The following is a 72,089-nucleotide window of genomic DNA, read 5'->3' as shown; positions in this document are numbered from 1 at the left end:
AAATACCCAGAGGAGAAGTTTGATATCAATTCTATGACTTACAAACATTCATTAACTAACATCTTTATACACAAAATATCCTTCATAATCATGAAAAAAACTAATAATTCAATTAATTGGCACAAAATTGTTAAATATTTAAATACATTTATGGTATCAGAATCCTCCTCTTTCAAAAGACGAAGCCAAGGAGAGTAAACGAGGGATTCATGAGTAAATATATTTGATAATTAATATATCTAATAAATATATTTCAATCATGTTTCTATTTTTAATATTTTTTTGTTTAATTATAAAAAAATACAAATTATTTATCATTTGATGGGACTAATTCAAATTTCTTGAAATGTAATGCAATGGAAAATACATGATAAGAATAATTAAATTCAGTTAATAAAAAAAAATAAAAAATTAATTAATTAATTAATTAAAAAATTAGAGAAATTGTTCTAATCACAACATTACCAAAATTAATTATCAAAAATATGATTAAGTAATGTGATCTAGTTGTGTGGATGGCACACCCAATATTTATTGATTGATTGAGCTGTAAGAATCAGTAAAGCATACCCATTAAAAATTGCAAAATAGGAAAATCCATATTCATATATAAGTTTATGCTGCAGATGTGTAAATATATCAATATTTTTTCAACTATAATATATTAGTAAATATATTTACCTAAGGTCACATGCCTCGTAATCTTGAAAACAAGAACAATAAGTTCAATTGCTTTCTTTATTTAAGATAGCACTTAATAATCCTTGCTCTTAGAGATGGTTTTCCATTTCTTCTATAAAACTTATGATGTGAATTCCTCACTTCTTTAATGTTTCAGATCTTTTAATCTAAGCCTAAACCTCCAGGCTCTAAGATAATCAATTCCAAAAACCCCGTAGCTAAAGTAGTATTGTTTTGTGAGTACTTACTTAGTTCTAATTTCTACCTACTATGAGATATTTGAGAAAATATAAGCAAAGGATACCTTGGCATTTTGATTCTCATGTCTCTATTTATGCACAGAGAACCAAAAATGATAGTTGATGATTGAAGGTTGAAGGTGTTGAGCCCTGAAACTACATCTCTCCTACACATTTTCCTAGACTTTTTACCCTCACCAATACCTCATAAGCTATCAAAGATCATTGCATATTGATTCTAAAAGAGCATTTAAGTGGTTTTCTAACTATGTTTTTGTGTTTGCTATTTGAATTAGATTTTGCTCATGTTCGTTGCAGAATACAGCCACTTTCCGTAGCTGATTCGACTTTCCGCAGCTGCTTTTGTTGATCTCTATATTACAAGAGTCATCAAGCAAAACGAGGCATGTGGGAAGTTCAGGAATGATCTGGACATGGATCAGGTCCTATTGGTTCAGCCAAATTCGCAAAGGAAGCCCTTGGTCAAACGGTGGTCAAACGAAGGAGTTCTATGGCAAGCAGGTCTCTGTTTTTCAACATGTGAAGGATCTGAGACCATTCCTAGATCCGTGGGTTCATTTTGACAGTTGTAGACTACCTCCACGATGCAAATCCAACAACCATCTTTTGATAGATTGAATGATCTTGGCAACCATCATGCTAAACTCACGGATGCTGTCTTTTTACGTGTCCTCTGTTGAAGGTGTTTCATAAGAAAACAGTTATGTAATTTCCCTTATAAATAACGCATTTGCAAACGCATGTAGAGTTAGTTTTTGATGTCATTTTGCTGTTAGTCATTGTACTGTGCCGTGAACTGGTCCTACTGTTGTAACGAGAGGAGTCTCCCTCTGTTTTGCAATATAATAAAACTCTATTTTATATGATTGTGTGAGCATAATTCCAGACTGATAGCGTGTTGACCAAGGTCATGCAGAGGGCCCTTGCTGGTCGAGGTTTTGTTTTCCTTTCTGTAAATTTTTTATGTGTTGTTTCCTTATTTCCATTGCACATATTTCATAATTTGTTCACCTGTGTATATTTCATAAGTTAGTTCTAATGTTAACGTTACATTCCTGTACATGATTTTTCAAGCATTGTATATTGTTGCTAACACTGATTAGTGTGTGTTTCATGTTAGGATAGGCTTGGGCATTTTCATACAATTTTTACAATAACTAGTGACATGAGATTAGCCTCTCTGTTGACTTTGCTTTTCTTAGCTTTTCAATTTCAGTTATGCTTTGATTTCAATTTTATTCATTTGCTTTGTTAGTTAGTTTAGATATCAAATTACTCATATCACTGACGTTATCTCTAGAGCCATAGCTTAACCACGAAAAGACTACTTGGCGAGCTATCAGACTATGAATGATGTGATTTGATTTTAGGTTTATTCTTCTGCAATTAGATATCAAATTCCTCATATCATTGACGTTATCTCCAGAGCCATAACTTAACCCCGAAAAGACTACTTGGAGAGCTATCAGACTATGAATGATGTGATTTGATTTTAGCTTTATTTTTCTGCAATTAGATATCAAATTCCTCATATCATTGACGTTATCTCCAGAGCCATAGCTTAACCCCGAAAAGACTACTTGGCGAGCTATCAGACTATGAATGATGTGATTTGATTTTAGTTTTATTTTTTTGCAATTAGATATCAATTCTTCATATTATTGACGTTATCTCTAGAGCCATAGCTTAGCCCCAAAAAGGCTACTAGGTGAGCTATCGGACTATAAATGAAGTGAATTGATTTTACTTTTATTAGTTTGCAATTTTTGATTTGTTTGAGTGCAATAGCTTAACTTTTATTTCTGTGTTTAGATGAGCAGCAGAGATAGAGATTTCATGATCAATAGTTCATCATTTGTTTGATTCAAGTAGCTGCACATTTACATTCTTGTTCAAGTATTAATTCCATCACTAAACTGTTTTGAGATCCTCTGAAGTGTTAAGTTCTGGAAGTCATCATAAAGGACATAATTGCCTTAAAATCTATACCCAAACTTGCCTTCTAAAGTATTCTTAAAACTTAGAAATAGGATCTCCACTTGCATTAGGAGACAAACCAAGATAAACCCCCCAAAAACAAGATAAAACTGAAAACAATAAAAACTAAGAAAGAGGTTGCCTTGCACATATAGTGTGCCACACTTCATCAGTTTACTACTCCTGGATTGATAATTAATGTAGCAATTTAGGACATACTAAATTGACTAAACATTTTGACACCGTTGCTAGGTAGCTGATCTCTTAAAAAAAAATGGGGGGGGGGGGAATTGATAACTTCTTGAAGTATGATCTCCTCTTGCACCTAGTGTGATCTGGAGGATCAAAAAAGAGAGTTATTAGTTTAATAATTTCTTGATTATGCTCTCTTCTTGCACCTAGTGTGATCTGGAAGATTAGAAAGAGAATTATTAGCCCAACATAAAAATAATAATAATAAATGACATGCATAGAGCAAGAGATTCTAGGGGAAGGTTTATAGCTAGGGCCAAAAGTTCAATTTTCACAACTCCAGCTACTTCAAGGCATAGACAAGATACACCTCCATCATCTCCGACTCATACTCCCAGCCTTAGGATTCCTGGAATACAAGGGGCAACAACCGAATTAGGAGACTCTCCCACACTATCTATTGAATATGATCTAGGAGAAGAACCTTTCTTCACTTCTACAGGGGAACATATTGTAATCAAAGAAGTAGAATCACCTGAAGAAGAGGAGGGAGAAAGTCTTCCTCGTTCACCATTAATAGAATAACCAGAGGACTCTGAGGACTCTGAGGACTCTGAGGAAACTATCATGACAGAGGAAGTAGTAAATGGATTTGGAGGAGGGGGTTGAGGTAGAGGAAGAGGAATTTATGCAGGAGGTAGAGGTAACAATGGGGGAAATAGGGATGGAGATAACTCATTTGGATTCCTTATAGCCGATGAGGAAACTCATACAACAATGAAAAACATTTCACCATCTGTCCTCCCAAACTTTTATGGGTTGCGAAGTGAGGATCCTGAAACATTTCTATTTGAGTTTGAAGTCTTGTGCTGAACCTATGACTATATGGAAGACTCTCAAAAACTCAAACTGTTTCCTTCAACATTGAAAGGAGCTGCTTTGAAATGGTTCATGGGATTAGTCACTCAATCTATTAGGACTTGGAATGATATGAAATAAACATTTTTGGATAGTGTTGAGGCCCCGAAAATCGGGTCGACAACAAGGGGGATACCCACCCGGTCCGGACCTTGGTTGGCACCTCCTTATCCGTTTGGTATAGCGGGTTCGACTGGGGATAATGGGACCATTTTCCCAATCTATGAGTGTGTGTGTGTAGAATTGGATGTTGTTGATCTAACAGTTCCTATCTAAGCTATTCTAATTCAAACTCTAATCTAATTCTATGCTATCAACACATCTAAATCTATGCTAACCCGGGATGTAATTCTTCTATTATGCGATCTAAAGAGATTTCAAATAACAACTGGTAATAAAGATCATTCAGCAATTATAAGAAAGGAAATCAATTAAGATGAACCACTTCGCATAAAAAGTTAGACGAAACAGTTGTGAACAGCATATCGCATAATGAGCTATTCATACATTAAACATAAATAAATATCTATCACCGTACAAAAGTGCCCAATGATAACTCAAGAATTCATGCAATAATACATAAACAACTAAAACTGTATATCACTTTAACATATAAGCAGAGATGGTCAAGAGATAAAAGTACCATTTATGACTGGTCCTACTCATAAGCTTCAAGCAACAATGGTTTATCTCTCCTTGCTCTAACATCTACTAAGAGTACAGAAGTGCAACATCAGTAGCAGATATCAAATGCAAACATCAACAAATATTGATCCATTCATTCACCAAAACCTCGTCTGAGGGTGCAAAAGTGCATGTTTTGAGGACAAGTTTTTGATAAATTTCTGGACCCTTCTCTAAATGCATGAGAAGGGTTTAAATACTACTAACTAAATAACTTAATTACACAGATTCAGGATACGGTTTAAATGACCGCCCTTTTTCTAAGCAAAACTATTTCTAAAAATTAAATCTAATATCTAACTATTTCTGCATTTGCTCCTTAATGTTGCAAGCATTCAATATTTTCCTGGGTAGAGTCGGCTGACTGTCTTCTGCTTTTGGTTGAGCTAAGCAAACAGAAATGGTAAGAGCTGGCACCATCTTTTCAGCAAAATAGATGATATACTCAAGAGTCATCCTCTGGCTATGTGGATTTACTGTGTATGCCCAGTAATAATCCAAGTTCCACTTGGTTAATCCTCGAATTGCTTCTGCCTTTGCTTTCTTGCGTTTTCCGGGCTTACGAGTGACTGAGCAGTTAGAGACTTTGCTTTTTGAGCAATTTTCTCAGCGATGCGCGATTAGCGCTAGGCGCTAATCGCGCATCGGAAACTGCCTCCGTTCTTTGATCCGGGCCTTTCTGATGCATTTTTCGCCTTTAGCGCCTTTTCCTTCACCGGGTATAAGCTTCAAAATTTTGTAAACATACTGCTTTCGTGAGCTTCTGACCTTGAGTGTTAAATCGCCTGTTGATATCAGCATTGTTCAACTACTCATTCAACCATAGCTGCGACTGAAAGATCTATAATGGATAGCTCAGCAGCGTTCTGCGAATCTGTGGCTCTGTTACATGCGATATCCGCTTATGAGGGCATCTTTTCTCTGTCTATGAGCATTGGAGCTTTACCCTTTTCCTTTATTGCTTCCTGCACATTGCTTCATGTTGTTTCTGTTTTTCATTCTTATAGTTCACACATGAGGAGAGAGTAATGATAATAAAAATCGACAAGAAAGCTTTACACTCTACGGATGTACAAAAACATGCCACCTGACGTGAACTGACTCTTCGAAAAACACAAAATCGTCTTTCATTAACACTGGCGTATCATTGATTAATTATCATTAAAGCGCCTATTCAATTTTTGGTTTATGGACAACTTTTCTTGAATGTTGAGCCGGGGAAAATCTTCGATGGAAAGTTTCTTCGATTCGCATCGCAGCATCGCAATGTCACATTATCGCATTTTTCATTAAGATGTGTTATTGCAGGGTCGCTCGATCGCGCTTATCGCAGAATCGTAGATCGCAGTATCGCGTGATCGCACTGTCGCGCTATTGCAAAATCGCAGATCGCTACAATCGTTAAATGGTTATGTGTTTTTCATGCGACTTTGCGATATGCGATATCGCATATCGGCTATCGGCGATTTTTTAAGGTTTTCCAATATGAGCGTTTCTTAATGCATGCGATGCGATGGAATTTGCGTCGCACTTTTGTAGTTTATCTTTTTTACTCATAAGGAAATGCCCTATCATTCTTCGCGTGATGCGATGTTTTCTTAAGGAGTAAAATATATGAGCCTTAATTGAATTTTTTGAATTTTTACTAAGGGTCCCCACTTACCTAGTGTTATTGCTAATACTAAATAAGGAGGGGGGTTGTTGGTGGCCACAACAATTGGCGATTCACTTGGAAGAACCAGTTATCTCTGTTTTGCTATTTAATTTTTCAAACTTCCAAAACAAAAAAAATTTCAGAAAATTAAACTTTGTTATGGAAAGATAGATTACATTATGCTCTAAACTGTCAATGATATTTTGTTTCAACCTCTTTCTACTCTAATTATTTGCTTCCTTAGGCTAGTCCTTGTATTTACATCAGCCATTACTTGGTCTTGTAAAGATAAAACAAAGTCTCCTCTGTAAACCAGTTTTAAATATGCTCATTTGTCGTAGGTAGAGCCTCTGCTGCCAGCAGGCGTTTATAGCCTCGACAGGGTTACCTGTTACCCAGCAATGATCCTGTATCCTACTTAAGGTGACCTACAACTTTCAAAGAAAAAATCCATATCCACACTTATTGCTTTGATTTTCTTTTTATTCTTAAAGAAAAATGTCTTGGTTTGGTAGCCAAATTATGACACAGTCATTCACTTGATTTATAACTTTGCTGAACAAGTTGGCTCGTGATGAGACCCCTTGTCTTTTGATTGCAACAATCTTGAGTCATTTCCCTGTTGTGGTGTACAGTATTGGCAAAGTCAGCAAGTTATAATATCTGTGATAATGATAAGCTGGCTCGTGATGAGACCTCTCATTCTTCAAGATAAAGTGTATCCTTGGATTATTCCTCTGAAAGTTGTGATTCCCTTAGCAGGGAGGAAGTCATTGTTTCCTTAAGATAGCTCTGGACGACAATAATAGAGTTTTTGGAAACAGTTGTTCTATAAAGAATCTTTATTTTGTTATTGATACCTTTCATTGTACTGCGATAAAACAATTTCTTCACTAAAGGTTGCTTTCATCAAATTCTTTGAAGTTGAAACCAGTATCATATCTAGGCTAAAGTTTTTAAACTGTATCTGTCAATAATAAAGATCAGTTTTCCAAAAGATTTGCTATTTATACAAGTGAAAAGTTCAAAATCTGAAAGAGAATTGGTGTCCTTTTCGTAAATGCCTAATGTAACCATTCACAACGGGTTTTATTATGAAAAAGAAAAACTATTCTACAAAAATAGAAGAATAATCTTCTATGGAAAATATTTCTTGAGAATTTGTCCATTAACAGGCAAAGGATCCCTCTTACCTGCTAAATTCTGTAACACAAACGTTGATGGACCTATGACTTCAACAATCTGAAAAGGACCAAGCCACATCCTTTGAAATTTTGTATGTTTTCCCTTTTCTTCATGAGCCTTGTCCCACTTTAAAACTAAATCTCCCATCTGAAAATCTTTTCTGGTCATTATGTTTGAATCAAAAGAGGATTTTTCTAGTGCTTGATGATGAGCATGCGTTTTCTTAGCTTGTTCTTGTTGTTCTTCTAATTTAATTATTTCCATTTGTCTTAGCTATAAGGAGGAAGCGGGTACTTCATCAATGTATTGTACTAAAGACGAAGAAGGAATGGCTAAGTGAGTCGGAAGAACCACTTCTTTCCCATAAACTAAATTAAAGGGAGAAGTGCTGATAGAAGCTTTTTGCGTTATCCTATCTGCCCATAAAGCATATATCAAAGCCTTGTGCCAATTCTTTTGATTTTGGTCAACTGTTCTTTTAATAATCCTGATTAGGTTTTTATTTGTTGACTCAGCGAACCCATTACCTTGTGGGTAGTAATTGGCCGAATATTTAAGTTTGAATCCTCTTTTAAGTGCAAATTCAGTCATTGCATTTCCAGAAAAGTATGATGCATTATCAAACATTAAATCGGATGGCAATCCAAACCTGGTGATTATAAATTGATCTATGAACTCAATGACATTTTCAGAATTAGCCGTCTTGAGCGGAATTGCTTCTATCCATTTAGTAAAATAATCTGTTGTTGTGAGGATGTATCTATGCTACTTAGAAGAGTGAGGAACGATCTCACTTATTATGTCCAAGCCCCACTGACTGAAAGGTTGCTCGATGTTTACCAGCTGTAGTGGCAGGGACGACTTCTTTTGTCTTCCAGCAGTAGTTTGGCAGACTTGACATCTTCTCACGTAACTGTGCGAGTCTTTGAACAGCGTGGGCCAGTAATATCCTGCGCGTAAGATTTTATGTGCAGTAGCATCTCTAGCGTAGTGTCCGCCTGCTGGCCCATCGTGGAGTTCCTGTAAAACTTTTTCAGCTTCAGCTTTCTCAAGACACCTAAGAAGAACATAATCATATTTTTTTCTAAAAAGAATATCATTTATGAGCTGATATTGTTTGGCTTTCAACCTTAGAGCTCTTTTCTTAATATGGTCAAGGTGTGAAGGAGCATACCCATTCTTAAGATAATAAATGATATCAGCATATAATGATTCTGCATCGTTTAGGCTTACCTCACACATTCGTACCTCTTCAGATGGAATTTCAAAAATTTTCGATGCTCCGGCCAGCATTTTGCAGAAGCCTTGACCTCTTACAATGTTTGCTGGTTTGATCTCAATGTCATATTCCTGTAAGGCAGTAACCCAATTGGCCCTTTTCTCACCCACATCTTTCTGTACTAGAAGATTCCTTACCGCTGGAAACGGTACTATGATCTTAGTATGGGTTTTAAGTAAGAAGGGTCTGGAGTATTTGACCGCTTTGAAAACAACATAAGCCTATTTCTCCACGTCTGAATAATTTAGTTCAGCACCCTATAAATTTGAGCTAAAAAACGCAATTGGAGCTTCCGCTTTTTCTTGATTTTCTTGAGTTAGAATCGCAGCATATGACTTATCTGAGGCAAATGTGTATAAAATAAAAGGCTCTGAAAAATTCGGAGTCGCTAAAGATGGAGCATTAATAATAGCTTGCTTGATCAGGTTGAATGATTCATGTTCATCTTGACCCCATCTAAAATTTGAATTCTTTTTAATCATGGTTTGCAAAGGAGACACGATTCGTGAAAAATCTGGAATGAATCTCTTTACAAAATTGATTTGACCAAGGAAAGATTGCATGGCTTTTTTGTTATGAGGTAGGGATATTTCAGAAATTTCTTTGATTCTGTCGGGATCAATGTGAATACCGGATTTTGACACTATGAATCCTAGAAGTTTCCCTTCACTTAGCGTGAAAAAAGATTTCTTTGGGTTAAGTGAAATTCCATACCTTAAACACCATTGAAAGATTTGTTTCAGGTCTTTGAGATGGTTGTTTCGCTTCTTCGAGTACACTGTTATATCATCCAAATAAATTACTACAGATTTATTGACTAAACCTTTGAATGTGATGTCCATGGCTCTCTGAAATGTGGCACCAGCATTAATCAAACCAAATGGCATCTTCCGATATGCGTATGTGCCCCATTTAGTTCTGAATGTGGTTTTCAATTGATCATCAGGATGTACCAACACTTGATTGTATCCTGAAAATCCATCCAAGAAAGACATTAATTCTGAGCCCGCCACTGCCTGCAGTATCTGTTCCATAGGAGGTAGAGGAAAATTGTCTTTTTGACAGGCTTTGTTGAGGTTCCGAAAGTCAATGCAAATCCTAATATCTCTGTTTTTCTTTCTAACAGGTACCATATTGGAGACCCATTTGGAATGTCTGACGGGAAATATTATCCTGGCCGTCAATAACTTATTGAGCTCAGTTTTTATCTGATTTTATAAATTGGGGTGGATCTTTCTCAGCTTTTGTTGGATAGGTTTTTCATTATCGATCATGGGAATAGTATGCTGGATGATGGAAGTGTCGTATGTTTTCAGCTCATCATAATTCTAGGCAAAAACATTTTTATATTGTCTCAAAAGACGGATATACGCTAGTTTCTCTTCAGGGGCTAGGCCGAGGCCTAGATTAATGTTTTGTGGTTTAACATCGGTCCCTAGGTTTACTAATTCATAGTTCAAGGTTGAACTTTGGAGTTTTGAATTGGTAGACCTCTTAAACCGATCTTTCAAATCGTACAAGTCTTCTAACTTGACCACCGACTTAGGTATAGCATTATTAGTGCTATTTTGTTTCAATTGTTGATCGTGCTGGTCTTCGTCAATTATTTGATTGGAGTAGGATCCTTCAGACTTGAGGAAGTTTACGATATCAGGATCATCATTGAATACTCTCCAATTTGTGATGTTGTCAGGAATGGACGGTCTAAAGATTAATTCTATTGAGAATCTATCTGCACTAAAATCTTTGGAGGGAATAAGCTTAGAAGCTACGTTAGCCAAAAGGTCTGCACTTGCATTTTGGAGCCTGGGGATTGAAGAAATATTAAACGCTATGAAATGATCAGCCAGATCTTGTACTAAGGATTGATAGTGTTTTAAATGACCTGATAAGCAATGTATAGTGTTACGTACCTGTTTAACCACAATCTCAGAGTCTCCAAAAACTTGAAGATACTTGACATCTAACCCGATTGCTTTGTACAGGCCTTGAACCAAAGCCTCGTATTCTGCTGTATTTTTTGTGCAATCGAATTCGAGTCTACATGTGAGCATGATCTTATCTCCTTCTGGACTAATCAGAACGCATCCTGCTCCTGCTCCTTCGTTAGATCTAGAACCATCAAAAAATAATTTCCAAAACAAAGATTTATTTACAGGTTTATCTAAAAAATTGATACATTTCGAACTATCAGTTCGAGAAAAAATTTCGACTTGGGACAAAACAGAGTGTTCTAAATAGGGTGACGCATGAGCATTGAAATTGCCGAGGAAAGAATCTACCGAGTAATTGCCAATAATGCTGTTGTTATACGCTACTGGTTCATTTTCTCCCTCTAACTCCGTTACTATGTACTTCTGGTGTAGCTCTCGTTCAACTTTTATTTGATTCGGTTTACCGTTGTAGGGCAGCCACATGTGCGACTAGTCGGTTGTGAAGTATCCATGGAGTTTTTCTGACCAATCCCTGCTAAGAATTAAGCCATAGAATTCTGGGATATCGGCAACTAGAATGTCAATAACCTGACATACCTTCAGGTTGGATGACAATCTTATGGTTACTTGATTTAGTTCGCCAATCACTTCGACTTGAGATTGATCTAGCTAAACTATGCGCATTGCGGATTTCTGTGGTTGAACATTTAACTTGGCACATATAGATTTGGGTAAAATATTCGATGAAGCACCGGAATCTACCAAACAATTGTGCACATTTTTATTGAAGATTTCGTAAGTAAGGAGATACAGGGGAGTGTGAGATCTTGACCTTCCTCCAATTAGGGCGATGTCATTTGGATCAATCTTATTGATCACGTTAGTTGGAGGTCTTCCCATGTTATGGGGAGCTTGAGAAATTACAGCGACAGGCAAAGGTGCAACTGGCACGGCATGTAATTCTTTCATCATTATCTTCTGTTGATGTTTCAACTTGCTCAGTTCGTAAAGGGTGATATTAGCCCTAGTCTTCTTCATGTCATCAATAATATTGTACTCCATTTCATCCGACAATATCAGTGTTTTAGATGGAGTTGTTTCATCTACTTGGACTGGGCTAGTTTGAGTCGCTTTAGATGTCGTTTTCCTTGTTGCGACTTTATTCTTTGTTGCAGAGCTTGCGCTCTTCGGTTTAGGGGTAGTTTGGGGAGGATCAAGCTAATTTTTGCTTCGTGTGCTAACTGGAAATACTTCTTGATCTTCTTCTTGTGGGAGGATAAAATCCCACATTCCTTGTAATTCCACAACTTCTTCGTCATCAGTCTGCCCTTCAGTGGCAATTTCCTCTTCCTCTTCCTCGGATTCAGCATTTGAAATGGCGTTGGGTGGCTTTGCGTCCGTTGAAGGACCTCTTTTAAAAGCTTTGTAGGGCTTTTTCGAAGAAGTTTCTGCTACTTGCTTTTTTATGTCGACCATCTCATTGGACATGGTCTTTAGAACTTTCTGCAATCCTTCCAAATCAAAAGGATCTTTTGCTTGTTTCTTCTTGGAGTCTTCCTTGAAGGGGACTTTTTTGGATTTACGTTCCTCTATCGCGAATCTCTTTTCCAGGGATATTATTCGTTTCTCTACTGCTATCGCCTCTTTCATATTATCAGCTAAGGTTATTTTATTTTCCCTGTCCACGAAGATTGCTATGTTTGATGGTAGAGCGTTGATATACCATTCACATCGTACTTCTTCACTGGGCTTGGAAGCAGTAGGAATTTTGTTGAAAATTTTGTTGAACCGTAAATTGAAATCCTTGATAGGCTCTCTAGCTTCAGCTTTAAGATTAGATAGGTCATTGATTAATGTTGCTGTCGACCTATCATCACCAAACTTGGTTAGGAATTGGTCCTCGAAGATGTCCCAACTTGTGATGGATCCGGAGGGTAATGAAAAGTACCATGACCCGGTTGTTCCTTGCAGTGCATGGGGAAAAAGCCGAACAACAGCATCTTCATTAGTAACTCCATTGAGATTAATGGAAAGCATGAAGTTGTTTATGTGCTCTTCTGCTAGCATGCCTGCCTCGGGATTGAATTTAGGCAGCCATTTCTAAGGATCGGCCGATCTTTGACTCAAGGGTGCAGGCATTAAGATTGCCCCAGGGTTATTCCATGGAGACTGGGCCATTGTTGAACTGCTAACAAAGGAAAGTGCAGAAGATGATCCCTGCGGCTGGGAGGATGAGGATACTATGATTGTAGATGATTGAAGAGGGGTTGTGGGGGTTCCAGTGGACGGATGGACGATGATCTGGAGTGGAGGTGTGGATGGTTGACTTCACGGTGAAGTAGTTGAGATGGACGATGCTGACGAAAGAGTCTGACTGTCAGACTCTTGCGGTGATTTCCTCGCTTTTTTCCTGGTGGGAAGAGGTAATTCGGTTGGCTGGACGCCAAACTTTTCACTCTTTAGCCTGGTCAGGAGATGAGCAGGGTTGTACTGCGAAGTCACGTTGCCTTGAGATTTATCAGACTTCTGAGGAGAAATGGAAAATTGCTGAAGTTTGTGAATCATGGATTCGACTTCAGGAAGTTCAACGATAGATTGTTCTGAAATATCAGGGTGTGTAGCAGTGGTTGATACTCGAGCGACTTTTGACTCTGGATTTAAATGTAATGGGGAAGTCGGGGGAGATGATGAGGGCGATTTTCTCTCAGAATGGTATTCAGATTTGGATTTACTTGCCATTCATAGTTCAGGCCCTCCTTCTAGCGCCAAATATGTTGAGGCCCCGAAAATCGGGTCGACAACAAGGGGGATACCTGCCCGGTCTGGACCTTGGTTGGCAGCTCCTTATCCGTTTGGTATAGCGGGTCTGACTGGGGATAATGGGACCAGTTTCCCAATCTATGAGTGTGTGTGTGTAGAATTGGATGTTTCTGATCTAACAGTTCCTATCTAAGCTATTCTAATTCAAACTCTAATCTAATTCTATGCTATTGTAACCTAATAAACAACACATCTAAATCTATGCTAACCCGGGATGTAATTCTTCTATTATGTGATCTAAAGAGATTTCAAATAACAACTGGTAATAAAGATCATTCAACGATTATAAGAAAGGAAATCAATTAAGATGAACCACTTCGCATAAAAAGTTAGACGAAACTGTTGTGAACAACATATCGCATAATGAGCTATTCATACATTAAACATAAATAAATAGTTATCACCGTACAAAAGTGCCAAATGATAACTCAAGCATTCATGCAATAATACATAAACAACTAAAACTGTATATCACTTTAACATATAAGCAGAGATGGTCAAGAGATAAAAGTACCATTTATGACTGGTCCTACTCATAAGCTTCAAGCAACAATGATTTATCTCTCCTTGCTCTAACATCTACTAAGAGTACAGAAGTGCAACATCAGTAGCAGATATCAAATGCAAACATCAACAAATATTGATCCATTCATTCACCAAAACCTCCTCTGAGGGTGCAAAAGTGCATGTTTTGAGGACAAGTTTTTGATAAATTTCTGGACCCTTCTCTAAATGCATGAGAAGGGTTTAAATACTACTAACTAAATAACTTAATTACACAGATTCAGGATACAGTTTAAATGACCGCCCTTTTTCTAAGCAAAACTATTTCTAAAAATTAAATCTAATATCTAACTATTTCTGCATTTGCTCCTTAATGTTGCGAGCATTCAATATTTGCCTGGGTAGAGTGGGCTGACTGTCTTTCGCTTTTGGTTGAGTTAAGCAAACAGAAATGGTAAGAGTTGGCACCATCTTTTCAGCAAAATAGATGATATACTCGAGAGTCATCCTCTGGCTATGTGGATTTACTGTGTATGCCCAGTAATAATCGAAGTTCCCGTTCTTTGATCCGGGCCTTTCTGATGTGTTTTTCACCTTTAGCGCCTTTTCCTTCCCTGGGTATAAGCTTCAAAATTTTGTAAACATACTGCTTTCGTGAGCTTCTGACCTTGAGTGGTAAACCGCCTGTTGATATCAGCATTGTTCAACTACTCATTCAACCATAGCTGTGACTGAAAGATCTGTAATGGATAGCTCAGCAGCGTTCTGTGAATCTGTGGCTCTGTTACATGTGGTATCCACTTTTGAGGGCATCGTTTCTCTGTCTCTGAGCATTGGAGCTTTACCCTTTTCCTTTATTGCTTCCTGCACATTGCTTCATGTTGTTTCTGTTTTTCGTTCCTGCAGTTCACACATGAGGAGAGAGTAATGATAATAAAAATCGACAAGAAAGCTTTACACTCTACCGATGTACAAAAACATGCCACCTGATGTGAACTGACTCTTCGAAAAACACAAAACCGTCTTTCATTAACACTGGCGTATCATTCATTAATTATCATTAAGCCACCTATTCAATTTTTGGTTTATGGATAGCTTTTCTTGAATGTTGAGCCGGGGAAAATCTGCGATGGAAAGTTTCTGCGATTCGCATCGCAGCATCGCAATGTCGCGTTATCGCATTTTTCATTAAGATGTGTTATCGTAGGGTCGCTCGATCACACTTATCGCAGAATCGCAGATCGCAGTATCGCGCGATCGCAAGATCACAGATCGCACTGTCGCGCTATCGCAAAATCGCAGATCGCTACAATCGTTAAATGGTTATGTGTTTTTCATGTGACATTGCGATATGCGATATCGCATATCGGCTATCGGTGATTTTTTAAGGTTTTCCAATATGAGCATTTCTTAATGCATGCAATGCGATGGAATTCGCGTCGCACTTTCGCAGTTTATCTTTTTTACTCATAAGGAAATTCCCTATCATTCTTCGTGCGATGCGATGTTTTCTTAAGGAGTAAAATACATGAGCCTTAATTGAATTTTTTTAATTTTTACTAAGGGTCCCCACTTACCTAGTGTTATTGCTAATACTAAATAAGGAGGGGGGTTGTTGGTGGCCACAACAGATAGATACCTAGATTATTGTATGCCCACCAATCATAAGGATGAGGTATTCAAGATGATGCAAAGAGAAGATGAAAACTTGGAGGATTTACTTGAAAGATTTCAATACAACTTAAAGAGAGCAAAAATGAGTAATTTAGATGAGGAAACCTTGAAGGCCCTTCTATTGAAAGCCATTAGAGATGAATGAATAGATATTTTAAACATGATGGGGAAGGGAGATATTTCTCAACTTCCACTTCATGACATAGCAGAATTATGTGTCCATCTCTCAAGAGGAAAATCTAAAATTGGAAAAGGGCTGAGAGATCCTTCTCTTATTAGAGCAAACAAATCTGCAACTGGATTAGTAAGTAGGGCAGAGATTGGAAATATGCTTGATGAGTTCAAAAATGATATTCTAGGGAGCCTTAGTGAACAACCAGACACCCTTAAAATACAAAACAAGCAGAAAGGAGAAGTTGATGCCTTGGCCATCTTTTGTCCAAAATGTAGGAAGAAACATGCTCTAAGGAAATGTTCCTTGGATGCAAAAGTTGTAGAAACATGTATGATTTGCTCAGAAAACCATGAGACCAAGGATTGTCCTTCAATTCCTGGGCTCAAAGATGTCTTTCAGGAAGATCCAAATTCAGTAGAGTCCCTTTGTTTTGTTTCAAGAAGACCATGGCAGGGGCAACAAAATCAGGGATTTAACAATCCTATGAACTTTCAGCTCCCGCCAAATTGGAATTCTTGGCAACAATCTTGGCCCCAATCTCAAAATCCATACCAATCATGGGCACAAGGGATGCAAAATCCTTATGGGAGATTTACTCAATTTTATCAATATCCTCTATCTTTTCCAAATCAACAAAATCCACCAACTCCAAATCAAAACCCACAACTTTCATTACCATTCCCACAACAACAACCTTCTCAACAAAGTCCAAATTCTCAACTCTTGCTTCCATTTCAACAAAAGACAAATCAACTACCAGCCTAGCCATTGCCAAATCCCAACAACAAAAATCCTCAGAATGCTTACATGGTAGAAGGACAACAATTTCCTACCTATGTGATTGTTCCTCTTAATGATGTCCAACTCAGATCTGGTAGAGTTCTAGAAAAACCTTTTATAGATGTTCAAGAGCAAGGTGCCTCTAAGGAGGATTCTCTTAAAGTCAATAAAGGTTCTAAGGAAGCATCTCTTCAAAACCCAATCATTCAAAAAGAAAAAGAAAAAGAGTCAACCCCCACAACTCCTATAGTTGAGCAACCTACATTTTGGTCCACGCCTCCTTTCCCTGAAAGATTACAAATTAACAAAGGGGTGGAAAAACAAATCTTGTTGATTGACTATGATTTTCTAGATGAATTGAAGAATGTATGTATCAAGATTCCCTTGATACAAGCCATTCGAGAGATTCCTATTCTAGCAAAAACAATAAAGGAGTTGAGTCTTAAAAGACTAGAAAGGAAACCAAGGGACACAAGAAGAATCCACCTGGTAGGAAAAATTGCAGATATCATGATGTGAAAAATTACCATGCAGAAGTATGTAGATCCAGGTAGTCCAATTGTCAAGACACATATAAATGGGATAGAAATTCCAAACACTGTGATTGACCTAGGAGCTGCTATCAACATTATGAGTAGACAGACTATGGAGCAGCTTAAACTTCCTAATCTTCTTTTTACACCCACCTTACTGCAACTTGCAGATAGATCAATAATCAAACCAGATGGTGTACTAGAAGACATTTCAGTCTCCTTAGATTCTTAGGAATATCCAGTAGATTTCATGATTTTGACTCCTTAGAGTAATTTAGGAGGACATCCACTCATATTAGGAAGACCTTGGCTAGCCACAACGAATGCTTTCATTAGTTGTAGATCTGGAGATATGTAAATTTCTGATGGTAGTTCAACAAAGAAATTCAATTTGTATCCTCCCGCAAAGGAAATTACAGAAGTAGGAGACAATGAATGGGTCGACAATGAAGATATTATACAACATGTCTTTACTGTCTCTGAAATTAGTGAAGATAGTCAAATTCTGAACACACTAGAAAACTTTGAAACATCTTCAGAATATGACCACACACAATTTCAGTTAGATTTTGATATTGAATATCTATCATCAAGACAAATGTCTCTTTACTCTATGGAAGAGTTTGGTAGCTCTACCATTGAGATTTTTCCAGGAAAAACACTAAATATCAACAAAAATTTAGAAAAGTCACAACAGGAAGAGCTAACCAAAATCTTTCAAAAACATTCTACTGAATTTGCATGGGAGTATACTGATATGAAAGGTATTGACCCTAAGACTTGCATCCATCATATCTATATCGAGGAAAACAATAGACCAATCAGAAAACCTCAGAGAAGGATGAATCCAAATCTTAGGGAGATAGTGAAAGAAGAGCTCCAAAAACTACTCAATGTAAAATTCATTTACCCAATTTCAGATAGTCGATGGGTTTCTCCTTTGGTTATAGTACCCAAAAAGAATGGTAAATGGAGGGTATGCATTGATTACAGGGAATTGAATAAAGTAACTTTGAAGGATCACTTTCCCTTTCCCTCTATCGATCCAGTATTAGATACATTAGCAGGCAAAAAGTATTTTTCATTTTTGGATGGTTTTAGTGGTTATAATCAAATTTAGGTAGCACCTGAAGATCAGGATAAGACCACCTGTCCATGGGGAACTTTTGCTTATTGAGTGCTTCCTTTTGGATTATGTAATGCACCCACAACATTCCAAAGAGAAGTACTAGGAATTTTTTCTAATCTAATCCATGATTGTGTAGAGGTTTATATGGATTATTTTACAGTTTATGGTGATTTGTTTGAAGAAGCATTAGAAAATTTGGAAAAAGTCCTTATAAGATGTAAAGAAACAAACCTTTCACTAAGCCATGAAAAATGCTTTATGATGTTTACTGAAGGTATTGTTTTAGGACATCATATTTTAGGGGATGGGATTAAAGTTGATAGATCAAAAGTTGAAGTCATCTCCAAGTTACCTATTCCAAATTGTCAAAATGATGTTAGAAGTTTTCTGGGATTTACTGGATATTATAAAAGATTTATAGAAAAATTCACCAAAATAGCATCTCCACTCTTCAAACTGTTTACAAAAGATTGTGAATTCAAATGGGGTCCTGATTACCAATCAGCATTTGAAACTTTGAAAACAAGAATATCTTAAGCGCCTATCTTTAGAGGACCAAATTGGAAACTTCCTTTCCATATTTCTACAGATGCTTCAGATACATATCTAGGGGCTGTATTGGGACAAAAATATTTAGTTCCTTATGCCATTTCCTATACCAGTAAAAATTTAACTGCTACTAAGTTGAACTATACTGTGACTGAAAAAGAGTTCTTAGCTGTTGTTCATGCAATCAATAAGTTTAGATATTATATAATAGGCTATGAAACTTTTATTCATACTGATCATTCTGCAATTAGATATCTAATGAACAAACCTATTACTAATGGCAGAGTTACAAGGTGGCTCTTACTTTTATAGGAATTCAATATTACTGTGTTAGATAGACCAGGGAAACAAAACACAGTAGCTGATTTCTTGTCCAGGATTCAGAATACTAAAGAAGATTCTCCTGTATAGGACAAGTTTCCTGATGAATATTTATTTGCAGTAACTACTAAGACTCCTTGGTATGCAGATATAGCTAACTATTTGGTTACAAGGAAACTACCTCCACATTTATTTCCTGGTGAAAGAAGAAAGATTATTCAGGAGAGTTCAAAATATTCATGGATTTTTAACGAATTATTTAAAGCAAGGCCAGGCTTTGTGATCAGAAGATGTGTTAGGGAAGATGAAATGCCTGATATTCTCAAAGAATGCCATGATGAACCATGTGGCAGACACTTTGCTGACAATAGGACAGTCTATAAAATCCTCTCTTTAGGATATTATTGGCCATCCCTCTTCAAAAATGCAAAACAATATGTCAAAAGATGTGACAGCTGCCAAAGAGTAGGGAAACCTACCTTTTCAAATGAAATTCCATTGCAGCCACAGGTACTCATCGAACCCTTTGAAAAATGGGTTTTAGATTTCATTGAACCTATTAACCCACCATCTAAACAAAAAAAGTATATATTGGTATGTACTGATTATGTTACTAAATGGGTAGAAGCCAAAGCATTATTTTCTGTTATTGAGCATTCAGTTGTTAGTTTTCTTTATGAGGATATTTTTACTCGCTTTGGTGTTCCAAGAGAAATTGTGACAGATCAGGGAGGTCAATTCACATCCAAACTGGTGGAGAAGCTGATGGAAGAGTACAAGGTCAAGCACAGAAAATATACTCCTTACCATCCGCAAGAAAATGGTCAAGTGGAGTCTACAAACAAAGTTCTTGAAGGCATCATTACCAAGACTGTTCATCTACACATAAGAGATTGGGCAGAAAGGCTTCCTGAAGCCTTATGGGCCTATAGAACTACATGGAGGAATACAACAGGACATTCTCCCCATGAACTTGTTTATGGGAAAGAAGTTCTGCTCCCCATTGAGTTCCAAGTTAGAACCTTCAAGATGGCAGTTCAATTGGGAATGGATCTATCAGAATCCCAAAAGCATAGAATGGAGCAGTTGAATGAGCTAGATGAGATCAGACAAGAAGCAATCCTAAGAACTGATCTAGTTCAATATCAAAGAACTAAGTGGCATGACAAATACGTCAAGGAGAAAAAGTTTCAAGAAGGAGATTGGGCATTGCTATTTGATTCCAAGTTTAAAGATTTCAAAGGAAAAGTTTAGACTCATTGGCTTGGGCCATATGAGATTGACAAAATCTTTAGCAATGGAGTGGTAAGAATCAAAACCATTGATGAACATCAAACTCCTCTTATTGTGAATGGCCACAGATTAAAGATCTATCATAAGCCACTCCCAAAGGAGGAATTTGTCAAAATCTTTCAAGATAATTCTGCAATAAGGCTGGTGAAGAAGAATCATTCTTCTCCACTAGCCTAGTCTTTGTTATTTTATGTTTAAAATAAATAAATAAATTGTATAAGCTTGAAAACCAATCACTGATTGGCAGTCTTATACAGAAAATACAGGGCTAAAATCAGAAACTTTTGACACCCTATATTTTCCAAAAAAATCTTTCCTCATTTTATTCATAGTTTTACTTCATTTCACTTCACTCCATTTCATTTCATTTCATCATCTCATTTTGCCAATAAAATTCCTTTCATGACCAGTTTTCATATATCATTCACTCAGTCATCATTCATTTCCATCCATCTCCATTCAGTCATAAGTTCACTGTGTCAGTTTCTGCAACTAGAAACTGATTCCACAGCCAGTTGATTGATTCCACAGCTAACACTCTGTTATTCAGCACTGGCAGTCAGATGTTAGCCAAATAATGATGAGAACCAAGTGCAGGTATGACAAAGGAAAATATTTTGAAGTTATAAAGCACCAACAGGAAGCAGCTAATCAAAGGTTAATGGACGAAAGTGGCAAAAATTCCAAGGTATGAGCAAGATTTATTTCAAATAGCATTTAAAAAAAAATCACATTCTATATAGTTATGAAACCATGGCTCCATTATATGTAATGATTAGCATTGATAGCTTCCATAACTACTCCATGACCTTTACATAATTTATCCATGAACCTTGCATTAATTTTTAACGGCCTCATGATCCACCTCCGAATTTAACTCGTGTTTATTTGTACGTTGGCATTCCACCTGTTGAACTAGGTAATTATGAGGACGTAATCTATTTGATCACAGCTCTGTCCCGCTGCACATTCCGTAGCCATTTTGAGAACGTGCTCATGCCTATTCCGCAGCCGTCTATCTCAAAATCTAAGCTCACTCTATTCCCATACTATCTCGTTTGTTATTTCCGGCCTGTTTACACTCCCATGAACTCATTCTCATTACTTGTTCTCTGCTCTTTCGTTTACGATTACTGGTTTTTCTCCACAAACCTTTGCCATTCCTTGCTAACACAACTGTTTCACCTCCGTCAATCCATTATTCAGGTATTTTAAGGTAGGAGGTAGGAATGGGTCTTTTGCTAAGAGCAGAACCGGAAGGGCCCAAATTCATGGAGGGGTATCCCCAATTGAAAAACATACTAAGGAAGGCACGGTGGCTACAGTTCATCCAGAAATTCAGAGGCTACAACAAAGAAGTTACAAAGACATTTGCGAGGTATTTTAATGGCGTGGAAGTTGAGGTTGGAGACCTTAAATTTTCAGTTACAAAGGCATCTATCGCTGCAGCAACGGAACTCCCACAGGAGGGGGAACGGTGGTTAAAAAACAAAAGCTTTGATGAGATGGCCTGGAGGGTTATCCTATGCAATCCATGTATGGATATAGCCATTTTCAAACATGGAATCCCTGTCTCTGCTTTAGAATAAAAGTGGGAACAATGTAAACTTTGAAACGGGAACTATAAACTCAAAACGGAAACTCTGGCCAAAAAACCCCAAAAAAACATCAAAAACAGTGCTAAAAACGAAAAGTGTGTATACTGGAACAATGTTTTTATTTTTTAGGCGTTAATTTTGAACATGTTTTAAAAATGTCAGTGACTACGAAATTTACTATGAAATTTTCGTGCAAAATATAGCTTCAAAATGAAAGTGATGATACTGGAATAATGATTTTTTTTTTAGGGTCAATTTTCAAAATTTTTAAAAAATGCTAATAAAACCAAATTTTTATGTGTCAAACAAAGTTGTTTATGAGGAAAAAAACGCATTAATGTTTTTGGTAGAATATCATTTTTCTTTCCTAAGTATAAATTTAACATGTTTTCAACCATAACATGCTAGATACAAAAGAAACTGAAATTTTTTCAACTATAAAATTAAAAAACCATGACATTATGAACAAATGGCATCACTAAATGAATTCAAAAGTCATTATTTGTATATTGAATAAAACATACATTATATCTCTAATTTAATATTGCATTGTAGATATTTTAAAAAATAAAATTTATCATAATTAAGACATATAATCCAACAACATAAAAATGCCTCAAAACTTCTCATTTAACACCATATGGAAAAATATGCGATGCATACATCAGTGATATAAACTGTCTTAAACAATTATTCAAAATCACTCATATTTTCTCTCACACCATCAGAGTTCACATCTTCAGATGACTGACTGGATGTTGACGAAGATGTTCCATATTCTTCTCTTTCATCAACTAGTGCCCCATCTGAGTCCACATGCATGCCCAACATTTCAGGTTTCAAAATTCTTCTAGATCTACGACTGGTTTCAACAGACTCCCATGTCAACACTGTTCCTTCTGGTAACAACCTTTTTAGAATCTCTATCATCTTGAAGCGAAGAGTTCCTCTCTTTGTTAAATTGAAGTCATAAACAAGTATGTCAACATCCTCCAATTTTAATATGTCTGTGCGGCGGTGATTTACATTTGTACCCTTTCCTTTTCTTTTTCTGCCATTTTTTTTGTCAACTACCATATTTGGCTTATACACACCATTGAATGGGTGTGTATTTGTGGCATACCAATGTACTTCAACACTTGTAACATCCTCATTTTCTATAAAGACTTTTATAACATTAGCAACCCAAAATGGATAGCCATTGGGATCTCCATCTGCTAGCACTGCAATCATGCAACCCTCCTTAATTTCCTGTACTGAACCCCTATAAAGGTCTTCCATGGCTTCATGTTGTGCACGAGATCTTCTAGAACCAATATACATCTCTCTTTCTGCTGCCTGTGAAGAATTAATAATACCTTGAGATTGTTGTTGTTCAACAATGTTTACTTCCTCATGTTCATTCGACACATTTTGTGGCCAAATAAATGGATTTTTCAAAGGTATGTCTTCATTTGTTGTTATTGAAATGAGATCACTTTGATTATTGAAAAATGACTCCCACCAAACTGAATCAGCAATGTCAAAGTACTCATATGTATATCTAATACATTTTTTAATTTCTTCCAGGCAATCAGAATAATTTATATCTCTGTTCTGTCTGTGTGCATTCTAAACTTCACCAACTGATTGTAATAACAATATTTTTGATGCAAATATTGGATGATCTGGAATGAACTTCAAAAATTGCAAACCTGATGACGGTGCCCATTCTGCAATAGTTAAATACTTCTTGCCCCATATTAGTGTTTTCCCATCAATTTTTTGATACGAAATTGATGTTGGAAGCTAATGTCATTAAGTTGTTCAATGCATTTCCCCTCACCATATGATCCCAGAATAAACCTTTGCATGTCAACAGTTTCTTCCAACACATCAAAAGTAGGCTCTGGCATGTATGATTTCTTAATACATTCAATTAGTGATGACAAGCTCCCAACTTCCTTCCTCCTCAATGTGACTGAAAAAGGACTGAACATCTGATCAATATGGTCATGAGTGTGCCCAACAAGAATGAAACCAACCTTTACCTTTTGAAAAAATCTCAATTCAACAAGCATGTTTAGATATCCAAAAACAACCTGATTTTTGTTTTCACGGCAAGTGTTGTCCAATTGTAGATACAAAACTTCAGGAAGATTACCAGACCAATGAGAAATCACATCATGAATTATGGTTATGGTCAGATTTGCATCATTATGAATATTTGGAGCTGTGAAGTACACCCTTGGCAACATTTTCCCATTGAAGACCATATAAACAACCAAGTGAAACTGAATAAAATTTTCCTCCTGTAAATTTTTGGGTGTGCGAACAAAATGTGGTAAAAGTGTTTTCTTCTGGTCCATACCATCAATTATCAAACCCATATATTTATTCGGATTATCATAACACTTCTTTCGGTGCTTGTACAACTTCTTCCTTTCGTTTGTTTGTTGTTCGTGATGCTCCTGAAGTTCTTTGACAATTAAATCTACACAACATAAAAGAAATTCATTAAGAAATACGTTTTCATAGTTGATGACTATACAATTTTAAAAGTTAAAGTTATCAACGCTTACCTCTTTTTGAGCCTTCACATTTGTCCCTTTTTTATTTAAGAGAAGCACATGTACTACAAATCCCCATCCTTGTCTTCTTAGGAATACAGACATTGTTGAATTCTTTCTTCCATACCTTCACAAAATATTGATATGTAATAAACTGGCCATGTCCCTTGGCACCTTCTGCATATTCTTTGTATAAGTTGTAGATTTCTCGTCTTGAAAAATTATCTGGCCAGTTCATTGTCTCTCTTTTTGGCATACACTCTCCATGCTTTGAAAAGAAATCTTTCATCCATGACATTGCAATATTTGATAATGGCCCAAACTGTCTTTTATGACATACTTCTGAATAAAATGTGGTATCCTTTTCCAAATTTTCTTGAATTCTCGAGAGACGAAAATTCCCAATGGAATGAAACATTTTGAAACCTTTTCTACGGATAAATAAAGTCCCAATATGATAATCATACCCTGACAATGTAGATTGCATGCACCCAACTAAATATGAATTTTACATGCTTTTATTCATTAACAAATATCTCTTCCTTCCTTCTAATGCAAATTTGAAATCCATATGTTTCAAGCAATCTTTTTGGCAACATTCACTTGAAATGAGAGCACTGATAGAACTTCTTCTCGTCAGATATTCTGCTCTATCCCTTGTATAACTAGAACAACTTGCATTGATACGAAAAGGTCTGCTCCTACTCCTCGATACAATATTTCTTGGCAACATCTCCATCATTGTATCATCATTTGTATAAGGCTTTTCATCATCATTAAGAGGAATGTTATCCACACTATGATCAGGTCTGATTTTCAAATATTGACTTGGAGGATATTCTTCATCTTCTGCTTCTTCAGTGCTACTGTCGTAGTCCTTAGAATTCGGACTGAATGGAAAATCTGACTCGATGTTTAATGGATATTCTTCCTCATGTGCATTGTCAGTGCTACTCTCACAGTCCATAGAATTAGGACTACGTCGAAAATGTAACTGTTTACTTATTGAAGATGCTACATCCTGTCCTTTGTCACTGCTATGTTTATACTCATTACAATTAGGACTAAGTGCATCATCCTGTCCTTCATCACTGCTACTCTCATAGTCCTTAGAATTTGGACTAAGAGGACACAGTGACACTCCATTCTTTTGAAGTTCATCATCACGCTCTTCATAACTATTGCTCTCATAGTCCAGAGAATTAGGACTAAGTGGACACTATGACACTCCAATCTTTTGAAATTCATCATCCGACTCTTCATCATTGCTGCTCTCATAGTCCTTAGAATTAGGACTAACTGGACACTGTGACACTCCATACTTTTGAAATTCAACATCATGCTTTTCATCACTACTACTCTCATAGTCCTTAGAATTAGGACTAAGTGGACACTTTGACACTCCATTCTTTTGAAAATCGTTATCACGCTCTTCATCACTACTGCTCTCATAGTCCTTAGAATTAGGACTAAGTGGACACTGTGACACTCCATTCTTTTGAAATTTGCCATCATGCTCTTCAAAACTGCTGCTCTCATAGTCCTCAGAATTAGGACTAAGTAGACACCATGACACTGCGTTCTTTTGAACTTCACCATCATGCTCTTCAAAACTGCTGCTCTCATAGTCCTCAGAATTAAGACTAAGTGGACACCGTGACACTCCGTTCTTTTGAACTTCACCATCATGCTCTTTAAAACTACTGCTCTCATAATCCTCAGAATTAGGACTAAGTGGACACTATGACACTCCGTTCTTTTGAACTTCACCATCATGCTCTTCAAAACTGCTACTCTCATAGTCCTCAGAATTAGGACTAAGTGGACATCGTGACACTCCGTTCTTTTGAACTTCACCATCATGCTCTTCAAAACTGCTGCTCTCATAGTCCTCAGAATTAGGACTAAGTGGACATCGTGACACTCCGTTCTTTTGAACTTCACCATCATGCTCTTCATCACTGCGGCTTTCATAGTCCTCAGAATTAGGACTAAGTGGAATCTGTGACTCTTTATTTATTTGAAATTCTTCATCCCCTCTTTCATCAGTGTTGCTCTCATAGTCCTTAGAATCAGGACTAAGTGGAAGAATTGACTTTCTATTCATAGTGGAAGAATTCCCGCTATATTCATCGATATGAATAGAGTTGTTACGCGATGAAGATGTTGATGGTGTATAAATCGAAACTTCACTATCAGAACAATCCATCCCTTTCAAATAGAAGATGTTGAATGATACAAATGGAGAGTCCCCTAAAGATATTATATAGCTTAAAGAATGAAATTTTCCCTCCAAAAAGTTTCGCGAAAATATTTCCCTCCAAAAATTTTCACGAAAATATTTCCCTCCAAAAAGTTTGTTAGATTTATTTACCTTCATTATTTTGTTCTACAATTTATTGAAAAATGTAAACTAAATTTTTTTATGAAATAAATCATTAAAATTAAAATTGTATACTACAACTTCTACATTAATTATTTTAATAGTTAAAGTATATAATATTTACCAAACAATTGAATTTTTATCTTTTAGATTTTTATAATATATTCTAAAACAAATTATCCCACATTCAACCCGTTGTAAAACAATTTTACAATATTCGCTTTATAATATGTTAAAACACTTATATATTAAAATTTCATTATCACTATTACTCACATCACATCCAAGCTTTCTGAAAAACATTGAAAGACTCGTGAATTTGTGGAGCGGATACATCGCTATCAACAACATATTCAACGAAGAATTATCGCAATTTAAAGGTAAGTTAAATTTTTTTCCTCAAAGATTTTTTTTTAAAATTAATAATTTTTCTGAGCCAAAATAACAATTACATCTGTCGTAAGCATGGTGCGCCCGATCAAACTTAATCGCCAAATACTCGTGGGTGGACCGTCATGGTGTCACGGGGTGGCCCCGCAGCTCGCACGCCTGTCGTGGGGTTGGGCGATTCTCAGAATCGCCCAATCTCCGCAGCATGCGGGTGAGCTGCTAGGGTGGGCACCACAACCCGACTCGTCCCCTACCTCCAACCCCCTTCCCGACACCCTCACTACCTTCACCCACACCCCGCGCCCCTGCCCCCTTAATCCCTACCAACCCAACCCAATGTCCACCCGAGCGCCCTCACCCTTCCCCTTGCACGGTCTGGGCCCCCTCACAACCCCCCGCGCCTCAACCCTCCCTACCTGCCCTGTTGGCCCGAGCGCCCTGCTAACCCCCCCCGCCCAGGCGCCCACACAACCCCCCGCACCCCAACCCTCTCAACCACCCCACCCCCCGGCCCGGGTACGCTCACCCGCCCCCCAGCATGGGCGCCCTGATCCATCCTTACCCGCGACCCCACCCAGCCCGGGCGCCCTCACCTGCGCCCCCGCCCGGGCACCCTCACCCACCGTCAACCGCGCCCCCACCCGGCCCGGGCGCCCTCACCCACAACGCCCCCCCAACGCCCTCCCCAACCCACCCAATCCTCCCCCCAACCCTCGGCCCGGGTGCTCTCACCAGCCTGCCCACCCGGCGCCTTCACCCGCCTCACCCGCCCACCTACCCTCACCCGCCCCCCCGCCCGGCGCCCTCACCCCCCTCACCCGCCCACCTGCCCTCACCCGCCCCCCCGCCCGGCGCCCTCACCCCCCTCACCCGCCTGGCGACCTGACCCGCCTGCCCCCTCACCCGGGCACCCTCACCCGCCCGCCCTCACCCACCCTCCCTTGCCCTCACCCTCGCCCGGCACGCGGTAGGGCGATTCCTCGGTCGCGCGACCCAGGCGGCGCTCGCCCCCCCCCGGCAGGGGGCCCTCGGCCCGGGCTGGGGCGAGGACCGCCTGGGTTGCGCGGCCGAGGAATCGCCCTGCCGCCTGCCGGGCGGGGGCGAGGGCGAGGGAGGGTGGGTGAGGGCGGGCGGGTGAGGGCGCTGGGCGGGGGGGGCGGGTGAGGGCACCCGGGCGGTGAGGGCACCGGGCGGGCGGGCGGGTGAGGCGGGTGAGCGGGCGAGGGCACTGGGCGGGGAGGAGGGTGAGGGCACCCGGGCAGGCGAGGGCGTCGGGCAGGCGGGCGGGCGAGGGGTCGTGGGCACCTGGGCGGGGGGTCGTGGGCACCTGGGCGGGCGAGGGCGCTGGACGGGCGGGCAAGGGTGCAGGGCGGGTTTGACCAACTCCTGGTGAAAATCCTCTGTAACCGGTGAAATTCAAAGTTTGACCAACTACTGGTGAAAATCCTCCGTAACCGGTGAAGTTACCCCCTAACGAAGTATTGAAAGGAGCTGATAGCCCCTGATAAGGGTTCCAAGCATTAGCAAAGGGTGAAAAACTTTGAAATGAATTAATCAAGGAATACGACACATTCCCTTGTTGGCCAAAAAATTGATTCCCAGCTCCTATCCCACTAACCGCAAGGTTTGTCCAACTCTGAAAGGGGTTACTACCTTGACTTGTAAAAGGAAAAGGCATTGACCCTACTGTTGGATTGGAATGTGGTATATGACCACTTCCAAATGGGAAACCTTGAAAATAATTTGATCCACTCATCATGGATGTGGAGGCAGTTGATGGTATATTCAAAGGAACTAAAGGAATACCTTGAGAGGGCATTCCAAAAGGGAAAAATCCAAAACTAGATGCATTAGCTTGAGAACTTCCACTCGTCAACGGAATGGAAGTAGACCCAAATAAGGATGTGTTGGGAGTGTTAGAAGGGATGGAAATATTTCTTCCCCCTTGCATAGATATGGGAGTCTACATGCTCACAACACTCGTCGTGGATGCCATGCCTCCAGCAGTGGTCATCGAAGGGATAGATGTATGTGGACCTAGGCTCGAAGGCCTGTGAGTCGGAGTTCCAACGTATAACAAAATATCTGGATGATCAATAGGGAGAGGAGAATTCGGAACCACAACTAACTCTGAAAGCTCTTCTACTTCAATACTATCTTTCGACTAGAAGGGTACTCGAGAAAGAATTGGTGTTCCTCTCTAACTTTGTAGTAGTACCAGGTCTATCTTGTGAACTAATGCCCCCAAGCGGAGGATTAATCTCCGATGCACCTGCTGCCATTGGTTGGAAACCATTAGCAAAATCGCTCCTACGCCTTCTAGGAGAAGGCTTTGGACTCGTAGGTGAAAGCCCACGAAGTCTCCGAGACCGTCGAGATGGTCGGTCAGCCACTTTGAATTATTTTTATAAAATCTACTTAAAGACTCAAGAAAATTAAAAGCTAGGCCAACTAGGAGCACAAAACACTCACTAAAATGTCCCTAAAGATATCAGCAATCAAACAACTTCCAAGTATTTCCGCTTTGGGTGATTAGCACCGACACCAAAATACAAGAAAGTTAATAATAAGGACCTTTCGAAAATAGATTGGAGTAATTACACCCCAGGCCTACTAGTGAAGGTATTAGAGGTAGTTACACTAACCTCCAGACAACATCTTTTGCTGGTGCAAGCCCCCAAGCTTCGCAAGGGTGCCCTGCAGAAGTACTGTTGAGTGTGATACAATGTCAACCTCAGGTGCCACGGGATTCCCCTCTGCAGCCACCTATGTGGATTCCTAGGATACGAAACTATGGACACCAACTCGTATCAGAAGCCAGGAAGAACAATCGTGAGGTAGGATCCGACAAGTAAGAGAGGGGGCATCTCTCATCCTTATCTTCACGAACCCTCGTGCTTAACTCCCAGTCATGGAGCTTTCCCAGTATCCCTAACACTATTGGATTTCACTATTTAATCAATTTTCTATGTTTTACAATTTAGAGCGGCCTTGGAGAGTTTACTCTCCTCTCTCCTAATCCAAGGCCCTAAATAAACCTAAACTTGTTGGTGTATTCTGATGAAAATACAAAAAGTTCTAGTTTATTTTATTAAGCACTTGATTTTAAATGACTGTTCTTTTAAGTCAAAGGGATAAATGGAAATGCAACCAATGGTGTTTGTATGATGCAAAAGAAATTAATGAAAGCTAACTTATATGAATGCAATCGTTTGTTCTTCGATGAAAAGAAATTTCTATTTGGGTTCTACGAAAGTTATATAAAACAAAAACTTTTTCTTTTCTTTTCTTAAAGCACACTTCACACTCACAAAAACTAAAAAGACTATTGATGCTTTAATAATGCAAAACTACCCTAATGCAAGGTGTACATGAAGATTCAAGATCCTAGATTACTCTAAAAAGAATGAAAGCAATTGTTTATAACTTATTAATAAGCCAACTTAAGTGTTTGAAAATAATACTAATTTTGAATAGAAAATCTTCTCCAAACAAGAAGGACAAATCCAAAAAGATCAAAATTCACTTTCAAAAAAGTAAAAGAAACCAAAATCAAACTTGGAAAAAGAAGACAAAAACAATGTTTTTTAAGAACCTTTCTTTTTCAAGAAGCAATGAAAACAACCTTTCGAAAGCACTCTAAATGCCACAAAAGACTCAAAGACCAAAATAAGAGCACAAGGAAACTTTGCAAGTCACAAATTCGACAACGAATGAAAACTTGAACAAAAAGGGCTTCAACTTGTACTAAATGACCCAAAAGGAAACAAAGAGCTTTGACAAACTAACCAAGAAGTCAGGAAAGAAACACTTTCAAATTTGTCAAAAAGAAACTTTTAAAAAGCAAGAAAAGGTGTAAGGCCACGAAATGACAGAAAGCAAAGCAAGTAGACCAATAATCAAGCTTGACACTAAGATTGAAAACAATCTGTTGTTCTGGAGGACCAAAACAATCAAGAACCTCTATAAGAAGTCTTGTGTGTCAAAACACAAATCATAAAACTCAGTCAAAAGAAAACCTAAGCCAACACTTTTCAAAGCGAAAGAGACTTCAAAATAGTAAGCTCAATGAATAATAAAATTCTATAGACAGAAATTGACCACTCAGAGACCAAACAGACCAAGAAACAAATCTTTCTGGGCAGAGAGATTTGAAAAAATAATGCCAAAAATGGTATACATGACTGTGTTCAAGCACAGAGGCGTGTGCAAGAAAAATAAAAATAAAGCTAGATAAAAAAGATCAGACTTAAGGTCTGAGATTATACTAGACCAAACAGTACTATCACAACAAGCAAACCAAGAACTGAGCCCTGATTGACACTGAATAACCCAAACTAGGAGTAACAAGATTGCTATCCCTAATGAAGTCACCAATTCTGTTACGGGAATAAGTACCATAGGGCTTTGGGTTGGAACCCCAACAGAGAAATAGCAAACTACAGTAAGAAACACTCATACAACTCAGGCAACATGCTTATATATACAAACTATGCGATAATGACCTTACCCAGATGTCCTTCATTTGGGTAGTTCTAGCAGGGTTCAGACCCTTTGCAACTCCTGATGATCTTTGAATCTACAAATCAACCAATTCAAACATACATAACAACATATAGATAAAGAATTTTAATGAAACTAACTTTATATCATATAATCAAATGGTTAGTTATACATCAAAATAACATTCATACATGAATTACAACAGTATCTAATGCATAAACAAAGTTAATCTCAGGAACAAGACAACATTTCTTTTTATTGTAGAAACCTATAACTAACACGGAGAGAATTCACCTGAGTCTTCTTCTTCTGGCTCCAAGTGAAACCATCCTCCAGATTTTTCCAGTCCCGGTCTTCAACAACCTCCTTCCATAACCAATACCATGATATCTCAAGCAAGTGGGAGAATATCAACACTCAAGGAAAAAATGGTTTCCTGAAACTTGGGGAAGTGCTTGAAGCACAAGGATACTTCAGACTCAGTCAGGGATAATCTCAGTATAATAATTCTATCTCTTCTCCTCCTTAAGGCCTTCCCATAGAAGTCTCTTTATACTTCTCCCAATTAGTTTTTTAGTTGGGAAACAGTTGGCACACGAGCACTAGGAGGTAATCAACAAGTAAAACCGGTGAACTCTGCCCATAATTAAGGAATTTTATTTTTTTAAGTGTTTTAACATATATACGTGGGTTGGGTATTGACTAACCCATGTGTACACGCTTTTATCTCAGGGAAAAGTAGCGTATAGGGAATAAAACACTATTTTTTAAATATTTGGACCAAGTCTGGAAGGAGGGGTTGCCCTAGAACATAAACCAAGCATCACAAATACCAAGGGTGGTAAATGGAGCTATAACAGATATGGCATCAAAGGCTTGGACATATTGGAAAGAAGGGCCTTCGAATACTTCATGGTAATGGTATGGTAGAAGGTATGTCTAATTTCTCTCTGTATTTCGATTTATATGAATATTGTGTATATGAGAAGCATAATCGGGTGAGTTTCCCCTCGAGTGCTAAGAGGGTGAAAAGGATATTCGAGCTTGTGCACAAATATGTGTTTGGAACTGTGTTGATTCCATCACTAGGTAAGTCTATGTATTATGTATGATTTATAGATAAATTCTCAAGGAATACATGGATATATTTCCTCGGGAAGAAATCTAAAGTCTTTGATGGGTTTAAAGGAATTTAAGGCTTTGGTGGAAACGAGACCGAGAAAAAGATAGAGGTCCTGAGAAAAAATAATGGTGGAGAGTTCTGCAAGAAGGAATTTCAAGAGTTCTGTAAGAAGTGTGGTATAGCATGATAGAATACTACTCCATACACACCTCTTCAAACGGAGTTGCAGAAATAATTGACAGGATGTTGATGGATAAGGCAAGAAGCATGCTCAGTGGTGTCGGGTTAGTACAAGAATTCTAGGAAGAAGTGGTGGAGACTACATGTTACCTGGTTAATAGATCACCTTCACTAGTGTTGGAGGATAAGTCTCCACAAGAGACATGGACTGGTAAGAAACCCTCTCTTTCACATCTGAGGGCATTTGGTTGTGATACATGTGTACATGTTCTAAAGGAGAAAAGAACCAAGTTGGATAGTAAATCTTAAAGGTGCATGTTTATTGGGTATAAGGATGGTTTAAAAGGTTATAAGCTTTGGAACCAAGAAATAAGGAAGTTTTTGTACAAACGAGATGTGATGTTTAGAGAGGTGAGAGATGTTATTAAACATGAATTCCTACCAAAGGAACTTGAGAAGATATAGTTTGATCTAAAGTAGGAAGAATCAGACTCTACAAAAAAAAAGGAATAAGAAGATGAACAGCCACAAAATCCAACTATGAGAAGATCAGTTCAAGAAAGAAGGCATCCAGAAAGGAATAGTCCATCTGATTTCTGTTCAAAATTTTCTTTATATATTATTGATGATGATCACAGAACTGTCAGGGAGGCAGTAGATTTAGAGGATGGAAAACTATGGAAAGAGGCCATGGTTGAGGAAATGACACCTTTGTACATAGTCGTCTTCCAATTATTATCATTATTGCAACTTCTTGTTGGCTTCTCCTGCTGCGGTCTCGTTGTAGATCTGCGGCTTCTCCCGCTGTGATTTGCGGCTTCGAACTTTTGACAACTATGCTATTTCATCTGCGGCTTCTCCCGTTGCGATCTCATTGTGATCTGCGGCTTCTCCCACTGCGGTCTCGTTGAAAATGTATATTCACTCAATACTGATCTCAGTGCGATCTGCAGCTTCTCCCGTTGTGATCTCGTTGCAGTTTGACCGGGATCCTGGATCCTAGATCTTGTTGCAGGTATATATTCGATCGTTGTCAAATCTTTGTGGGTCTCTCATGTTCTTATTATAGATCCCGTATCAATCAGATTAGATCACCTCCTCTTCTAAGATTTGCTAATTCAAACAACTCAAAGATCTGTCCATTTCATCTGCGGCTCCTAGATCTGGCGATCCCATTCATAGAGATCTATCGATTCCTCTGTGGCTCTTATATCTTTCAATTCCATCTGTGGCTCTTCATCATTCAATCCCTCAGAGATCTATTATATTACTACGACTCTTCTTCTACGGCTCTTTACTGCGGAGCTCTGTAGCTCTTCATCGATACACCATATTACATCTACAGAGATCTACAGCTCTTCATTGATACACCATATTAGATCTGCCAATTCCTCTGTGGCTCTTAGATCTGCTGATCCTTCTGCGGCTCTATCTTTTATACTCAGCAGGGGAGCGTTCTCCAGATGGCTCCCAGCTTCGCGAAAATAGTTGTTGGCTCAGTTCCGTCTGTCTCTGGGGGGCTAGCTCCTGCCCATATCGTCAGTGAAGCCCCAGCTCCCACTGTCCAGGTGGTCCAGGCCTCACTCGATGAGGCTTTGAAGTTCTCTAAGAGTGCCCTAATTTGCCGATTCAATGGTTTTTGGCCGCGGCTCACAACTCTCCACAGTTGGATCTCTGAGGTATGGAAGTCTCTAATTCCTGATGCAATTAATATCTACCCCTGTGTTAGGGGTTTCTTTATAGTAGATTTTGAAAACCATGAAGGCAGACAATTCATTCTAGATTCCGGTCCTTGGTTTTGGGAAAAATCAGGCCTATTCATGAGGCCATGGAACCATCATTCGATCCCTAAAAATAGTCATAAACTTAGCACCAGTTTGGGTGAGATTTCCAAATCTACCCTTGCATCTCTGGAATTTATCTTCGCTAAAAGCCATTGGAAATACAATTGGTAAATTTATTGCAGGTTCCCAGAAACAGAGGAATATGCCAGAACCACCTATGCATGCATCTGTGTGGAAATGGACTTCAGCGCCGGATTCTCAGCAGAAATACACCTAACAAGTAAAGACTATGTGTGGAAACAGAAACTTGATTATGAAAGTGTCGTGTTTAGATGTCAATCCTGCTTTGAGATAGGCCACCTAGCCAAAAATTGCCCAAAAGCCTCCCAAAAAAATTCTGCTAGAAAAAATCACCACAGATCTACATGGTGGGAAGGAGCACAAAAGGAACACTACATTGTCATCAAAGAAGAATACTCTCGAGAAGACTCTGAATCACAAGAAATTGGGCAAGAAAGAAACAACTCTCAAGACAAGCAGGAGGAAAGCCCCGTCCAACAACAAAAGAGTGAACTCGACAACCCCTCAAGCATCAACAGCTATAAGGGTCCGAATACCGCACAAAATAAATCTTCATTTAACAGCAAAGCAGATCTCCTATACCAAACTTCTTCTCCGACTATCTTCAAAAGGACGAACACAATAGATCGCACAGCTAAGACACCAATGTCCCAAGAATCAGAAGAGATGAAGGAGACGCAAGATAAAGAAAGTTGGAAGACCGTAGAGAAAAAAAAGAAAGCTACAACACCAATCTCGCCAAGAAAGACGAGGAGCCAGACAATTAGAAACTAAGAAAGAAAATTATAGGTCCGATAGACCAATTTGGTCTCAGTGGACGTTAACCACCACTATCATCATCATCAAAAAAGTAAGGCTTTGGATCTGGAGGAGTTGTCGGCTGGAAGGAAACCCATTGGAATAAAATGGGTGTTTACGAAGAAGTCTATGAGCACTGAGAAGTTTTCTTGGTGTAGAGAAACAATGGGCATTGCAGGGCTGGACCAATGAATAAGTTCTCTTGTGACCCCCTGTGTGGAAATGAAAACAAGTGGGAGAATGTTGGGTGTGTGTTATATTCTTTTCACGACTAGTCATATGCGCTGAGGGGTCACAAGGGGGTTGATAGCCCCTCCTGCTTGTTGCGCTAGGCGCAGTCCTCCTTGTCGGGGGGTCTCAAGGTGGCGGTATCCCCCTGTATGGGGTTCGGGGTAGTGTCCTAAGAATTCTTTTTTGGATCCTATATTAGGTGGGTGGACCTACCTATCATTTTTGTGAATGGGTTTCGCACACGGTTTTGGGCATGATGGTTTCTACCCATTGTATTTTGTAGATCCATTCAAGGGAATTACAATTATGTTCTAATCTAGATTTAATGGAATGGGGTTTATGAATGATTCAACATGTAAATATATGTATTGTAACATTGAAATGAATATAATGAAAAATCAATCTGGTAGTCCCGATTTTGGGATCCAGGGGAAATATCTATGTATATCATTTATATTTCTTGCCATTTTATATTTTTTGTTTTTAAGAATTCATTTGCAGGTAATTTTTGTATAGGGTTAAAACCTACATTTGGTATCAGAGATATTTCGGCTTCAATGGGATGACTTTGTTGCTGAGGGGTTTTTCTCGGCCCTGTGGTAGACCCTATTCAGTGGGAGATCTGCGGGATCAATTCTTGCAGTGAAAGAAGATGGCGAGCAGTGGAAAAATAGAGATCGATAAATTTAATGCTCAGAGTTTTGAGTTGTGGAAACTCAAGATGGAAATTTAGTGCTCACAATAGATCTAGGTACTAAACCTACAAAAAGGTCAGCATAAGACTGAGAGAAGTTGGATCCGAAAGAAAAGAGCACAATACGGTTGTGTATCTTAGATTCAGTATATTTGAATGTATTAGGTGGGATGCATCACACTTTGACCATGGAGTAGGACCGCATAGATTGTTTGGTTGTCTATATTTGTTTGCTTTATAAACTTACAGACGGAGCCTGAAGTCAAGCCAGCTAGCCTTCGAACTGCATTTGCTATGCAAGTGCAAAGTAGATCAATGTTGCTTCAGTCTCTCTCCGAGTTTTGTTTATAAACTGAACAATTGATTTGCAAACCTTCTAATTTCCCTAGTGGTGGCTCTAGTAACCTCATTAGATCAGCCCCTGTGATTTCTATTTACTGTACATCATTTTCTCGGCCTAAATCCATGAACTGAGCTGCAAAGTGTGACCAAGAGCCAAGTAAAGTCTCGTCCTGGTACCATTGCACCCTCTCTTCAAGGAAACCAGGATGCATCGCACCTCCTGTGTGCAGTAGGTGGGATGCATCCCTGTTTCCCTATGTTACAAGTGCGATGATCTAGAAAAGGCTAATTTTTCCTCCAGGTTTTGGTTTTTCTTCACTCTTTTCAGCTCTATTCTAGAGTTTTACTGTCTGTGATCAGTATACCACTGTGGAAACCCCCTTCCTTTCCATCATTCCACCTCCATTGTGCAAAGAACTGTGAATGTTTTTATGTATTTTACGCCATTTTCAGTTCTCTTTTACAAAGTAGTAGCATAGTCGAAATGTTGTCTTTTGATTTGAAAGTGTCGCAAGTGTCATTTTCAGTCAAAGAAAAGAGTTCTATTGTTCTTGATGGTCGATTATACAATTACTCTTGTATTTGATTTGAATTAATAGTTTTTCAAGTGTCAAAAGCAGTTTTCAATTCAAAATAGTAAAGTGTCATTATTATCTTCCTTTCGTTTTGAAGAGAAATTTGTTAGTACTGTCGCTTTGAAAAGATAATTCAGATTTGTACTTAGCATTCTTCTTGTCATTCACACATTAAGAAAGCTGAAAACAAATACATGCATGTGCATTTGCATTTAGACTGCTTGTTGGTTTGATTTAGGATAGTGCATCTAGTGTGTGCTCTCTGCTCTATGTTGAAAGAATACCATCTCTCTTTTTGTAGTAGCTAGGATTTTCATTGCAAAAAGAAGATTAAACAATTGTTTATCATCTTAGATTGAATTTTAGGAATTGTACATCTACATCACGTGGTGAACCTGAAAGGAAAATTTCTTAAGAAAGATCAACTGTAAAATAAATTTAATGAACCTAAAAACGCTTTGGAACCTAATGCACAGCATCTAGAAGTCTAGGCTAGAGACATATTCCGGTGTCGTAAAGCCTGGTAACTGTCGCTTTCACTGTTGGTTGGGTGATTCCTCCTCTTTGAGACGACAAGTGCCAATACGGACTTGTGCTCCCACGTACTGTCGAGTATATATTGGGAGACCACAATAGGCTATATCCTTTATCCATAGGAAGCCGTGTCTACTACCCTATCAATCGCAATGCACTGAACACAAAATTCGGGAAGATTGACTGCCGTAACGTAAAAAGTATTCTACAGTTTTGTGATTGGTTTGGTAATCCCTTTGTCTAGATTTCCAGAGCAGTCTCTTTCGTTCCTTTTCAGACTCCTTAAAGGAAAAGGTCCATCTGAGCACTTTTCACTTCAGGCTCATTAAAAATCGAAGGCGACTAGAGTCATCTTTTGTTTTTTCTCGACTCTTAAAAATTGAAAAAACAAGTTGTGTCAAAGGGTCTAAAATTTATTTTAATCAGAATAATATCACCATATCTTGCATTGGTCTTAGGTTGAGAAAAATGGAGTCCACCAACCAAGGACTTCCCCTTGGAGGAAATCCTAGTCCTTTCTCCTCTTGGGGAGATGTTGGTGCACCCCATATGGCCATATTGTCCTTCTAGAATTGACAATTGGTTTTCCCGTATGGCTCTTCTCGACCTCCGTCATTCAGAACACCGTGATTCCTAAACAATTAGGTCAGCAACTAGATGACACGAAAGTTACCCCCCAACCTTCTACTTCATCTGATTCTCGCTCTCCTCCTTCCTCTTCGCTTGATAAAGCCGGTAAGGCCCAAAACCAAGTAACTAAGAAGAAGAAGGAGAAGAAGAAGAAAGAGAAGAAGAAGAAGGAGCCAAAGGCAAAAGGGGGCAACCATGCATCGTCTAGCGAAAATCCACACACTGCACCGTCCAGGCCTAAATCGCCATGTGTCATTTGCAAAGGAGACCACTACCACTAAGATTGTCCCTGCATCCCTCGGATCTTAAGGGACTGGTCTCACCGTTTGCATAATCCGGTGTCATCAACCTTTGATGATCATGTTGAAAGTACACCATCAACTAGTGAAAGCGAAGCATTTGGACAAAAAGGAAAATGTAAATTTCCTTGTAGACTGTGTGAAGGCAATCATGCCCTCCACCATTGTCCCTTCCTAGACGAAGCTAAAAGAGTTTTGGATGACCGTCCGGCCTCACCGTTACGGCTTCCTCCTGGATATAAGAAACTCTTGCCAAGTCCATCACTGGTTGAAAATCCGACTGACACGCCATTGTGTTCGGTCAAAGCATCTGTCATTGAAGATAAACCCACCAAACCCATACCAGACGAAAGTCAAAAGGTTGAGGCGGCAGTCAACCCGGTCTTGTCTTCGGAAGGTCCATTTTTAGATGACATAATCACCAAAGAGAATGAGAAAGACACTGTCCAAATTCTTTTCATAAACACAGACTCCGATGAACATGGGGGCAGTCTACCCATTCCTTTACCGCAGGAAGGAAGCTTTTCAGAGTCATATCCGGCCGTCTATTCGGTCCCACCTCCAAGAAACCTAGTCATTTCTTTCGATTGGAATCTACTAGGCAGACCCCGGGTACCGGCCAATGTACCATTCCGAATCATTGTACAAGCTTACAAAATGATCATGGTTGGTACCATCATAGATGAAGGGGCTTCTGTGAGTATCCTTTCCTCAATTTCTTGGGAAGCGCTTGGTTCACCATCACTTCTGCCTGAGATGAGAAATCTAACAAGGCTTCTACAAAGGAACCAGTCGACCGTTAGGGATCCTTCCCAATGTGCCCATAACGTTGAGAAGGAAAACCGTTTACATGAACGTAATGGTAGTCCAAGGACCTCTAGATTATAATCTACTCCTTGGATGTGACTATATTTATAGCATGGGAGCCATTGTCTCCTCACTCTTTAGAGTAATGTGTTTTCCGCATGAAGGCAGAGTGGTCAAGCTCGTAGACCAGCTGTCGTTTCCCGGCTCACACATAGTTAATAGTCAAATACCATCCCTAAATGGTATTTTCACGCAAGGAATGCCTCATCAATCTCCAATCCGTCCACCTAATGAGCGCGAGTGATTCAGGAGATCATGACTGAATCCCAGGGGGCATGCACCCTGGTTTGTTTCGGCAGGAAAACCTTGGGTATAGGGTAGGTTTCCGTGGAGGATATATGACTAGTCTGACACACCCGTCCATTTAGGAAAATGGGATTAGATTGGAATAAGATTCCTTCGTCAAGGTTAGGAGTTTGGGATTTAGAACCACCCTGGTCTAGATGGACTAAGCCAGGAAGTGTTTCTATCTGTGGTGTGGATGGAAATTATCTTACGAAAGCAGAAACTTCTATATGGTAACCTAGAAATTTTTCACTATACCTAGGGGCATGAAAACCTCTTGTGAGCAAGCGAGAAACGACCAGCTAACGTTAACTCTATGATTCCGCTGACTTCAACCGCCTAGGTCGGGTGAGTGGTCAAATCGACCATTCATCTTCGCAGGGGCCACCATGGCACCGACAAAGTAAAGGAAAAATTTTCCTACCTAACCTTGGTAGTGATCTTGGTAGTTAAGTAGAGGGGCGTAGTTGGTCGTTCCTAGCTTGCATGCGAGAGGCGCTGGGGCAAAGCTTTGAAAGGTGCAAGCTCCATAAAAAATGGCATCTTAGATGAGATATCCTTATTATACGACTAGCATGAGAAGTTTTTATGTGGAGTTCAAGCTCGTTAAAAATTAAACATAAGCAATGAGCAAACATTCCCCTAGAGTTTAAGCTCATTAAAAAATGAACCAATTTCCGGTAAATAACCATTGTGAATGCATTATCATCAGCTTTTGAGCCTTGGTCATGTTCTCATCATCACCTCCACTCTGTTTTAGCCGATCATTCACCTCCATTTGATTGTTTACCCCTTTTGAGGAACAGCTGCGAAGAGTGATCCTGTTAGCCATCCTTGTGACACTATCGTGATTGGAAAATTCCAAACCTTACCTGGAATCAGTTGCTACCTGAAATTATCACTCGTTCCTCAAAAACGAGTCTCCTTTAAGCTCTTTTCACCTGACTCGTAAAATATGAAAAGATTGTCGAGCGATTGGCCTCTCCAGCTCGTTAAAGTGACCGGAAGTGCTATCCCTCCTCTATATTTTAATCTTTTTGGACCTGAGGGATTATTACACAAAAAGATCGAGCGCTTGTTTTGTTCAGCTCGTTAAAATGACCGAAAATTCATCCCTTTTGTATTATTTTATACTTTTTCGTACTTAAGGGATTATATGACGAAAAAGGATTATCGGAGTTTCCTTTACATCCCTTTCCAGACTCTCTAAAATTGAAAAGGACCAAGTTATCTTTATTGTTAAACTCGTTAAAACCGAATAGCAACAAACTTGTCCATACAGACAAGAACGAGTTTCACTGTCGCTAGGCTCGTTAAAATATAGCGACGGGTTTGCCTGAAGGGAAAATTATAGAACAAACATATGTTATCCTCCTCAAGTTTGACAAAAATAAAGAGGTACTGGTCAGCAATGACTGGGGAAAAATTGGGAAGAAAACTTGAAGAAACTTTATTGGTAACAAGTTGCTCTTGAACATGACACTTTCGCTCCGCGTCCGAGTCAGGTTGGGTTGTTCCATTCACTGGTCATATCACCATTGGTCCATCACACCATCAAAATTTTAGGTTAATGCTACCAATCCATCATGCTAGTGTCGCTGGTATGTTCAAGAGAAGTCGCTCAGAGAATTCACCTGTGTCTCATCCACTGCAATACATTCACGCTCCATTCTTTCATGACCGCCACCCTGAACCCTGTATCATCAGACCGTTTTCACCTCCAAAATCATTTACTTCGTTCAGTGTCGTAGATGTGGGATTCATTAAGGCCCTCCTACGGCGAGTCACTTCTTGTCGACATCAGCTCATTATCCAAGAAGTCGACTTAGGAACAACCCCTTCAGTACTTTAAAGCTTGCATGCCTCAATGGAAAGTTTCTCACTTTCGGCGACAGGTTTACATCAATGGCCTTTGAACGAAATATTTTGCGTGGTGTTCAATGCCAAGTCCCTTATTCACACCACGCAAATTGTACTGTAGTACCTTGAGGTTCATCATCATTATCGGTGATTCCTCTCGCGCCTGTTAACAACTTACATCATTAGTTGGTAATCAAGCGATTTCTTTCCATGTTCGACTCCAGAACATATTTCACATGGATCGACTTGTACTCCGAGTGAAGATTGAACGAGATTGAAGACCTCGGATCTAGTTTCGTCCATCCGGGCTACGATATATTCAAGAAAATAAAGACATCAAATGTACATTGTTGCTGCACAGATGACCATCCGAATCAAAGGATGATGGCTCTATTAGAATCATCAGTCTCCCGCACAGACGGTTGTCTGTCTTATGTACATGAAAATGAATTTATAAAGCTGAGCATGGGAATGCCCGCCTCAGCTAGATCATGAAAAATATTATGAAGATAATGTATTGTATTGTATCTTATTACAAGTTGCCTTCTAGCTCGAAAAAACTTCAGATCCTCATGATAAATCATTTCACCTGACATCAAAGATTAACGACCTCATTCTTTAGGGGGCAACTATTATAGACATTTTTGGGCACTGAAACCCCAATCAAACATGTCCATAAACCAAGGACTCCTAAGTCCCTAAAAGTGTTGTTCCATACCCTAAAAGAACAAGGTCAGCTGATTACATCATCTCCTAGAAGTTCTCCATGAAAAACTGCTCAGAACTGGTCAAAACTGGACCATCTCACCTGCGCCATGGTCAAAGTGCGATGCATCCCACCTAATGCACACGGGAGGTGCGATGCATATTGAAAATCCCTTCTATGGGGTGTGATGGGTGAGAGTGGACAAATGGCAGAGGCAGTTTGCGAGGTGGATGATCATGGAATGTTCCAGAAACTTCTCCTGTGACACTTGCCTCTCTGAATTCGCCCAGGGATGAGTAAGAGATCATCAATCTCCAAGTGGAATCAAGAACTATCAGAGAGAGGACACTAATCAGAATCCCAGAAGCTGACTCACCCCCTGCAAACATCTATATATGGATCCCTCATCCCAAAGATCCAGAGGCTGGAATTTTGTATCTTGTAAGGAAGTGTTGTTGGTTTCTTGTTGGAATATCATAGTGTTGGGTGATCTAAGCTTTTCATGAGGTGAAAGAATGGATTTCATGCTGGAAGGTGACACTGGGTCAGAACAATTGGTTGTAATCCTCTTTGCTTACTCTTGATATTAATAAAGCTATTCAAGTTTTCCTCCATATTCTTGTATGTTTGATGATATATGCATTTGTGTGGTCAATATACATCTGGTCCTATATTGTTTATGATTGTAGATCTTTATTCTTCGATAGTATTATGCTGCTTTGATTCCATAGGTGCTCTTTGAAGCTGTGTAGATGAAGGAGAAGCGGCAAGGATCTGTCAGAAGGGAGAGGAACCGAGCAAGGAACCAAGCGCAAGACTGAGGTTGGTGTCCTTCATTCCCCTCTTATCCACTTCTCATAGAGGAAAACGAAAGTGGTTTTAGTTTGTTTGTTTCTAAGATAGATACCAGTCTTAGTGGGACTAGCAGCTCCGAGTGGACACTAGATTTCCTGATAACAAGTTTCCAGGGGGCACCTTTACTTCTTTCGCCGATTTGGCTAATATTTTCTTAAACCATTTTCAGTTGCCTGTCCACTATGAAGCCGAAACTGAGCTTCTGGCCAATTTTCATCAAGACACGACAACGCACATTTCGGATCATATCCAGGAATGGAGATGGAGAAAGAGGCTTATCAAAGCCAAAATTCCACCAGAGTTCCATCTCGAATGGTTTCTCAAATCTTTACAACCTGAGATCTCCAAGGATGTTTCTCTTTCTGTTGTTTATTCAGAAGAGCGGGCTATTTTTCGAGCCCAGCAATTAGAACTGATATATTCTTAGTCTGGGACTCTTTAGAAAATCCTACCTGATGCTCCTTGATCTAAGGTTTATTTAGCCAAACCGAAGTCAAGCCCTCACGCCGATGGTATAGTTGGATCAACTGACGCAAATATGGTGAACCTTTTGAACCAATTACAGCAATTGTCTCTACAAACTGCTTCTTCTAACTGGGCAGCACCGTCTACACCTTTGCCCTCCCAACCAACCTCCATTAACATTGTCCGGGCTTCTAACCCAAAGGAAATCAACAATCCGATGGGAAGAAGAAGGGACAAGGTAAGAAGAAGAACCAGGAAGGGAATGGTAATGCGAACAAACCTGGCAATAGTGTCGGTGAGGGTAGAAAAGAGTCTAAGAAAAAGGTTAAATTTCCATGCAAGTTATGCAATGGAGATCATTTGACTCACATCTGCCCCAAGATTCAGGATGCTTAGTGCTTGTTAGTGCAGCAAGGGTCCTCTAGCTCCCAAGCTATCCTGACTAACCCTTTTCCCCAAGGGAATAAATTACTTGTTTGCACGAACTTGAACGCTGGTACCTCCGCAGGGGGCAACCAGGAAAGGGAAAAGTCCTCAAATGTTTATATGATGAACTCTCATGTCGACGTTGCCACACGAGCACGTGATTATGGTGAAACGGAAACATCTAAGGAAAAATTTGTTCCCGAGACCACAAACCCGCTTCATATCGAGCGACCCTCTGCTGAGTCTATACCTAGGATACCGAAAGGTTCCGCAAAGCACTCGACTATTAACCCCAATGCTAGAGCAGCTTAGAACTACTCGATTGTAGAAGATTTGGCTCAAAGTCCTTGCGCTATGTCTGCATTGGATGTACTCCAATCGTGTCTTACTCAGAGAAGTGCTTTGCTTTCGGCAATCGAGGCAGTAGATCCAAAAAATTATTTAGTGATCACTTTTGATATGTTGAATGTCAAAAAGGGACTTCCTCACCATGTGGATTTCTAGATAAAGTCTACTTACCGAAAAACCAATATTTTTCGAACAGTTACAGATGAGGTAGCTTCCACATGCATAATGTCTATGTCATGTTGGAAGGCCATTGGATCACCTTTAGTTGTTCCTTCACCGACTCTCTTAACAGCATTTGATGGTCATTCTCATAGGCCACACGGAATTATCTCGACTTTTCCTATATGTGTTGGAGGAAAGGTCATTAATATTGAGGTAGAAATCGTTGATGCCAACCTAGATTACAATCTCCTCTTTGGAATAAATTGGATTTATGAGATGGATGCCATAGTTTCATCTCTATTCTGTATCCTCTGTTTTTCTCATGAGGGGAGAATTTTTAAAATTGATTAGTTAGATTATTCTCCGGGTGACTCTCGAGCAACTTCGGATTCTACTGTTCCATTGGTGGATAATCACCCTCAACCTATAGAGAATTTAGGAGTTGGGATGTACTCTTCCTTGATGGGTGTATTTGATCTTCCCCCTACTATAGCTAGAATCAATGCAATTTCATCCTCCAAGGGGCGTTCACGGAAAGAGTTCTTTTGAACTCATTATTTTTTGGACCCTTGGACCTTACCTTCATCTACGACCACATTAGATGGAGGCCAGGTTGGTGGAATGGCATTTCCCATGTCTGCAGTAGAACTTAGCTATCAATCTATCGTTAACTCTACAGACAACCATCCCACTCCTTTTTCGGAGGAGGAGTTAGATGGTGATGTGGCTCCAACTTGGACCCTTGACTCTACTTCTGCTCTGGATTGCTTAGATACAGTTTTACCTTCTGATAAGGCAATTTTAGAAGCGATGACAGGTGTAGAACGACCTTGGGAAGATTTACATCATCAATCATTTTTTCTTCCACCATTGCAAGAAGTCGAATCCAGGTTCTCCAATCTGCTTACTAGCGATGTTTGTACAGTTTCAAACCCTTTGGCTCTAGCACAATTATTTGCCGAAGGTAATATGTTGATTATCTCAAAAACTGTACCTATAAACATCTCTAGGAATCCTGACATTATAGAAAATGTCTTCATCAGAGCCGATTGTTCCCTTGAAGAGATTCAAATTTACACTGACCTCTTTAAAGAGTTTCGAGATGTGTTCGCTTGGTCTTATGAGGAAATGCCTGGTATTGATCCATCTATAGTCCAGCATGAGATCAAGATGTATGAAAATGCCAAGCCGATTCGTCAGAAGCTTCGGCCGGTCAATCCTAGGAAAGCAACAACTATTAAAGCTGAAGTTGAAAAGCTACTTAAGGCGGGTTTCATATACCCCGTTCCTCTAACGGAGTGGGTTTCTAATCCAATCCCGGTAGATAAAAAACAAGGAATGATCCGAGTGTGCATCGACTTTAGGGATTTGAACAAAGCTTGTCCGAAAGACAATTACCCCACACTGTTTATTGATCAAATAGTTGATGAATGTGCAGGTAATGAAATTTTTTCGTTCATGGATGGATTCTCTGGTTATAATCAAATTTCTATCCGTCCAGAGGACCAGCATAAGACAACTTTTATTTGTCCCTAGGGTACCTTTGCATACAAAAAGATGCCTTTTGGTCTTAAAAATGTTGGAGCTACATTTCAGCGGGCCATGTCTTATGCTTTCCATGACATCAAACATGTCATCGAAGCATACTTGGATGATTTAGCTACTTGTTCTCGAAAGAGAATCGATCATCCCAGCCACCTTTGGTTAGTTTTTTAGAGATGTCGATTTTACAAAATCTGGTTGAATCTGAATAAGTGTGTTTTTGCAGTCACATATGGTCAGTTGTTAGGATTCATCGTATCAACTGAAGGGATTCGATTAGACCCCTTCAAGGTTGAGGCAAAATTTCAGTTTCCTCCCTTGTCTTCCATCCGATAACTTCAAAGTCTCCAAGGAAAGGGAAATTTCTTGAGAAGATTTATAGCAAACTATGCTAAGATAACTAAAGGATTTATGTGTTTGTTGAAGAAAGGAGTTCCATTTTTATGGGACGACTTTGCGCAATGATATTTTGATGCCTTGAAGAAGGCATTAATATCTGCCCCATTGTTGAGTCCATCGGATTATGGCAGAGATTTCTTTTTATATCTCGCAGCGGTAGAATCAACCATAGGTATGGTTCTGGTTCAGGAGGATGATGCTCTCACAGAGCATGTGATTTACTACTTGAGCCGAGACTTAGTAGGTCCTGAACTATGCTATTCTCCTATCGATAAATTGGCCTTGGTAGCTGTCCATATTGTCCAGTGGCTTCATCATTATTCTGCTACACAAAACGTTCGTCTTAGTGGTTTTCAATCCTTTTCAGTTTGTCCCTAGTAGGTGAGTGATTGGGGGAAAATACAATCGATGGATTGTTATTTTACAAGAATTTGATCTTGAGTTCTTGTGAGCCAAGTCATAGAAGTCATTGGTTTTTGCAGAATTAATTTCCAAGCTGCCTTGTGAAGAAAACATTGTTTATGAGGAAAATTTCCCAGATGAACATTTATTCCTCATTTCTTCACAAGATCCCTGGTATGGAGATATCATCATATATCTCCAAACTTTGAAGTTCCTGCCTGCTTCCTCCAAGGATGAATGTCGAAAATTACGTCACCTTGCTAAAAACTATGTTATCATTGGTGATACATTATATCGCCAAGGGGTTGATTCAATCCTTAGGCATTGTTTAACTCTGGAGGAAGCAGAGTCTATACTCAATGATTGCCACAGTGGAGCTTGTGGTGGTCATTTATCAAGGCTTGCAACAACCCAGAAAATTTTGCGTGCCGGCTATTTTTGGCCTTCAATTTTCAAATATTGTATCGAAGCGTTCAAACGTTGCCACCCTTGTCAAGTTTATACTCGGAAGATGCGCGTGCATCCAGCTCCTCTTTTTCTTGTTATCACTATCAGTCTATTTACTAAGTGGGGCATTGACTTTACTACTTGTAATCCGCCTTTGGCGGAAAATCACAAGTATATTATAGTGGCTATAAACTACTTTACGAAGTGGGTTGAGGCCATGCCTACTTAAAAAAACGATAGTGAAACAATAACGTTGTTTCTCTTCAATTGGATTATTTCACGTTTTGGTATCCCGAGAGAGATTGTGATTGACCATGGCACTCACTTCCAGAACCAACTGATGACCGAATTAGCTCTTAAGTTGGGCTTCCGGCAGGAGCATTCGTCTTCGTATTATCCTCAGGCCAATGGGCAAGTCGAAGCTGTGAATAAGTCCCCCAAGATGATCCTACAAAGGACAATTGACAAAAATCACTCCAATTGGCACCATCATGTTGTATCCGACTCTTTGGGCATACTGAACCTTGGTAAAGACTGCCACCAGTTTTACACCTTTTTAGTTAGTTTACGGGATGGAATCTATTTTTCTTATTGAATGTGAAATTCCATCCCTTAAGCTAGCCATAGAGCTTCTTCCAGAGACGTCTAGTCTCGAAGAACGCCTTGTTCATTTGGAACATCTCGATGAGGAGCGTCGAGATGCTGTCATAATAAATGAGGACCATAAGAAAAGGGTTAAAACTTAGTATGATAAAGTTGTCCGTCCTCAGGTCTTTTTTGAAGGTGACCTTGTTTTAGTCTATGACCAAGATAAAGACGCCTTGGGGGCAGGCAAATTCAAGTCTATGTGGTATGGTCCCTTTATAGTAAAACGAGTTTTGGGAAAAGGGGCTTATGAATTAGTCGATTTTGAAGGGAACAAGTTGGCGGAGCCTCAAAATGGGCTCTACCTTAAGAAGTATTTTGCTTAGGTTTTGGCTGAGCAATTGCTTGTTTGTATAAATTGTATTTTTGTACATATTTTTTGGGCATTTTGTGATATTGACATTTTTTTTATCTGCTTTGGCAGGTGTTGATGGATGACTTGATATATTTCAGATTCGCCGATGGTGCTAGTCGGCACACTCAAAATCTTACTTCCACAGCTTGGGTGATTTATTATCCATCTGGTCAGTTGATGGTGTCAAGGGGAGTATGTATTGGTCCTGCTTCAAATAACATTGTCAAATATATTGTCGTTATTAATTTACTATCCGAAGTTATTTCTTATGGAATTGATTCGTTGGTAGTTTATCTTGACTCACAGCTGGTAGTGTCACAATTAAATAACATTTATCGGGTTTGAGATCCTTATTTATATCGCCAATTTTTGAGAGTGAGAGTGTTGCAACGATCATTTGTTTATATTACATATGTGTACATTCCACGATCTGAGAATTCATTAGCGGACTCTATCGCTAATCAAGCATTAGATTGGCATATCAATTATTCATAAAATTAAACAAACATAAAAAATTTGGATCTCTCTCTCTATATATATATATATATATATCTCATAAAATTGCCTGTGTATACATAAAGTGTTCAAAAAATAGTATACAAAATTGGGACTAAATGCCCATAATCATGTCCAGTTGTCTATTGACCCAACTTAGGATGAGTGGCTAAGAAGTTAACTACTACATTGGCCACACGCTGAAGTATGCGAACCTAGTCCCATGGTACTCCTACCACGCGGCGCTACATATCCTCAGGTAAATCCTCTATGGCTATCATTTGTACCTGGTGAGTCAATCTCACCAAGTTTCTTTGGACTGCATATAGGACCCTCTTTGTCTCAGCTATTGTCTCTTCGGAACCTCTTCCTCAACGCCTGTGCCTCGGAAATCCATTTGGTCTCACTGGACCTACATCTGGAACATGGTAATTTTGTCTGTATTTTGTTCCATCAAAAATATTTCTAAGTTCATTTCATATTTAAGAAAGGAAAAAATCTAAAAAATTGACAAAAACTTAAAAATTGTTACCTATGTCTCCCCATGCTGCGTTTGGTGGCAACAGCAAGTCTAGATCTCCTTGGAAATCCATGCCAGCATATTGGTAGTCGTCGACTGTGATGATCTGTTGGTCCCACTAGGTGAAAAGCTCATCATCAAAAGTCGTCTTAGGCACGTCCCCGCCTCTAAGGCATTTCATCAAGTTAGCCCATCTACCCATCCATGGATCTCGCAGGCTACCGATGGAGACAGATACTTTGGGACGTAGCCTAGGTACCTTCTCGAAGAAGAAGGAGCATAAAATAGTCCCACATCCAAAAAAAAAATTCTGACCCTTCTGAATGGAGGTTAGCTCGCACTTCATGTTGGTCAGAAGAGGTGTGAACCAGTCGAAAACCATGGTTAGGCATTCCACTACCAGGCTTATGGACACTCGTGAAGCCTGATGTAGTGAAGTTGATCCGTTTACCCTCGCAATGGTAAACAACAAAATCCTCAGAGATAAACTATCCACGTGCTTGATTAGAATTTGACTTCCAATCTTTTTTGGGTTGCTAGTACAGTATATGTGTACATAGTCTTCTACTAAAAGAATACTCCTTGTCCTACCAGTCAAATGCAAAACCTCCCCTCTTCGGGAGAGACCTGTAATAAAATAAATGTCTTCCACCTCAATCCTGAGAGGCATCTGATCTATCATGAAGGCATCATCCTCTACACTCCAGTAGTGGATCAGTAATTCGAGCAGGCGTGTGTTGGCTTTCATGTTCAACATTTTGAAGAATTTCAACAAGCCGCACCCTCTCAATGCATCTAGTGCATTTTGGTCATTCATTACCTCATTGTCAATTGTGGTATGCTCTCTCTCTCCATGTGATGGTCATCCTGAAAAAAAAAATGAGTTTCAACCGTTAGATTTTGTGTTTGAATTTCAACTCGCGTACATGCGGGTTCCCTTTACACACAGTCGCGTGTAGGGCCGTTGTATATGCGGGTTGGTCACAACCAACCCGTATGCAGAGTTGGATTTTTTGGCATGAATTCCCACAGTCAAATCTTAATAAAAACTTCTAAAAACTATCACAAAACATTGCAAGCATGATTTGAGGGTTACCTGGTAACTTTGGCGCGATTTGAACGGTTGAATTCTTCAAAGGCAAGTTTGCTCCTTTTTTGATCCACAACTTTTTTCCAAATAGAAATGAAAAATTTGTGAGTCTAAAAGTCAATATATAGCTTTGAAATTTCAAATTTTTTTCTCAAAACTTGATTTTTCGTCTCATGAATTTTTTGACTTGTGGGCTTGGATTGTCGAGAATGGGTTATTGTTTCCGAATATTTTAGACACTTCTTCAAGATCCTATTTCGGTCCCATGACTACTGACCCGTCATGGTAGGTATCATTCACTCACTGGCATATAGGTTAGGGAAAACCATTTTTTCCATTGCATCTTGCATACTAGCCTCCGTTCAGCGATACATTAGCCATAGGGTCGACCCCATCGTGCATTGGTTAGCAAACCATGTTCACTTGCCGATTTTTTAAATCATGATGTGATGGTAGAGCCATCGTTTACATGTGCATCTTAGTTGGAACCTCACTGACATTGGTTGCCCATGATGTTATACTGAGTAGGCTTGGGATGTAGAAATTTCCACTGTAGATCACATGATAATGCAATAGACTAAAGCAAAATACTTGATCTACTTCTACAACCAATTTAGCGGAAGCTTAATCGAACATGAGAAACATTAATAAGAACACATATAACTGATAAGAAGGAATCAATCACACATAACGCAGAAGATATAACCCGGGGAAAGCCTCATCCTAAAACCCCAACTCTGTATTATCATACAAGTGGAAATATAGCCAGTATTACAAAAAGAATAAGCTCAAAAGATATCCTGCTCTCTCTGCAATACCTCTGCTACTCATAGACAGTCAAAGGCCTCTATCTAACCTCTGGTCTGCCCTCCAAGCCTCCTATTTCTTTGTGCAATTTTCCTTGGGGTCCAGTGCAACCACTTGTGTGAATTGGCCTCTTCACACACTCACTAACCTCTGATCCAAATACGCAATCCTGAAGGAGAAAAATCCTCATCATGGATGAGCTTCCTTTATAGAAAAAATACTCATCCAACTGATAGTACAATGTCCCTTCTCTGATCTCAACTGGGTCTCTGTCTGAACTTACATGCATGAGTTATTCATGAGAGAATCTTCAGTTATTTGAAGTACAACAGTTATATGCAAGCATGCATTAACTAACTGAACTTACTTAATTTAAAAAACTGTTTAAATCAATTATAACTGGACTTGACTCAGTTAACTGAGCCAACTAATTACTACTCAAATTAGAACTCATCCTTATCTCTTTAATTGATGGATAAATTCCTTAATTAATAGTTAAATTGTTGCATGTCCTCACATAGACTTCATGTTTGATTTTTCACAACTAATTAACTCATGGAGAATTAATTAATTTATTTTCAAATAGCTGTTAAGACCAAATTCGAATTTTACTTCCTATTTTTAGTCCAGGGACTGACTAAAATAGGAACCCATCCATTTTTCATTCCTTGTTGCCCAATCCAGCACTGGTACCCAAACTGCTATTTTTAGCACTTCTATTTTTAGCATTTATTGTTGCCATTTTCAACACAGGAGTCCTCTTTAGTCCCACCATGACTTGTGCATTGAAGGCACATTCTCCTTGCTTCTACACTTATTTCTGACCTTATACCCTAGAGGTTCCTTTGTGTTGAGTTGTATTGCTGCATTGCATTTTGAATATTTGCACCTTTTGGCCTTGTTCCGACTTCACTTGGACTCGTGTTTAAGCCACTTATTTCACCATGTCTTCTACAAAATCCATGCAATCACTTAGCTTCTGCAACTTTACTCATCCTTTGATCCGTGGAAGGAACATCCCTTTGAGTGTCCTTGACCAGTTTCGCCTCCCTGCATTGAGCATAGGATTGTTCCCATCTTAGGAACTAGATCATCTGTTTCTATGACACTCGTTCTTTCCACTGTACTATATCATTCTTTTATTCTTTTTCCAACTTAAAGAAAAAGACAAAAAATAATATATTCCAAAAAGAGCGGGAACAGGACAACATTTCCATATATTGTTGGCAGCTAGAGTTAGTCGTGTCACCCTTGAACAAAGCACTCAAAAGAAAGTCTCTCCTCCATTTTGGGCAGGATTTAGTTTAACTTAGGTACGCCTTAACCTTGTTATTGATTCATTTCTCCTCCGATTGGTTACCTCTTCCAATCATATGGAGAGTGTTTGGTCAATTTAGTGTGATCTAAATTGCTATTTATAATGTTAACCTGGGGTTCGTAAACTGACGAAGTGAAGTGTACTATATGTACTAGATAACCATTTCTTTAATCTTTTGTCGTTTTTTAGTTTTTTAGTTTATTTTTGGATTTATCTTTCCCTAATGTGTGATGGTGAGAGTGAAAGTGAAGTATGAAGTATGGACAGTGATGGTGGTTTCTACAGTGATTTCCTCAAACTTGAAAGTGCTCAAGAAGAAAGCTATACTGAAATCAATTCTTAAGAGAAAGTAAATGCATCAAAAAGTGAACTAATGACAATGGCCCAGTATCCTTGCTGCTGAATGAAAAGAAAGTAAAAATTGAACTTAAAGCAACTCAAACCAAAAGCAAAGCAACTAATTCACACTACTCAAACTCTTCAGATCCTTTACCCTTCAGCTCAATCTACCTTGTGGGAAGCAATCATGAATAATTCAAGCAATATGCTATCTAAATGGCAAGAAATTAAATTGCATAAAAGAAACTAGTCACACTACTTTAACTCTTCTGGTCCTTTACCCTTCAGCTCAATCTACCTTGTGGGAAGCAACCATGAATAAGTTTAAGCAATATGATAACTAAATCACACTACAGTTAGTGATATTCTGATTTCTTGCTAATAGAGACACTTCACTATAGAAAGAAACCATAAATTGATGAGCCGTATTATATTCAAATAACAAAGAAAATAAGTAAGCAAATCACAACTTGGAAAAGACAGTGCTGAATTTAAACTTCAGAAAATGAAAATAACTTCAGAAAATGAAAGTTAGCAGGAAGGACAAGATGATCTCATATGCCAATAGTTATCAAAAAGATGAAAATTTTCCCGGGCTGCCTAAGAAAACCTGCAGAAAAGCACTGATCAGTTGACAATTATAAGAAAACAAAGATGAAAATCTAAACAGCAGTGAGTTAAGAAACATCAAAAGTATGTTATGTACAAGCTAATGATACAAAAACATAATAAAACCAAATGACAACTTTACAAGGCTTCAGCGCGCAGGGGCCCTCTGCCACTTCGGCCGGTCACAAGTAATCACACGAATAAGCTCAGAAAAGTCTCCTCATATATTAAAACAGCAATATGTATAAACAGTGGGGTGGCAACACAATAGTTCAGAATTTACATATCAAAAAAAACTCCTTTACAGCGTTCATCGACGCGTTATTTATAATGCCAAAATGTTGAGACTAGCTAACTAACTCCTACGCTATTGACTGTATTGACAAAGACACGTAGATCCCTTCAGCCGAGATCTAGCGTAACTGTCATCATGTTTATTAAATCTCTGGAGTGGTTGCTGTTAGATTCCGGTTACAGAAGTGATCTCCAGGTGTGCTGGTGTCTTCGTGAGCTGAGGACTGTGCCACGTAACGTTCACGTGCTCAAAACAGAGACGTGCCACCGCTGGACTCTTTGGTTGGCTCTACCTTTGACCTTCGTTGACCGTGACCTTCCATGGATGATTTGGCTGCTTCGAAGGGACACGTTCCATGTATTCGTCGCCTGGAGCTTGCCCATGTGGCTCGTTTCTTCATAGGACACCTGTAGCACAGCTTTTAACAAAATAGCTGCGGAATCCTGTGCTGGCTGCGGAAACCTGTGCTGGCTGCGGAAATTGACAAGTTTCCGCAGCTACATGAACAAAAAACTAAACCAAACAACAGTCATAAGTATAGTCAGAAAACCATGTAAAGAACTCTTTTTAAACTATAATGCAATGATTTAGCAGCTGGGTGGATGCAATGAGTGGAAAAGGAAGGCTGAGAGGGTGTATATGAAGGTGCAGGTTTGAGGCTCAACATACCCCCACTGTGAAGGTATTGCATGTCCTCATGCAACCAAAATTGAGTTATTTCCCTCTAATCCATGCGTTCTGATGCTTCTGGAAGGACATCTAGCCCTCTTTTCTTCTTCCTTGATGCTAACATCATCCTTGGCTTCCTGACTAGGCATTTGAACTTGAGGTTAATCAATGCTCTGCTTAACTTTTTGTACTTCTTCTTCAGTTTTCTGTTTTTCTTTTGCCACAGTCCTAAATGGAGCATAGTATTATCATGGACAATATTGTCTACTTTACTCTGCTCTTTGAGTGCTTCATTTTCTTGTATAATATGCCTATTTAGGACTTCTAACTCAAATATTTCCTGTTTCAAAGACTGAACTTGTGCATCAGGTGGCAGAGAGGTACTTGGTCCTGCAGCTGATTGTTCTAAGGTTTCCAGGTAATTTTATGCTTCTTGCTGATTAGAATCTACCTCAGGTGTCTTTCTCGGCCTGAACTCAAATTCTGGTGAAGGAGGACTGCTTTCTCTTTCCGGCCGAAAAGGGCTTTCCTCACGTGGAGGACTTGACTCAATGCTTGGCTGAGTTGGAGATTTCTCAAGTGTCTCTTTATCTAAATCAATAAAGTGAGACTGTTTTTCTTTGGCTTTATTCCCCTTCCCTTTTAGCCTAGTGCTCCTTCTTAAGTATGAACTAGTACTCTTTTCTTGTGCAGTCCGTTTTCCTCTTTGCTTTTTCTTGGTTATGGCAGCAGCTTGAAGATCTATTAATCTCTCTGACAGAGGTTGATAATCTTCTTCTATGGATTGCTCAGGGGATGGATAGACTTCTTGGATAGTCCTTTTTCCTTTTTCCTTTTTCTGTTCCTTACTTCTAGCTCTATCTTCTGTTCCTTTTTGGACTGTTTCTTGAATTTCTATTGTAGGGGAGTCTTGGATTGTAATGCTTTTTTCTTTCCTCCTACTTTTTCTTGGAATTTTTGGTGGACTGCTTCCAGAGGCCTCAGACGGCTCTTGGAAGTAGTTCCTTGTCAAGAATTGCCCCCAAGTATCCTTAGTTTTCTTCAACTATTCCTCAATAAGAATTTTGATGAATCCATGGTGGTAAAGATGAGGTTCAATATTGCCTACATGTTTTTGAACTGTAAAACTCATCTTTTTCAAACTTGATAGCAGAAAATGAGGCAAATTAAGAGTGTGACCGTCCATGAAATTCATCATCATTCTGACATGATACATATACATAGAGCCAAAACGACCTTCGCATGTGATAAATTTCTGAATGACTAACAATAGACTAGACCATTCCTCTTTTAATACATTAACAGGGATGCCTCTTGTGAATACAGTGGTATCCATACCTTGGTTTTGTAGCATTGTTCTCCATATTTGATCTTCCACACTTCTATTTTTAAACCACCTTTCACCTTCTTGAGGTAGGCCCGTGGCAGCTGCTATTGTGGCCTTGGTCACTGTAAATTTCAAGTCTCCAACCTCCATTGTTTGTCCATTAAAGGACCTTGCAAAAGCTTTGGTCACTTCCTTGTTATAGCCCTTAAACTTCTGGATAAACCGTAGCAATCTGACTTTCTTCAGCAATTCCTTAACTTGCGGATAACCCTCCAAGTATTTCGATCCTTCCAGCTCAGCTCTCAGTAATTTTCCCATTCTTTGTTTTAAATTCCACTGAGAGTTATTCTGTGTGTGAGGGTTAAGAGGAAAAAAATAGCTCTGTTCAGGGTTTTGGATAGACTGTAATGACAGTAGTCAGGGTTTAGAGCAAACTGTAGTGACGGCAGTTGGAAATAGAGAACAATGAGTGAACAACGGTAAACGAGTTCATAAAATGAAATGTGGACGCATGCAAAGAGTATGATATAAGTGGAGTATGAGTGGAGTGATAAGCAGTGGAGTAACGGCAAGATTCCTTCGAGTTGAATGACTGTGTATGAGATCTTACACGTCTCAACAGACGGCTGCGGAATTACAGCTGGGAAGAGCCGTAGTACAATAGGTCACGTCTCAAGAGTACGGGTAATAACTAGAAGTGCAGTCACATTTGAGTTCAAACTCGGAGTAATCATGAGACCGTTAGGGAGATAAATGCGAGGTGTGTGGAGTGACATTGCAGAATAAGAGTGGTAGTGGGCTAATATATCAAATCATTGCACATAGGAGAGCCTGTTATGGTTTAATAACTATATGTAATTATGACTTGAATCGTTATTTGATAAAGATTTTTTATCATACCTTTGGAAGCTTTGTCAATTCTTGCTCAAGGCTTCTAACCAGTTGCTCTTCTTTGATATCTTGAGATGCCCCATGTCTTTAGCTCAATTACACCTACATTTCATGATTATGGCACTATCGGTTGATTGTATTTTTGAAAACAGAGTGATGCTGGCTGCGGAAATCGGTTTTGGCTGCGGAAACTGCTTCTGGCTGCGAAAACGGTTCCCAGCTGCGGAAACTGAGACAACACCCCCTTGTCTGCACAAAGATAGTTAGAAAAGAACTAACTGAATGAAAATAGTCCTGAAGGGGACTTTTATTGATGGAGTGAAATGGAATGAGTGAAAGTGAAAATGAAGTGGAATGAAGTGGAATGGAGATGAAAAATGAGATGGAGGTGAAGTGAAATGATAAGTGAGATGAAGTGAAGATGGAAAGAGAAGGAGAGGAGATTTTTTTTTGGAAAATATAGAGTGTCAAGTATCCCTGATTTTCACTCTATATTTTCTGCATAAGACCGCCAATCTGGGATTGGTTTTCAGGCTTATACACATTTATTTATTTTTCTTTCTTTCTTCTTCTTCTTCTTCTTCTTCTTTTTTTTTTTTTTTTTTTCAAAAACTGAAAGAAACAAAGATTAGGCTGGTGGAAGAGAAGGATTCTTCTCCACCAACCTTATTGCAGAATTCTCTTGGAATATTTTGACAAACTCCTCTTTTGAAAGTGGCTTATGATAAATTTTCAATCGGTGGCCATTCACAATAAGAGGAGTCTGATGTTCATCAATGGTCTTGATTCTTACTGCTCCATTGTTAAAGACTTTATCAATCTCATATGGCCCAAGCCAATGAGTCTGAAACTTCCCTTTGAAGTCTTTAAACTTGGAATCAAACAGTAAAGCCCAATCTCCCTCTTGAAACTTTCTCTCTTTAATGTATCTGTCATGCCATTTAGTTCTTTGATGTTGAACTATATCAGTCCTTAAAATTGCATCTTGTCTGATCTCATCTAGCTCATTCAGCTGCTCCATTCTGTGCTTTTGGGCTTCTGATAGATTCATCCCCAACTGGACTGCCATCTTGAAAGTCTTGACTTGAAACTCAATGGGGAGCAGGACTTCTTTCCCATAAACAAGTTCATAGGGAGAATGCCCTGTTGTGTTCCTCCATGTAGTTTTGTAGGCCCATAAGGCTTCAGGAAGCCTTTCTGCCCAATCCCTTCTGTGGAGATGAACAGTTTTGGTGATGATGCTCTCAAGAACTTTGTTTGTAGATTCCACTTGACCATTTGCTTGAGGATGGTAAGGGGTAGATTTTCTGTGCTTGATTTTGTACTCTTCCATCAGCTTCTCCATCAAGTTAGATGTAAATTGACTTCCCTGATCTGTCACAATTTCTCTTGGGACACCAAAACGAGTAAAAATATCCTCAAAAAGAAATTGAACAACTGAATTTTCAGTGGCAGAAGGCAATGCCTTGGCTTCTACCCATTTAGTGACATAATCAGTGCAAACCAATATATATTTCTTTTGTTTAGATGGTGGATTAATGGGTCCAATGAAATCTAAAGCCCATTTTTCAAAGGGTTCGATGAGTACCTGTGGCTGTAATGGCATTTCATTTGAAAGAGTCGGTCTCCCAACTCTCTGGCAGCTGTCACACCTTCTAACATATTGTTTTGCATCTTTGAAGAGAGAAGGCCAATAATATCCTAAAGAAAGGATTTTATAGGCCGTCCTCTTGTCAGCAAAGTGTCCACCGCATGGTTCATCATGACATGCCTTGAGGATGTCAGGCATTTCATCTTCCCGAACACATCTTCTGATCACACAATCTAGCCCTGTTTTAAACAATTCATTAGAAATCCATGAATAATTTGAACTCTCCTGAATAATTTTCCTTTTCTCATTAGGAAATAAGTGTGGAGGTAGCTTCCCTGTAACCAAATAGTTAGCAATATCTGCATACCAAGGAGTTTTAGTAGTTACTGCAAACAAATATTCATCTGGAAACTTATCCTCTACAGGAGAATCTTCGTTAGTATTTTGGATTCTAGACAAGAAATCAGCTACTGTATTTTGTTTCCCTGGTCTATCTAACACATTAATATTGAATTCTTGTAAAAGTAAAAGCCATCTTGTAACTCTGCCATTAGTAACAGGTTTTTTCATGAGATATCTAATTGCAGAATGATCAGTATGGACAAAAGTTTCATAGCCTGTTATATAATGTCTAAACTTGTTGATTGCATGAACAACAGCTAAGAACTCTTTTTCAGTCACAGTATAATTTAACTCAGTGGGAGTCAAATTTTTACTGGTGTAGTAAATGGCATAAGGAACTAAATCCTTTTGACCCAACACAGCTCCTAGAGCTGTATCTGAAGCATCTGTAGAAATATGGAAAGGAAGTTTCCAATTTGGCCCTCTCAAAATGGGTGCTTCAGATATTCTTGTTTTCAAAGTTTCAAATGCAGATTGACAATCAGGATCCCACTTGAATTCACAGTCTTTTGTAAGTAATTTGAAGAGTGGAGATGCTATTTTGGTGAAGTTTTCAATAAATCTTCTATAATATCCAGTAAATCCAAGAAAACTTCTAACATCTTTTTGACAATTTGGAATAGGCAACTTGGAGATGACTTCAACTTTTGATTTATCAACTTTAATCCCGTCTCCTGAAATATGATGTCCTAAAACAATCCCTTCAGTAAACATCATAAAGAATTTCTCATGACTTAATGAAAGGTTTGTTTCTTTACATCTCATAAGGACTTTTTCCAAATTCTCTAATGTCTCTTCAAATGAATTACCATAAACTGTAAAATCATCCATATAAACCTCTACACAATCATGAATTAGATCAGAAAAGATTCCTAGTACTGCCCTTTGAAATGTTGCGGGTGCATTACATAATCCAAAAGGAAGTACTCGGTAAGCAAAAGTTCCCCATGGACAAGTAAATGTGGTCTTGTCCTGATCTTCAAGTGCTACCTGAATCTGATTGTAACCACTAAAACCATCCAAAAATGAGAAATACTTTTTGCCTGCTAAAGTATCTAATACCTGATCAATAAAGGGTAAAGGAAAGTGATCCTTCAAAGTTGCTTTGTTTAATTCTCTGTAATCAATGCAAACCCTCCATTTACCATTCTTTTTAGGTACTATAACCAAAGGAGAAACCCACCGGCTATCTGAAATTGGGTAAATGAAGTTTACATTAAGTAACTTTTGGAGCTCTTCTTTCACTATCTCCCTAAGGTTTGGATTCATCCTTCTTTGAGGTTGTCTGATTGGTCTACTGTTTTCCTCAATGTAGATGTGATGAATGCAAGTGTTAGGGTCAATACCTTTCATATCGGTATACTCCCATGCAAATGCAGTAGAATGTTTTTGCAAGATTTTGGTTAGCTCTTCCTATTGTGATTTTTCCAAGTTTTTGTTAATATTCAATGTTTTTCCTGGAAAAATCTCAATGGCAGAACTACCAAACTCTTCCATAGAGAAAAGAGACATTTGTCTAGATGATAGACACTCAATGTCAGAATCCAACCGAAATTGTGTGTGGTCATATTCTGAAGATGGTTCAAAGTTTTCTAATGTGTTCAGAATTTGACTATCTTCACTGATCTCAGAAATGGTAAAGACAGGTTGTATAGTATCTTCATCATCAACCCACTCATTATCTCCTATTTCTGTAATTTCTTTTGCTAGAGGATACAGATTGAACTTCTTTGTCGAATTACCATCAGAAATATACATATCCCCAGACCTACAACTGATAAAAGCATCAGCTGTGGCTAGCCAAGGTCTTCCTAAGATGAGAGGATGTCCTCCTAGATTACTCTTGGGAGTTAAAATCATGAAATCCACTGGATATTCCCACGAGTCTAAGGAGACTGAAATATCTTCTAATACACCATCTGGTTTAATAATTGATCGATCTGCAAGTTGCAATAAAGTAGGTGTAAAAAGAAGATTAGGAAGTTTGAGCTGTTCCATAGTCTGTCTACTCATGATGTTGATAGCAGCCCCTAAATCAATCAAAGTATTTGGTATTTCTACCCCATTGATATGTGTTTTGACAATTGGACTACCGGGATCTACATATTTCTGCATAGTAATTTTTCCCATCATGATATCTGCAATTTTCCCTACCAGGTGGATTCTTCTTGTATCTCTTGGTTTCCTTCCTGGTCTTTTAAGACTCAACTCCTTTATTGTTTTTGCTAGAATAGGAATCTCTTTAATGGCTTGTAACAAGGGAATCTTGATACAGACATTCTTCAATTCATCTAGAAAATCATAGTCAGGCAACAAGATTTGTTTTTCCACCCCTTTGTCAATTTGTAATCTTTCAGGAAAAGGAGGTGTGGATGAAGATGCAGGTTGCTCAACTATAGGAGTTGTGGGGGTTAACTCTTTTTCTTTTTCTTTTTGAGTACTTGGGTTTTGAAGAGATGCTTCAGAACCCTTATTGGCTTCAAGAGAATCTTCCTCAAAAATCCTTTGCTTTTGAGAATTTATAGAAGGCTTATCTAGGACTCTACCTGATCTGAGTTGTACATCATTGAGAGGAACAATCATATAGGTAGGAAATTGTTGACCTTCCATCATGTAAGCATTTTGAGGGTTTTTGTTATTGGGGTTTGGCAATGGCTGAGAAGGAAGTTGATTTGACTTTTGTTGGAATGGAAGCAAGAGTTGAGAATTTGGATTCTGTTGAGAAGGTTGTTGTTGTTGTGGAAATGGCAATGATAGTTGTGGATTTTGATTTGGAAGTTGTGGAGCTTGTTGGTTTTGAAAAGATGGGGGATATTGATAAAATTGAGCAAATCTCCCATAAGGATTTTGCATACCTTGTACCCATGATTGAAAAGGATTTTGAGGTTGGGACCAAGGTTGTTGCCAAGGATTCCAATTTGGTGGGGGTTGAAAATTCATAGAGTTGTTGAACCCTTGATTTTGTTGCCCCTGCCAAGGTCTCCTTGCAACAAAACAGAGAGATTCGATTGTATTTGGATCTTCTTGAAAGACAGCTTTGAGCCCAGGAATTGAAGGACAATCCTTGGTCTCATGATTCTCTGAACAAATTACACATGTTTCTACAACTTTTGCATCCAGGGGACATTCCCTTAGAGCATGTTTCTTCCTACACTTTGGGCAAAAGATGGCCAAAGCCTCAGCTTCTGCTTTCTGCTTATTGTGAATCTTAAGGGTGTCTAGTTGCTCACTAAGACTCCCTAAGATGTCAGTTTTGAATTCATCAAGCATGTTGCCAATCTCAGCCCTACTTACTGATCCAGTTGCAGATTTGTTTGCTCTGATGAAAGAAGGATCTCTAGGCCCTTTTTGAGTTTTAGATTTCCCCCTTGAGAGATGGACACATAACTCTGCTATATCATGAAGTGGAAGTTGAGATATGTCTCCTTTTCCCATCATGTTCAAAATATCTATCCATTCATCTCTAATGGCTTTTAATAGAAGGGCTTTCAAGGTCTCCTCATCTAAGTTACTCATTTTTGCTCTTTTCAGGTTGTATTGAAATCTTTCAAGTAAATCCTCCAAGTTTTCATCTTCTCTTTGCACCATTTTGAATACCTCATCCTTGTGATTGGTGGGCATACAATAGTCCAGGTACCTATCCAAAAATGTTTGTTTCATATCATTCCAAGTCCTAATGGATTGAGTGAGTAATCCCATGAACCATTTCAAGGCTGCTCCTTTCAATGTTGAAGGAAACAGTTTGAGTTTTTTAGAGTCTTCCAGATAATCATAAGTTCGACACATGACCTCAAACTCAAATAGAAATGTTTCAGGGTCCTCATTCCTTAACCCATGGAAGTTTGGGAGGACAGATGGTGAGATGTTTTTCATTGTGGCTCGGGAGTCCTCATCAACTATAGGAAATCCGAATGAGTTATCCCCATCCCTATTTCCCCCAATGTTACCTCTACCTCCTCCATTGTTTCCTCCTCCTCCTCTACCTCTACCTCTACCAAATCCAGTTGCTCCTTCCTCTGTCATGGTAGTTTCCCTGGAGACTTCAGAGTCTTCTGGTTCTTCTACTAAGGGTGAACGAGAAGGAATTTCTCCCTCTTCTTCTTCAGATGATTCTACTTCTTCAATTACAATTTGTCTCTCTGTAGAAGGAAGGAAAGGATCTCTTTCTAGTTCAGATTCGATGGAAGGTGTGGGAGAGTCGACTCCTGCCTCTTGAATTCCAGGAATCCTAGGGCTAGGAGTGTAAGTTGGAGATGATGGAGGTGTCTCTTGTCTATTCCTTGAAGTAGATGGAGTTGTAAAAATCGAACTCTTGGCTCTAGCTAAAAACCTTCCCCTAGAATCTCTTGCTCTATGCATGTCATTTTTTTTATTTTTCTTCAAGTCGGGCTAATAATTCTCTTTCTGATCTTCCAAGTCACTCTAGGTGCAAGAAGAGAGCATACTCAAGAAACTATTAAACCAATAACTTTCTCTTTTCTGATCCTCCAGATCACACTAAGTGCAAGAGGAGAGCATACTTTGAGAGGTTATCAATTTTCCTTCCTTGAAACTTTCTTGTTTTTTTTTTTTTAGAAATTGGCTACCTAATTTCACTTCCCCAGCAACGGCGCCAAAATGTTTGGTCAATTTAGTGTGATCTAAATTGCTATTTATAATGTTAACCCGGGGTTCATAAACTGACGAAGTGAAGTGTACTATATGTACTAGATAACCATTTCTTTAATCTTTTGTCGTTTTTGAGTTTTTTAGTTTATTTTTGGATTTATCTTTCCCTAATGTGTGATGGTGAGAGTGAAAGTGAAGTATGAAGTATGGACAGTGATGGTGGTTTCTACAGTGATTTCCTCAAACTTGAAAGTGCTCAAGAAGAAAGCTAAACTGAAATCAATTCTTAAGAGAAAGTAAATGCATCAAAAAGTGAACTAATGACAATGGCCCAGTATCCTTGCTGCCGAATGAAAAGAAAGTAAAAATTGAACTTAAAGCAACTCAAACCAAAAGCAAAGCAACTAATTCACACTACTCAAACTCTTCAGATCCTTTACCCTTCAGCTCAATCTACCTTGTGGGAAGTAATCATGAATAAGTCAAGCAATATGCTATCTAAATGGCAAGAAATTAAATTGCATAAAAGAAACTAGTCACACTACTTTAACTCTTCTGGTCCTTTACCCTTCAGCTCAATCTACCTTGTGGGAAGCAACCATGAATAAGTTTAAGCAATATGATAACTAAATCACACTACAGTTAGTGATATTCTGATTTCTTGCTAATAGAGACACTTCACTATAGAAAGAAACCATAAATTGATGAGCAGTATGATATTCAAATAACAAAGAAAATAAGTAAGCAAATCACAACTTGGAAAAGACAGTGCTGAATTTAAACTTCAGAAAATGAAAAGAACTTCAGAAAATGAAATTTAGCAGGAAGGACAAGATGATCTCATATGCCAATAGTTATCAAAAAGATGAAAATTTGCCCAGGCTGCCTAAGAAAACCTGTAGAAAAGCACTGATCAGTTGACAATTATAATAAAACAGAGATGAAAATCTAAACAGAAGTGAGTTAAGAAACATCAAAAGTATGTTATGTACAAGCTAATGATACAAAAACATAATAAAACCAAATGACAACTTTACAAGGCTTCAGCGCGCAGGGGCCCTCTGCCACTTCGGCCGGTCACAAGTAATCACACGAATAAGCTCAGAAAAGTCTCCTCATATATTAAAACAGCGATATGTATAAACAGTGGGGTGGCAACACAATAGTTCAGAATTTACATATAAAAAAAAAACTCTTTTACAGCGTTCATCGACGCGTTATTTATAATGCCAAAATGCTGAGACTAGCTAACTAACTCCTACGCTATTGACTGTATTGACAAAGACACGTAGATCCCTTCAGCCGAGATCTAGCGTAACTGTCATCATGTTTATTAAATCTCTGGAGTGGTTGCTGTTAGATTCCGGTTACAGAAGTGATCTCCAGGTGTGTTGGTGTCTTCGTGAGCTGAGGACTATGCCACGTAACTTTCACGTGCTCAAAACAGAGACGTGCCACCGCTGGACTCTTTAGTTGGCTCTACCTTTGACCTTTGTTGACCGTGACCTTCCATGGATGATTTGGCTGCTTCGAAGGGACACGTTCCATGTATTTGTCACCTGGAGCTTGCCCATGTGGCTCGTTTCTTCATAGGACACATGTAGCACAGCTTTTAACAAAATAGCTGCGAAATCCTGTGCTGGCTGCGGAAACCTGTGCTGGCTGCGGAAATTGACAAGTTTCCGCAGCTGCATGAACAAAAAACTAAACCAAACAACAGTCATAAGTATAGTCAGAAAACCATGTAAAGAACTATTTTTAAACTATAATGCAATGATTTAGCAGCTGGGTGGATGCAATGAGTGGAAAAGGAAGGCTGAGAGGGTGTATATGAAGGTGCAGGTTTGAGGCTCAACATAGAGTTCGCTCGTGCCTCTTGCATGACAAACTTATACAGAGTTATCATATGCTACCATATAGCCATCATTGAGTCATGCTTTTGTTCAAGGGAAATAAGCCTGAGTTGGCCTCTCTGCGGTGTGCCTTGACCTATTTTTCATTCAAACATCCCTGGTTGTCAGTATCATGTTAGTCATCACATCAGCTATATTGGTCCTTTGCTCATGTCGGTTAGGGAAGGTCCCCATTGACTTCTTGCTGGCAGGTCTTGTCCTTATCGACGACGACATATTGCTCTGAGGGCGGGCCTAGAGCCGCACCTTGGCCCTATTTTCATTATTGATAGGTCACCTTGTGCTTAGGATCGATCAGTATCATGGGTCTTTGACTGAGTGGTTTCCCTTGTGTTTGACATCAGCTTTCATTATCACACATTGGAATTTGTGCAATGCCTTGGTTTCCATTTGACCTTATCAGTGGATTCCTTGCCTCTGTGTCAGATTTCATTATTAGTTGGTTCAGAGGATTTATATCATGTGCTAGCTACATCTTGTGTACGTCAGAAACATGCTTCAGTTGGGTTACATCTTTTTTCATCTGATTCCTTCCACATTATTGGCCTACGGGTTACACTTGCGCTAGATTGATGAAGGATGTCTTAATGCCTTGCTTCTAGTGGATCTTTTTCTATCGACTATGACTCATTGCTCTGTGACAAAGATATAGAGTCCATTTGGTAGTACCTTGGGGTTTGTAGTCATCAGTGGCAGATTCCTTCGCTATCGACAGTGGGAAACCATCATTGTCCCCTGATTGACAGATTCTTTCAGGTGTTCAACTTCAGCTTAATCATTCACACTTGTTATATTGTATTGGGTACCTTGACTCTCATTATCATTATCGGTGACTAGTCTTGCATTTGTTAATGGTATACATCAATGACCGGTAATCAAATGATTTCTCACGTGGTCGACCTCAGATCATTTATTCCTATTGTGTAGAAATGTACCACGGCAGTTGGTGAAGACCTCAGGTTGCATCAGCGTGTTTTGGTTCACTTGTCAGTTGCTCCTATTACTGCTAGTCAACACCTTCCACCTTATATGTTGTAGTCCTTCACAGCAACATCTTATATGCTGGCATCCGAGTTGCAATGTAGTATCATTTTATTCCATCATGTTCATTTGGTACTATTGGGATTAGTTTTTGACATCAGTGATCAACTTCATCTTTCAGCTTCATTGATCATCTTCTCATATGTGATATTTAGACATGTACTTTTTCAATCACAATAAGATGATCCATTATGTACTTTCAGTTCTTTATACTTGTATACATAGTGGATCCCCCTGTACTTGATATGCAAACATGCTTTACTTTCTCTGAGTATGGGTATGCCTAGCTCAGACAATAGTTTCTTTTTGATCTCTTTTTGATGGCTTGGCAGGCTGAATTCTGGTGAAGTCCTTCTCGGTCTCGACATGATTCCTTTCCATATACTTAATACATTTCGGCCATCATGTACCCCTTCTGACTTCATATATTAGAGGGAATTTGTTATAGCTCCATTTACCACCCTTGGTATTTGTGATGCTTGGTTTATGGCCTAGGGAAACCCCTCCTTCTAGACGTGGTCCAAATATTTTAAAAACAATGTTTTATTCCCTGTACGCTACTTTTCCCTGAGATAAAAGCGTTTACACGTGGGTTAGTCAATACCCAACCCGCATATATGTGTTAAAACACTTAAAAAAATTAAAATTCCTTAATTATGGGCGGAGTTCACAAGTTTTACCTATTGATTACCTCCTAGTTCCCGTGGCCCAACTGTTTCCCAACTAAAAAACTAATTAGGAGAAGTATAAATAGACTTCTATGGGAAGGCCTTAAGGAGGAGAAGAGATAGAATTATTATACTGAGATTATCCCTGACTGAGTCTGAAGTATCCCTGTGCTTCAAGCACTTCCCCGAGTTTCAGGAAACCCTTGTTTCCTTGAGTGTTGATATTCTCCCACTTGCTTGAGATATCATGGTATTGGTTATGGAAGGAGGCTGTTGAAGACCAAGACTGGACGGATCTAGAGGACGGTTCTGCTTGGAGTCGAAAGAAGAAGACTCAGGTGAATTCTCTTCGTGTTAGTTATAGCTTTCTACAATAAAAAGAAATGTTGTCTTGTTCCTAATATTAACTTTGTTTATGCATCATATACTGTTGTAAGTCATGTATGAATGTTATTTTGATGTATAACTAACCATTTTATTATATGATATAAAGTTAGTTTCATTAAAATACTTTATCTATATTATGTTATGTGTGTTCGAATTGGTTGATTTGAAAATTCGAAGATCATCAGGAGTTGCAGAGGGTCTAAACCCTGCTGGAACTACCCAAACGAAGGACATCCGGGTATGGTCGCTATCACATAGTTTTTTTATATAAGCATGTTTCTTGAGTTGTATGAGTGTTTCTTGCTGTAGTTTTCTCTTCCTCTATTGGGGTTCCAACCCAAAGCCCTAGGGTACTTATTCCCATAATAATATCACAATCTTTTCTCCAGATACCACTAGATTTTCTACTCCATTTTTAGGAACCATAGAACTGTTACACCCATCAATAAGAATACTACCAAAAATCTTGTACAGAGTTCCAATCCAAACTCCCCGCATCAATACCAGTGCTCCTAGAACCATCTTGCAGGTATCTTTCTCGAACACTGCTTTTACAATTGCATCATGCATCTTCCTTTACATAAATGAGATTTCTGGCCAATGCAGGAATATGCAGAACACCCAGAAGTGTTCTAATCCTTCCACCTTGCAACTTTAGCTTGAATTTTCCATGACCGAAGATTATATACTTCCTTTCATCTCCTAAGAAGACATCACCAAAGGATGCACCTGAGTTAATTGACCATGCCTCATGATCTACATGTGTACTTGAAGAATAAGCCAAGTACACATCCTCACCTTCATCTAAGGTGGTTTTCACCTCTACAAAAGGAGCATCAACAAATCCCTTTCCTTTCTAAAGTGTTAGGTTCCTATACCAATATGAGTCATAATTTTGAATGACTAAGGTTAAGCCTTGTAATAATGTATATACCTTTGCTTTCTGCGAATGTTTTCCATATTAAAGAATAAAAAAATGTAAATAGGGTATGTCCTAAAATAATAATCAAAGGACAAAAAGTGTGAGAAAAGGTCAAAAAATGAAAATATATGAACCCCAAAAAAACAAAAAAAAGAAACAAAAAGAGACCATGAAAGTGAGCAAGTCTAAATGCCACTACTATTTACTTTTATGCATAATAATGATTGTGTGTAGCTTGTTATTCATGCCACAATCCATGGTAATCAAACTATTTAATCTTGATTATATCATGCTTTGAATTTTATGTTTATAGTTAGAGAATAAAATCTGACCAAACAGTTTAATCTTGGCAGATCATTAGATAGGTAGAGAAAATAAAAGGAGCTCATGAGTTTAATCTGAGCCCTTGGATGATATAAGGTTAGAAATAGATAGTTTGTTTTATTAAAGAAAATATAGAATAAGGGTTTGCTAGCCTAAATGCACCCAAATAAATGAAGAAAAAATGTTAGGGTAAGAAATGGGTAAGTAGAAGAAAGGTTGTTGAAGTATAAAGTTAATTGGATCAAAATACATGCATCATGCTTACACTCATATTTCAATATGTATGATCAACTATGAAAGAAAAAACAAAGGTTTGCAAGTTAATGTGATTAACCCCCCTCATTCATTTTTCCCCTTTACTTACTAATTTCTTATCCACAAGTATGTTCTAGTACTTTAAATCGTACAAGTCAAAGAGGCTCAGAGCATTTCTCTCACTTTTGGTGGGACTGGACCCTCGGCTTAAGGACTTATGGAAACAAGTGCTAGAATCCCCTTCATAAAATCCATTCCCCTAATAAAACCCCCTTTTCCTATGGTTAAACTCTTTTGCCTAGGAAAAGTAAAAACAACTCCATGTAAATCCCTTTTCACCCAAAAACCCACAAAAAACCTTTTATCCTAAGTATTGAGCGTATGTGCGCTAAAATTACATTTTACCTTTTTACTTAAGGAAAAACCCACTCCGCCACATTTCATATTAATTATTAACTTTATTATATAACTCCCCGATGAAACCCTTTTCCCATATATTAACTAAAACCCTATGCAAATACCCCCAACCGTTAGTTTTAATAAAAACTAATACATTTACCCCATATCCTGACAAAACCCACTTAATTTACCAAACCTCGGTAAACCTAAGTTAGACCCCATCATGTAATTCCACCCGATCCCCTAACCTCGTGATTAACCCCACGTTAATCACAAACCGCCGTGATTAAGGCCCCTGGGCCCCCCTAAACTCCCGTTCATTTCCTCCGCGCAAGTTTGTCGCCCGACTACTGTTAGATCAACTTCCTGCTCATCCAACAGTCCACAGCCATATCGTTCGTGCCCGGTGGACGAATGTTACTCGCCCGATAAAGTGGTTTTTCCCAATCCCTCCTTTGCTACGTGTCAAACTCTAGACTATATCGGGTGACCCCTCCCGAAAACCGCCTTCGCCTCATAAGCGGTGCGATGGCCTGGGAAACCACCTCCCCGCTCAACCCGCCAAACCACCTACTGTTCATTCGAAATCACCCACCAAAAAATAACCGTTGCTCCATAAAAAGGCTGAGAAGCCCTTTTTTACCCTTTTTCGCTCATTTTCTCTACGAACCAGTGTGATTCCTGCAAACGCCGAATTCACCATTTAAACTCCGAATTCACTCCTAAAGAAAGTTGCAGAGACCCCAGTCGACCTCTCAGTCCGTACCAGAACCATTTGAACCTCTGCAACTGCCTCCAAATTTGTAGATTATTCACCCAATTCCAGGTATTTTACCACAAATTATCACTCACCCTTTCAAATTCGGAAATGCTCAGCCTTGTTCAATGTTTCAATTAAGTAAAATTAATTGAATAAATACTTTAAATTTTGAAACCCACGGCCAAACCCTCTGAAAAATCCCAGTTTCCATGAAAAACTTTTGAATAAACCTATAAAGCCTAATTTAAATCCACAAGAACTAAATTATGGCTGCCCCTATTTCCCTGGACGTTAGACCTATCACAACTCCCCATTTGGACCTCGACCACCTTCCCTTGGCTGACAGGGATTTCCAAATTAAGGATACATCTACCCAGAACCTCCTGCTTAAAATCCATTGTTTAAGTAGGGACAGATACCTCAACCATGCTGATGATATTGGCCTTTGGGAGTCAAATTTTCCCAAATACCAGTTCCCACAGGTACATGTTTTCCCTAAAATTGTCCACTAGTGCCATGCCTGTTACATTCCTAGCCTGAGAGCTATTATGTCCCCTGACCAAAAGATTCTATTCACCATTACAGCTAATTCCATAGATGAAATGTTGCAACTCCAACCAGAACCAAACCTTACTCCACTCTCAATTAGAGGTTTGTTGGACCAATATTCCAAGTTAAGTCACTATAGACTTGCCCAATTGTTCCAAGATTTCATTGTTGAAGAGTAGCACATTCCTAAAATTCCCGCCCCCGTGCACCCCCCCCCCCCCCCCACATATCTTTACTTGATGTTCTCTGAAAAGGTCAAGCAAATCATCACCATGATATCATGTGTCCTAGGCTTCTCCGCTGATGAATTTGTTGATGAACTTATCCTGGCCTTCATGTCAATCTATATCCTAGGACAACCTCCTACTTTTTTATACAATTATGCTGAGTTCATAGCTGAGAGAATGCATGAAGAGTTCACCATTATGCACAATGAAAGAGTGTTCAAATAATCATCTATCCTCTACCATATGTTCTTATATTATCAACTAGACAGATTTCCTTTTCCCCTCCAGAAGCTGGATACCAAAGGCCAGCCCAGGTCTATCATTTTTTGGACCCCACTGTTCCATAAGTTTGAGTCACCATATACCTATTCAGATTTCATAGGTTATTTTGTTCATCCATTCATGACTATGATGAAAGGAAGCCCTCCACCTAAGATAAATCCAGAGATCAAAAGGGTCCTTCAGTTGTCTAAACAAAGCAAAGTGGGAGATTGGTACCTTTACCAAAACCACATAGAGATAAGAATTTATGGTTTCCAGCTTGCACCATATAAACTAACCAAATACCTCCCCATGAGGTTATTTTCTCTAGAGTACTATAGACAAATAATGAACTCTAATGAGATAAATTTTGTCTCATCCAAGAAAAGATCACAATTCAAAGTAAAAATACCAGTTAGGCC

This window comes from Pinus tabuliformis, chromosome 9 (assembly GCF_031772625.1).
Source record: "Pinus tabuliformis cultivar Carrire ecotype Pingquan chromosome 9, CPIR1, whole genome shotgun sequence".
NCBI lineage: Eukaryota > Viridiplantae > Streptophyta > Pinopsida > Pinales > Pinaceae > Pinus > Pinus tabuliformis.
Note: the sequence above shows the minus strand (reverse complement) of the source record.